The sequence below is a fragment of the Cricetulus griseus genome, chromosome 10 (genome assembly GCF_003668045.3).
Source record: "Cricetulus griseus strain 17A/GY chromosome 10, alternate assembly CriGri-PICRH-1.0, whole genome shotgun sequence".
Taxonomy (NCBI): domain Eukaryota; kingdom Metazoa; phylum Chordata; class Mammalia; order Rodentia; family Cricetidae; genus Cricetulus; species Cricetulus griseus.
Window position 1 is genome coordinate 17,856,414 of NC_048603.1, and position 72,089 is coordinate 17,928,502.

The following is a 72,089-nucleotide window of genomic DNA, read 5'->3' on the forward strand; positions in this document are numbered from 1 at the left end:
TAGTGAGTGCTGTAAGCTGATACATGGAGTTACAGCCAATGGCCTGTGCCTCAAACCTCTGAGCTGACTTAACTGTGTCATCCAGGATTGCACATACATATCTGCATAGGAGAGTGGCCTAATTGCAAATTCAATATTCTTTGACTCATGATAAACTTTCCAAGCTGTACACCACACTGGTCTGTGTTCATTGACATGACGTGAATTTAAAACATGCTGGGAAATTACAAAAACATCACTGATACCACAATCAGGTCCATTTTCATGATGGTGACTCGAGGAGCTGATTACCTGCCCTGTTTCCCTGCAGTGTACACAATAAACTATTGCTCCTATTCTGGTCTGAAGACAGAAGCAATGTTCCACATGCAAATCCCTTTCCTCTGACTGCTTTGGGTAGCTGACTGCATGACTCAAATGGACAATTTTAAATTTCTGAGATGGTGCAATCATTTAATTCAGGAATTTTGAAGGTGTATTATAGAGAACAACAAGGTCATTGCCCTGGAGAGCAACAGACTAGAATCAAAGCTACCTAAGTCAACATAAGAGAGCTTGTCTCAAAACATCTTTTCTAACAAGATGGAAATGCAGCTGTCCTAGAATTAATATGCCTTCCCAGGGAGAAAACACTTCACACAGCAAATATGTGACAATATAAGCACTACGTAGATGTCAATAAATGAAAGGGGTAAACTAAACACAAAGGCTTCACTTCTAAGAATGAAGGGGCCAGACCCTGACTCAGCCACTGCTTTAGCAGCCATGACAGGCTACAGAAAAGACCCGTAGGCCTCTGACACAAGGAAACTCCAGATCCTCTGGTCTCCTGGAGCCTAGGGCCAAAACTGAACACAAAGAAACTCCAGACACCCCTAGCCTCCTAGGTATGGTTCCTGGGAACTGTTTGGCCACAAAAGAAACTCTGGGGGAAACCAAAACCTCCCCTATAGTCTCCAGGATACAGATCTGAAAACTATAGGTATCTATGTACAACAGACCACCTGCAAGTAACAAGACAAAGCCTGAGAAACCACAGAATGTTCCCTCAGTACTGACCAATGAGAATAATTGGTACACAGGTATTTCATGTCAAAATATGACTTTGAAAAATTTTCCTGATTGTTCCCAAATGTCAACCAATCAGAAACAAACCTGTACCTACTGATGTAATCCTGTAGCTTTTGTCTTTAAACACAGCAGTAGACAGGGAACTTTACCCCCTCTGGAGGTTGCTGTGTCAGCTTGCTAGATTGGGTCCCTCCCTAAGTAGGATAAAACAATTAATAAACCTTGTGCATTTGCATCGGTGGTCTGTCTCCCTGGTCTCATTGGGGATCCTTATGACTTGGGCACAACAATCACAAGGATATTTCTGAACACATTTTTGCTCCTAATCCTCTGCCCAGACACATCCGGGGGAGTAAAGTTATCCAGAGGCTGCCAGCTCTGGCCCATGGAGTTGCATGGATCACACAGGATCACGCTGGACCAGGTAGGGCCGGGCAGGAATATTGAACTCTGTGTCTGGCCACTGGCTCCCACCCAGCGAAGAGAAAACCAACTACACTGGCTTTCTGAGCCTCAGCAGACTCTCCACCTAGCCTGGGGACAGTGCCCATGACTCACCAAGACCAGCCACTCCTCCCCACATGGAGACAGCAGCCCTTCACTCATCATAGACAGACACTGTCCTCACATGGGGGAAGCAGCCCCTCACTCACCCTGGCCCACCACTCCTCTCAGTCTGTGAAGAGCAGCGCCTCACTCACCATGGTGCGGCTGCTGAGCTAACCAGCGCTCTCCCCAGAAACAAAGGCACAGCACAGGACACAACTTCTGACTCCCTGAGGTGAAGAGCTGAGCAGGAAGCCTGGCTCCTGGAAGAACCCGCCCATCTGACTGGCGGGTCCTCTAGAGGCTCTAATTGGCTAGTGAAGCCTGAGTGACAGGACCAGGTGCGCAGAAAAGAAACAGCACAATGGTTTTTTTAGACCCCCAAAAACTCAAGTATCCGGGGTCCCAGGCCATGTTCGCGGTCACCCCAATCACCAGGCGGATTCGAGAGCTTGCTGCAAACTGCACGAGGCTTTATTGTAATTTAACCAGCTAATCCCATGTTAGCTCGGGTCTTTCACCCACCCACCATGGCAGGTGGCTAGAAAAGACGGCTCCTAGGGGCTCCCAAAAGATCTTATAGGGCAGCGTAAGGGGAGTGTCTAGGGGTACTCACAGGCTCAGGATTGGTGTGCTTCCAGGCTTGGAGGGCTTGCCCTGTGTTGATTGGTCAACTGGTTGTTATGGCCCATAGGCCCTCCCAGGGTGGTTGCTATGCTCTTACGTCATTGCTGTGCGCTTGTCCGTAAAGCACACCCAGGGTCGTAAAGCATAGTGCCACCAGCTAACTTCTGATTGGCTCCTTGTCACAAGACAGGCATCTGACCTCTAAGTGACCAAGGCAAGTTTAGGGCAAGCATGTGTTCGGCTGTTATGGCTGCCGAAAGGGAAGCTGGTTCCTTCAGTTTAATATGAGCAAAGTATTCCTGGGTGGCCCCAGGAGAACAGATAACCAGAAACCAAGAGGTGACTGCAGAGATGGGGGATTTTAATGCCCTCCAGGGGTGGAGCCGCCAATGGCAGGCTTTTTAAGGGTGGAGTCTGGACTGAGGTGACTCCAGGTGAGGGCCCACCTTTGGCACCTTGAGGGCGGGGTTTGGAACAGGGCTACTAAACATTCCAACCTCTTTGCCTATGCAAAATATAGAAGCCTGTAGGACTTCCATGTAAACAACTCAGACTCCCTGGGTAGAGAAGTCTGGCCTCTTCCTGATGACAAGGGAAGATGTGGGGTGTGGTGGGAGTCAGGACTTGGTGGGTTCACATTCAGCCTGAGGTATGGGTGAAGTATTCCCTTAGCTGCCATCCTGTAGACCTCAGGCATCTGTTCCTTGAGGAGGCGGAGAAGGCAGGTTGGGTGAAGCTTCCCCCATAACAAGGAGTTGCAGGTGGAGGGAGGCTGGTGTGAGTCCAGATTTTGTTTGGTTGCATCATTCCAAACCCCATCCTCAGGCTGCCAATGGTGGGCCCTCCTTTGGATCCATCTCAGTTCAGATTCTGCCCTTAAAAAGCCCACCATTCCAGGCTCCACCCTGGGAAATGTTAAAAGCCCCCACCCTAACTGGGTGCTTGGCACGTCATAGCTTGCAAGTACCAGCAGTGGCTGCACAGGCTCAGAAGGCACTTCGAGACCCAAGCATGCTTTGCGGGGGGGGGTGGGGGGGGTGGCTTGGTGAGGCTGCAACTCCACGAAGCTCACCCTGGAAGGGTGGTTCTGAACTACAGGTCCCAGCATGCACCTGGGCAGAGCCTGGGTAGCATGTCTAAGTGATGGTGCCTAAACCACGCCTAGGATGGCTACAGGAGCTGGTGCTGGCCCATGCTCACAAATATAGCCAAAAATCTGACAATTTATCCTGTGCTGAGAATTCAGTTGAGAACATGTAAGGCCACCTAAAGTTCCCATGCACAACCAAAGAGCCTTAGACATTGTCATTAGGTTTCACAATCCCCACAAAAAACAAAAAACAATATTTATTGTTTTTATTTATTGACTTAATTACATACATTTTTAGAATTCTTTTAAAAATTATTTTTTTCTAAATTTTTACTTCTTTACTGGATGTGTCTTGCGTCGGGGGTGGGGGGTGGGTGGAACTATTTGGAAAGGATAAGGAGGTGTGGCCTCAGGGGACACCCCCCCCTGGCCTACAGTCAGGGAGAGAGGTGGGGCCAGGGGACGGGGAGGATTCTGGGAAATGTTGCCAGAGTCAGTGGGAGAAAGGGAGGATTCTGGGAAAGGTAAACAGATTAAGTGGGAGAAGAGGATTCTGGGAAACATAGAGTCAGTGGGAGATGGGGAGGATTCTGGTAAACATGGTCTGAATGAGTGGGAGATGGGGAGGATTCTGGGAAATGTAGTCAGACTGACTGGGAGATGAGGAGGATTCTGGAAAACAGTCTGAATGAGTGGGGAAACAGGGTGGATTCTAGGAAAGAGAATGAATGGGAGAAGCGTAGGATTCTGGGAAATGTAGTCAGAATGAGCAGGAGATCGGAGGATTCTGGGAAACAGAGTCAGTGTGAGATGGTGAAGATTCTGGAAATCATAGTCTGAATGAGTGGGAAATGGGGTAGATTCTAGGAAACAGTGAGTAGGAGGAGGGGAGGATTCTGGGAAATGTAGTCAGAGTGAGCGGGAGAAGGGGAGGATCCTGGGAAACGTAGCCAGAGTGACTGGGATACGGGGCGGATTGTGGGAAATGTAGTCCGAGGGTATTGTTATTCGGGACTGGCTCTTCCCGAGGATATCGTTTACACAGAGTCTGACTGGGCGCCGCCCCGCATCACACGTGTAAAACTCGGATCCGGGAGCCCAGGTGAAAATCTCTGAAAAAATCTTTATTCAAAAGCACAAAGAGTGTGACATCACATCCCCCACCCATGACAGGGCGGGGCCATGTTCCCACATGTGACGGGGCTGGTGGGGTGGGCGGTTCCCGTGTCCGCATGGCCCCTCCCCATGACCCCCCGAGTCACAGCGGCTCCAGGTCTTCATCATCCTCACCCAGCTGGAACTCGTACAGATCAGGATCAGGCGGGGTCAGCAGCCTGTGGGGGAGGACGTGGGGCTGTGGGGGCGGGGCTAGCGGGAGGGGCGGGGCCACTGGGAAAGCAGAAGCTAATGTAGCAGGTGGGGCCTCAGGAAGGGGCGGGGCTACAGGAAGGTGGACCTGAAGACGAGCACACAGGGCTGAAATGACAGACGGGTGAGAGCAAGGGCGGGGCCGCGGGAATGGGGCGGGGCCAGGAGGAAAGGCTCAGGATCCGTGTGATGGGAGATAGGGGAGGGGCTCTCCGTAAATTAGGGCGCGGGGTCCTGCAGAGGCAGGGGGATGGGGTGGAGTCGCTAATGTCACGGGGCGGGGTGGGGCCACAGCCAGCCAGGTGGCTCCAGCTACTCACACTGAGGTGACTGGGGCAGTGGGGGGGTGATGGGGAGGGGAGGCGGGGAGTGTGTGTGAAGGGGGTGGGGCATCAGGGGTCCGGGCCTCATGATGTAACTCTCCTGCGTAGGCCCGGCCCCAGCTCCTGCTGCTCCTGTGCCAGGAATTTGATGGTAAATGATATTGAAGTATATGTCTCTGCAGTTTTTTAAAAGGTCCAGGTCTGGAGTAGAAGCCAGTGCCAGGGACACCTGTGCTGTGTCTTTAAGAACACTCTAATCCTTAAGGAAGTGATCCTGTCACTCAAGCCTCACTAGCCAATCAGGAACATCAGACCAACCCGGCAGTCACAAGTCTTGCAGGACACTTCCCGGAGCCATGCTGCAGGCTGGGATTTACAGCAGAACAAGCGCCAGTGGATTGATTGCTGTGCTGTGAGTGCCACTGTAGGAGATTATGAGGGGAACATGGATGAGCACGGAAGCCACAGCATGGTGAGCGAGGGAATGCTACCCTAAGATGGGGAGGATGGAATGGGGAGGCTTGGGAGATGGTGAGTTTAGCAAGCCCTCCCGGAGGCTGGGTGGGAACTTGCCCCCACATTCAGTGTTATCTGAGGTACCATGTGCCCTAGCAAATCCAAAGATCCTGGGGCTGACCTGTGAATGCTTCACTATGTGGACTGCATCTGTGGAAAGCATTTCAATCAGGGAGCTTTGTGTAGAAACACCTTTGTAGTCAACACCAATATTGAGGGACCAAAAACTAAAATTAACAAAAGTAAAAACTTAGGATCTGAAAAGGGAACTTCTAGTGGTAAAGGGAAATTTAACTCCTTAAATCAGGAGTGCCATGGCTAGTGCCTGATCCCCTGCACTCAGAGAAGTGGAGGTAACTGTCCACCACTCCTGTTAACATTCCTTTGCTAATTGCTGGTCCTAAAGATCCCCCAGCCCAGGGGATAACTGACAGACCCTGTAACCCTGAAAGCCCATGCCCTGTATTATCTCACTCAAATGTATCTCACTTAAAATATATAGCTACTGCTTTACTCTGTACTTTGTATAACCTTAAGTAACCATGGAAACTCTGAAATTTGTGGTCTGCCCCTTTAAAAACTTCTCTTTTAGGCTGGTTGGCATCTCATTTGCAGTGAGATCCTAGCTGTCCAGCATGAAATAAAAAGAAACCTTTTGCTTTTGAATCAGAGTGGGTTAGTCTCTGGGCTCCTTGAACCTGACACAATATGTTTGGGTGCATAGAGAAGGCAACTTGCCAAACTTGAGAGGCCTAGTTTCTCTAGTGTATTCTAGAAGTTCTGCACTTTACATTTAACATTTAGGTGTAACTCCACTTGGAGTTAATTTTGTGCATTGTGTAAAAAGCATTCTTTTTCTTTCCTTTTTATATTTGTTTATGCTTCTATATATAACTCTGGAACTTGCTCCGTAGAGAAGGCTATCTCAAAACTCATAGAGATCTGCCTGCCATGACTCCGGAGTACTGGGATTAAAGGCATGGAACACTAAAAACACCAGTAAATGGCATTCTAGTGTTGGATTGCACTCCACTGCTAAGCTGTGATGTGGAAGAATAGAATTGTTGATATAATTGCCAATTCTTAGGTGATAGTAAGTCCCACAAAATAGAATTTAGCTGAGGGAATGCTGCCTCTAAAATAACCCAAAGATAAGTAGTGTGCTAACTAGGCCTGTTAGAGATTAGGATGATAAAATACACATTTGTTCTCCAGGACTATCCAGATTTTTGGCTCCAACCATGACAAAAGAGAAACCTCTGACTTACAAAAAGCCTCTAGCCCCATCCCGATATGACAGATCAGTGCTTTCACAAGCTGCTCAAGGGGGCATTACTGGGTCACAATGAACATTAGGGCATGGTGTGCCATACAGGTCCAGTTTTCTTATAGAGAAAATCATATTTCTGCCAGATGGGCAAGATGAGACTAGGTGGCAAATATTTGAAAAGGAAAACCCTGTTGTGTTGAAGGTTGGACTGAGCAAGCAAGACTTTCTATTTAGGTCCTCACTAATGGAGAAGGAACATAGCTCCTTTTCCAACCCAGGAAAATGATTGGCAGAGCCAGGAACAGCCTGGCCTAGCCCTAATAGTTTTCTGGCAGGCCCTGAAGTATTGAGAATAAAATAGAGCTCCTCCAATAAAACTAGGAAGATTCTGGGGAGAGAATGTAATGGTCTGTAGCCAGGGCCTTTGTGGAGTGGTTGCTTCAGATTCTGAGAACACAACTCTTCCCACCTCATGGAGTTGTGGTTATTGGTCCCAGGGCCACTGTGGGCTTAGACTGTTATGTTCTTAGGATACCCTGTGTTCCCCTTGTGCTGCATTGTTTGAGTAGCCTTCTCCTGAGTTTGTCCCATTGTATGATAATTTCTGCTGACTTCCTAGAAGTTTCCTATTTCCCTCTGTTTCTCCCTTGCAGTAGTATACAAGAAGCTGTTCCTCATAAGAAGCTTACTTCTTACTCTGTGCCAATGTGTGTACTATAGTTTGTAATCCTCTTGAGAATTTTATCTGTTTGCCATTTGCATATCACTTTGGAATCAGATATCCTGTGATAATCTGTTGGGGATTTACTTTGGATTGTATTCAATTCATGTTGCATATTTACCTTATATGCTATCTTAATATTGATGCACCAAGTTACCAATGATTATTTATTTACTTCTTTATTTATGTAGGCTTTTTATTCTCAATGTTTTTAATCTGTCAAAGACTTTTAGTATTTCATCTAAAAAGTACCATAGGACTTGGCAGGTGGCTCACCACATATTCTTCCAGTGGAATGACCTAAATTCAGATCCCAACACCCAAATTTGGAGGCTCATAACTAGCTGCTACTCCATATCTGGGATATCTGACTCCCTCTGGTATATCTCTGGTATATCACATGTATACACATGGAAAACTTTCACACACAATCTGTGTGTGTGTGTGTGTGTATATATATATATATATATATATATATATATACATGTATATGTGTATATATGTATATATATGTGGGGTAAACTAGTTTTGAAAACTTGTGTTACTTATAGACAATGAGAGAAAAAAATCACTGAACTTGGGTACATAAAACAAATCATACACTTTCTTTTTGTATTTATTTTAAAAATTTAGTTTTCATTTCACAATCCAACCCCAGTTCCCCTCCTTCCCCATCTCCTGCCCCCTACCTCTTTCCCTTCCCATCCATCATTCACTCCTCAGAGGGGGTAAGGCCTTCTTTTGGGAGTCAACAAAGGCTGGCATAAAAAGTTGAGGAATGACCAAGCCACTCCGTCCTCTATCAAGACTGAGCAAGGTATCCCCCCATAGGGAGTGGGCTTCAAAAAGCAAGTTCATATACCTGGGATGAGTCCTGTTTTCACTGCCAGGGGTCCCCAACAGATCAAGTCACATAATTGTCACCATATTAAGAGGGTCTAGTTTGGTTCCATGAAGGTTACCCAGCTGTCAGTCCATAGTCTGTGAGCTCCCACTAGTGACAGTAGTTGGTGGTGTGGCTTTGTTGGACTGGGCTTTTCCTTGTTAGAGGAAGTATGTCACTGTGGGGTCAGGCATTGAGGTTTCTTATACTCAGGATGCTGCTCAGTGTGTCAGTCAATGTCCTGTTGCCTCTGAGTCAAGATGTAAGGACTCTCTAACCTTCAACACCACATCTGCCTGCATGCTGCCATGCCCCCTGACATGATGATGATTAACTGAAACTCTGCAATTTTAAGGGAGACAAATCAATTAAATGTTTTTCTTAGCTGGGCAGTGGTGGTGCATGCCTTTAGTCCCAGCACTCCGGAGGCAGAGGCAAGCAGAGCTCTGTGAGTTTGAGACCAGCCTGGTCTACAAGAGCTAGTTCTAGGACAGCCTCCAAAGTCACAGAGAAACCCTGTCCCGAAAAACCAAAACCAAAACCAAACAAACAAAAAACAAAAATGTTTTCTTTGTAAGAGTTGCCATGGTGCATGTTGTCTCTTCACAGCAACAAAAACCTAGCAAAGACAAATGTTGGTACCACCAACTGAAATATTCCTGTGATAGGCTGGCCCTATCATACAATTTCTCTGATGTCTTTTCAGTAGCGTTGATCTGCAAGATTGCCTCTCCCTTTATGTCTGTCCATTGGAATTTCTTTCTCAAGATTATAGGATATTCAAATGGACAAGGAATGGTACATGTGAACCTCCTATTCAGTTTCCTTATAAAGTGACTGGGTGAACACATTATAATGTCCATGTTATGAAATTAGCATGGGGAGCACCAGAATTGTATGAATATTCTGTCAAAGAAGTATAAAATACAATGTGAGTTTCACACCTCTTGTTTTGCACATGTATGGATTATTTTAGGATGTACTGACCTATGATGATGTGCACATCAACTTCCCTCAGGAAGAGTGGGTTTTGCTCAATCCTTCCCAGAAGAGTCTCTACAGAGATGTGATGCTTGACACTTACAGTAACCTCACTGACATAGGTAAGACTGAATTTTCCTTCATGATTTAAAATAAGGGGATGACTATTTTCTTGGTTATTGCTAATCTCCTGTAACTTCAATTGAGAAAAAGGAAAAATTTAGGTGAATAAGACATATTTCTGATGTTCATTGAAGACATTAACTTAAATTTTGTACATTTTCCATTAATACATCATATATTTTCTGGTATTGTATTTTAGGCTACAAGTGGGAAAACCATAATATTGAAGAACATTGTCAAACTTCTAGAATACACAGAAGGTAATATTCATGTGCAAGTTTACACAAATTTGCCTCTGAAGCAATTTCAAATGTCCTGGAAGTTTTAAAGAAAAGCAACAGTGTAACTAAACACAGCTTAAAGTATATTAAACATTTTTAACTTCTTACAAAAACATGTATCTCAGGGTCAGGTAGCTATTCTGTGTTTGCAAGGCATTCTTGTGAAAAAGAAGACAAGGAAACAATGTCTTAGCAGGACCACCATATGCATTATAGCCCCAAGAGAGCTGTGCTCTAGAAATGCCAATCCATTTAGTTTCATACCGCCCAGGTATTTTAAATAGTAAACACATTGAATAGATGATACATATATGTATAAATCCTTCTAAGAAAAGAGAGTCTATAGTAAAGCTGTCATTGCTTATATATTTGTGACTTTGCTAAGTATATTGAAAAGGTCAGAAGGTCAAGAAGGTTGTTTTAGAGAAACCGTAATCCCTACACCACATGTCTGTGAGGTAAAGGAAAACAAACTGTGTGAATACAATGTGGAAACCTTTTATTTGTTATTCTTCCTTTAATAAGAATATCAGATGTTGAGCTGCGTGGTGGTGGCAGATGCCTTTAATCCCAGCACTCAGGAGGCATAGGCAGGTGGATCTTCATGAGTTGGAGGCAAGCGTGGTCTACAGAGAGTTTTCTAGGAAGGGCTCCAAAGCTGCACAGAGAAACCCTGTCTCAAAAACCAAGAAAAAAAAATGAATGTCATATGTCACTCTAAATAAAAGCCATGTGAGTGTAGAATATGGAAAGAAGCAATGCAGCCCCCCCCCCTCAGGACATGTAGAAGAAATGAAATATATTTAGTAGTCCCCACTTTGAGTAGATTTGTTGAATGTGATGCAAGTTTTCAATTAATTGGTTTTCCAATGTCGTTGGGAATACATCAATACTCACACTGAAGAAAAGCACTATGACCATCGAAATGTTGGAATACTTCCATTTGACGTGGTATTTTCTTCCAATATAGTATGAATCACACAGTAGGAAAATTTATGAATGCCATAAGTATGGCAAAGCTCTGAGTCCCTCCAGTATTTTTCAAATAGTAAACAAATCTTACATAAAAATGCCATAAATGTGGCCCATGAAATAAAGTCTCTTACTATCATGGTATCTTCTAATTCACAAAACAACCCCTCATGAAGGGAAGCATCTTGAATGTACAACTTAAGATCTGATTCCTCTTTACAATTAGGCCAAATTATAAAATGAATTTAAGCGTATACTAAGTTTCATCAGTATAATGCATGTGGTTAATGCTTTTACATATGCTAATTATCTATGCAGGAGTGAAAGAAGCCATACAGGAGAGAAACCCTGTGAATATACTCTATGTGTCAAAATCTTTGTATTTTACAGGCATCTTCAAAGACAAGAAAAAATTCATACTGGAGAGAAACAATATGAAAATCTTCAATATGGTGAAGTCTTTGCATGTCACAGTTGTCTCCAACTCCATAAAAGAACATATACTGGAGAAAAACCCTATGAATGTAATCAGTGTGGTAAAGCCTTTCCAAAACACTGCCGTCTCGTAATTCATAAAAGAACACATACTGGAGAAAAACCCTATGAATGTAGTCAATGTGGTAAAGCCTTTTCACATGTCAGCAGTCTACAAACACATAACAGAACACATAATGGAGAGAAACCCTATGAGTGTAATCAATGTGGTAAAGCTTTTGTAAATCATGGTCAACTTAAAATACATATAAGAACACACACTGGAGAGAAACCCTACAAATGTAATCAGTGTGGTAAAGCTTTTGCACATTATGCTGCGATTAAAAGACATATAAGAATTCATACTGGAGAGAAACCCTATCAGTGTAATCAATGTGGTAAAGCATTTGCAAGTCATGGTCAGCTTCAAAGCCATAAAATAACACATACAGGAGAGAGAGCATACAACTGTAATAAATGTGGCAAAGCATTTTCACGTCATGGTAATTTTCGAGTACATCAAAGAACACATACTGGAGAGAAACCCTATGAATGTAATCAATGTGGTAAAGCATTTTCACAGTCCAGTAGTCTAAAAACACATCAAAGAACACATACTGGGGAGAAACCCTACGAATGTAATCAATGTGGTAAAGCCTTTTCACTGGTCACTAGTCTCCAATATCATAATGCAATACATACTGGAGAGAAACCCTACAAATGTAATCAATGTGGTAAAGCTTATGCAAGTCGTGGTGAGCTTAAAAGACATATAAAAACACATACAGGAGAGAAATCCTATGTGTGTAATCAATGCGGTAAAGCCTTTGCACGTGTCAGTACTCTCCAAAAACATAAAGGAACACATACTTGAGAGACAACCTGTGAATGTAACCATTGTGACAAAGCCTGTGTATGTATCATCAGTCATTAAAATCATGAATAACATCATACTGCAGAGAAATCCTATAAATGTGCACAGTGTGGTAAAGTTGTGCACTTTGCATATCACAATAATCTTTGAGGACCTGAGAAAATTCATACTGAAGGGAATCTTTCTGTAAAGGATTTGGTAAGATCTTCATCCAACATATATTTAGTTGCACAAATTCTGGAGGAGAAAAATATCTGTTCAAGCATTATGATGTCTATTTTTTTGCACTTGCAACTCATATGGACAAAAGTCCTACAAATTCACTGATAAGGTATCCCTGTTTGATTTCACTTTTTACTTACCCAAAAACCTTTTTCAGATTGGTTGATTTGTCTGAATTGAATCCTACATGCTTGCTTTGTGTTACATAAACCAATTCATGATGAAGGGAAACAGTTAAGACTTTAAATGCCTCAACACCTGGGTTACAGGAATGAATGCTTACAAGAGAAAGTATTCACTTGTGGAAATCTGTTTGGTTAGAGATTTGATTTAATTTTAATTATGTGATGTCAGTGTGTGGGTTTGTGAATGTTCATGCTTGTTCCCAAGAAGGTTAGAGCCTTGTGTATTCCTGTAGCAGAAACTACAGTAAGTTCTCACAAATCTTATCAAAATCCTGGCAATGATCTTGTCATATTTTTGTTCATCCATATCTCTAAACCTGTACATATTTTAAATCATTTTTTTAAAATCAAGTAATAGAGAACTCATGGAAGAGAAAACCAAATTCATATAAATAATTTGGAAAAGACTTAATACTTGTCTTCAGTTTCAATAAAAAAAAAATGTTTCATGTCAAGGTGGGTGTTAATGAGTTTACCACATCTATGGTAAATGAAACGTGGGTGTTTTATTGGGGAACAACTTATACACAGATAAAAATAAAGAGCATTCCTGCTCCAGAAGATGCTGTCTCTGTCCTTCTGATTCAATCTGCAACCCAAGAGAGAGAGAGAAAGAGAGAGCCCGCCTCATGCTTCCCATGCTTCTCCACCTTTAGATCAAGTACACAGAAACAAACGCACAGCACATTAGACTACAAAACATCTGATTGGTGGGTCTGCTAGAGGCACTGATTGGCTAGTGAGGCCTGAGTGACAGGACCAGATGAGCAGTAGAGACACAGCTCAATGGCCTAATCTGAGCAAAGAATTCCTGTGTGGCCCCAAGGAAACAGAAAAACAGAAACCACGAGGTGAATCATGAGGTGGGGGCTTTTACCACCCCCTTGGGGTGGAGACGACAACAGCAGGCAGAGTCTGCTGTTTTTAGAGGCAGAGTCTGGACTGAGGTGACTCCAGGTGAGGGCCCAAACTTAGCACCTTGAGTGCGTTGTTTGCAACAGGGCTACCAAACATTCCAGCTTCTTTGCATAGATACAGAAACAGGTAGGGCTTTCACCTAAACAACCCAGACTCCCTGGGTTTAGGGTCATCATTTTAAGACTGGCTTCTTCCTGCTGACAAGGGACAATTAGGGAGGCCTGGAGTCAGGACTTGGGGGCTCACTTTCAACCGGATGTAAAAGTGGAGAAGTGTTCCCTTAGGTACCAACCTGTGTACCTCAGTCATCTATCTGCTCCTTGAGGATTCAGAGAATGCAGGTTGGGTGAAGATTCCACCATAATAGCTGGAGGGAGGCTGGTATGAGTAAAGATAGTGTTTAGTGGCTCAGTTCCAAACTCCACCCTCAGGGTGCCAAGGGCGGGCCATCACCTGGATTCACCTCAGTTCAGACTCATCCCTTCAAACACCCACCATTGTCCCCAGGAGAAGGGGAAAGAGACAAGAGCTCCAGAACAAATTGTGAAATGGAGGAGGGGGGGAGTTAGGAAAAAGAGAAGAGGAGGGGGGAGGAGGAGGATATGAGTGATCAGGAAGTCTGAGTAGGTTTAAGAATAGAGGAGATAAAGATAAGCGATATCATAGTAGAGGGAGACATTATAGGTTTAAAGAGAAATCTAGCAATAGGGAAATGTCCAGAGATCTGAAAGGAGACCCCAACTAAGAATCTAAGCAATGGTGGAGAGGCTACCTTAAATGCCCTTCCCCTATAATCTTTTCACCCACCATATCTAGGAAATGCTGTTTATCTCTGTGGATCCAGAATGTTCTAAGCAGAAGTCCCATTTACAGTGTGTATATTGTTAATACAATTTTGGAAAAGATGTATTAAATTTATCTGACTCTGGTCTGACAAACGAGTAACTTACATAAGACTGACCTAGACTCCCTTAATATAGGTGACGATGGTGTGGCTGGGGCAAAATATATGAAGACATTAGAAGTGGGTCCAAGATCGAATTCTAATTCACAAACTGACTTAGTGGAGTCCATTCTGTATGGAGAGATACCCTGCTCAGCCTAATCACAGGGGTGTGGAAGGTGGTGAGGTGCCTCGGTCCTGCCTCAATAAGATGATGGGACAGATTTAGTAGACTTCCTAGGGGAGGCCTTACCCTCTCTGAGGAGCTGTTGGGAGGTAGGGTGGGAGGGAAGGGGGGACTGGGAGGAGAGGAGGGAAGGGGAACTGGGATTGGAATGTAAAGAATAAAATAATAAAAATGTTTTTAAAAAAGAAATCAACCCTCTGAATTCCTGGGAAGCTAGAAATTGGAGACCCTTGGGTCTTATTTCTTTGCCTCACTCATGGGAGCTTCGTCATTGTCTATACCTCCTTGCTCCCACTGGGATATTTTTTGGGAGACCCACTGATGATTCCTAATCAGTTATTGTTGCAGGACTACCAGCTGTTGGCCATAGAGTTGTTTTTCAAGCAACTCATGTCTTTCGATCCTTGTTATTAACTCTCATTGTCAAAGCTGATCCCACAGTCAAATCCATGGGCAGGGAATTACATGAGCTTTCTAAGTACTTCCCCTTTTAGGTATCTGAAACAATTGACTCTACAGAATTCACTCCTATGAAGCTTTGTTTAAAGAGGTAGGTCTGGGAAAAAAATGTAGACAAGCAAGAGGTCATAGAGACAAATCAAAACACATTCATGGACCTTTGTTCTACAAACTTCCATAATGACTCAATCCTGCTGTTTTCAACTGTCAGCTGCAAGTGAATGACACATTGCTCGAATGAGAGTGGTAATTCTAAACATACTGTGGTTCATGATGAGAACTCAAGCCAGGGAAGTAGGAACAAATTTATAGTCATTAGTGCCTAGTCACAGTTAAAACGAAGTGTTTATAAACATCTGGGAGCTCAGTCTCCTTCAAGAAATTTAGGAAATCATTGAAATTTGTTCCTCAATAAAAAAATATGTGCACTTACATACATGCATAATCTTGAATATAACCCTAAAATGTTATAAAGTCTTGATACTTAGTCATCACCTCCTGGGAGTATTTCATGGTGAGCTTTGAAAACTGTGAGATGGGGAGGCCACTGGAGATCTGAAGTTGATATGAGGCACACTCTAGGTTGCAGTCAAGACATTCATTGTTCCACTTCTTTTCAGGTGCTGCAAGACTGGAAACAATTCTGCCAACCTAATTATTGTTCCCCAGCCAAGCAACAGAATTCCTCTTATTCCTTGGCACATTTGCCCTGTTGATTTTTCCTTCTGCATCTCTTAAAAGAGAAAGAATGGGTTTGATTTTCACTTTCTTTCTGGTTTGCAAGAAAAAATGCATATTCCTTTTTTGCCCCACAGTGTGTGATCTAAATCAGCTGTGATTACCAGCCAAACCACTGTATGTCTGTGCTGAGTTATACAATGCCCATTGCTTGGGCCTCACACCCAGCTTGTTCACATCTTACTAAAACCTCTTCGTTCCTCTTGTTCATCCTGCAGAGCCTTCCTTTCTTTCTGAGGGCCACAGAAATAACAAACAGCCTTTGGTGTCTGGCGAATAGACAAAGCATTCCTGTTACTTTCCATTATGATGAACAAAGTCTCACTTGTCCAGTGAAAGAAAGCTGCAAAACTTGAGCACATTAGCTACCCTTTAAAAAATATTAACTCTGCTTTACAGTTTCTTGGGATGAGGCTGCTACCTTTGTCTGCTGTGTAGTTTCTTCCCCCCTTTTAAATTTAAATTAGAAACAAGCTTGTTTTACATGTCAATGCCAGTTCCCTCTCACTCCCCTCCTCCCCTGCACCCCACCGTGCCCCTATCCCATCCCCTTTCTCCTCCCCAGGAGCAGGGCCTAGACCCTGCCCCTTGTATCTAGGCTGAGAGAATATACCTCTGTGTGGAGTCGGCTCCCAAAGTCCATTGGTGTACTAGGGATAAATACTGATTCACTACCAGAGGCCCCATAAATTGCCCAGACCTCCAAACTGACACCCACGTTTAGGGGGTCTGGAACAGTCCTATGCTGATTTCCCAGCTACCAGTCTGGGTTCCATGAGCTCCCCCTTGTTCAGGTCGGCTGTTTCTGTGGCTTTCTCCAGCCTGGTCTTGACCCCTTTGCTCATCTCCCCTCCTTCTCTGGATTCCAGGAGTTCAGCCCAGTGTTTAGCTGTGGGTATCTGCTTCTGCTTCAATCAGCTACTGGATGCAGGCTCTAGGATGGCATATAAGGTACTCGTCAATCTCATTATCAGAGAAGAACATTTAAGATACCCTCTGGCCGGGAGTTGGTGGTGCACGCCTTTAATCCCAGCACTCTGGAGGCAGAGGCAGGTGGATCTCTGTGAGTTCGAGGCCAGCCTGGTCTCCAGAGCAATTGCCAGGATAGGCTCCAAAGCTACACAGAGAAACCCTGTCTCGAAAAAAGACAACAACAACAACAAAACACCTCTAGACCAGCCTGGTCTTCAAGAGCTAGTTCCAGGACAGCCTCCAAAGCCACAGAGAAACCCTGTCTCGAAAAATCAAAAAAAAAAAAAAAAAAAAAAAAAACGATAGCCTCTGGACCATTGCTTAGACTGTTAGTTGGGGTCACACTTGTAGATCTCTGGACTCTTCTCTAATGCCAGATTTCTCTTTAAACCTATAATGGCTCCCTCTATTATGGTATCTCTATTCTTGCTCTCCTCTATTCTTCCCCTGACTCAATCTTCCTGCTTGCTCATGTCCTCTTCTCCACTCCCCTCCTCTTCTCCCCCACTCTTTTTTCTAACTCCCTCTTCCCTCCCCACCATGCTCCCAATTACCTCAGGAGATCATGTTCCTTTCCCTTTCTCCAGGGGACCACCTATGTCTTTCTTAGGGTCCTTGTTTCTTAGCTTCTCTGGCGGTGTGGATTGTAGGCTGGTAATCCTTTGTTCTAAGTCTAAAATGCATATACAATTGAGTACATACCATTTTTGTCTTTTTGTGACTGGGTTACCTCATTCAGGATGGTTTCTTCTAGTTTCATCCATTTGCCTGTGAATTTCAAGATCCCATTGTTGTTTTCTGCTGAGTAGTACTCCATTGTGTAAATGTACCACATTTTCTCTATCCATTCTTCAGTTGAGGGGCATCTAGGTTTTGCTTCCAGGTTCTGGCTACTACACATAATGCTGCTATGAACATGGTTGAACAGATATCCTTGATGTATGAATGTGTGTCTTTTGGGTATATGCCTAAGAGTGGAATTGCTGGATCTTGTGGTAGACTGATTCCCATTTTCCTGAGGAACTGCCATACTGATTTCCAAAGTGGCTGTATGAGTTGGCACTCCCACCAGCTGTGGGGGAGTGTTCCCCTTTCTCCACATCTCCAGCATAAACTGTCATTGGTGTTTTTGATTTTAGCCATTCTGACAGTAGCAAGATGGTATCTCAGAGTTGTATTGATTTTCATTCCCCGATGGCTAAGGACATTGAACACTTTCTTAAAGTGTCTTTCATCCATTTTAGATTCCTCCATTGAGAATTCTCTATTTAGTTCTGTGCCTCACTTTTTAATTGGATTATTTGGTGTTTTGGTGACTAGCTTCTTGAATTTTTTGCATAATTTGGAAATCAGCCCTCTGTCAGATGTGGGGTTGATGAATATTTTTTCCCATTCTGTGGGCTGCTGTTTTGTTTCGTTGACTGTGTTCTTTGCTTTACAGAAGCTTCTCAGTTTCAGGAGGTTCCTTTTATTAATTGTCGATCTCAGTTTCTGTGCTACTGGTGTTATGTTCAGGAAGTGGTCTCCTGTACCAATTTGTTCGAGGGTACTACCTACTTTCTCTTCTAAGAGGTTTAGTGCTAGTGCGGATGGATTTATGTTGAGGTCTTTGATCCATTTAGACTTAAGTTTTGTGCATGGTGATAGATATGGACATATCTGTAATCTTCTACACACCAGCATCCAGTTATGCCAGCACCATTTGTTGAAGATGCTTTCTTTTTTCCATTGTATAATTTTAGCTTCTTTGTCAAAGATTAGGTGTTCGTAGGTTGTGGGTCCATATCAGGGTTTTCAATTCAGTTCCATTAGTCTACCTATCTAGTTTTTGTAGCTCTATAATAGAACTTGAAGTCAGGAATGGTGTTGCCTCTGGAAGTTTCTTTATTGTACAGGGTTGTTTTGGTTATGCTGGGTCTTTCATTTTTCCATATGAGTTGAGAATTTTTCTTTCAAGGTCTTTAAAGAATTGTGCTGGGATTTTGATGGGGATTGCATTGAATCTGTAAATTGCTTTTGGCAAGATTGCCAGTTTTACATTTGATCCTATGTATCCAAGAGCATGGGAGATCTTTCCACTTTCTGGTATCTTCTTTAATTTCTTTCTTTAAAGACTCAAAGTTCTTGTTATACAGGTCTTTCGCTTGTTTGGTTAGCATTACCCCAAGGTATTTTATGTTGTTTGTGGCAATTGTAAAGGGTGATGCTTCTCTCAGCAAAGTTGATAAACACCTTTAGCAAAGTGTCAGGATACAAGATTAACTCAAAAAAATCAGTAGCCCTACTATATTCAGAAGATAAATGGGCTGAGAAAGAAATCAGAGAAACATCATCCTTCACAATTGCTGTATATTTTCTAAAGCATTTTAAATGACCATGTCCACACTTTTATCTTCAAATATTCTGATCTAGCTATTGCCAACTGAAACAGGGGAGATGAATATTAGTAACACATTTTCTCATACCAAAGTTAATCATGATTGTCCTGGAGGGTCCTGTTCCTTCTTCTTTCAGGTCCTGATTGTTTTGAATTCTTATCCTAGATATGAATCAACTTCTGCTCATAGAATTTACTCTTTATATGTTTCACCACTTGGCCATCATTTTCCTTTTGGAAATGAATATAGTTTATTTCATGCCAGATAATCATTATATACTTTTGATGATTTCCCGAGGAGCAAAGGCATAGGAACCAAACACATATGGATCAAAGGAATGTTGGTATGACCATCTATCCATCATATATATTGAAACAGTCCCTATTTATGTCTCTGATCTCAGAATTCTCACCTGTGAAATGCTACTCTTGACTCTAACTTAGAGCTACTTTCAATACTTCCCTGAGACCCAGTTTCTTTAAATGTAAAATAAATGACAGTGGTCCTCTATAGATGTAATATGAACAATAAATGGACTAACACATGTGGCACTATCAAGGACAACAAAAGCTCATCATTTGTTAGCTTTAGTTATTACTAAACATAAACAGAATCTATTAAAATTTTACTTCAATATTTGGTCATTCAGGCTATATAAACAATGCTTTAAGGAATGAGTGCGAAGAGAAAGGAAGGAGAAATGGATATAGGTCACAGAGTCACTAGCTTAACAGTGATTAAACAGCTCAGGGGGAAGGTGTCCGGGGGATTAAACAGGAATCAAATCCTAGGAAGGTGTGGTTAAAAAGACAACACTGAAACTCAACCTTTAATTCTTTGGAAGGAGGGATTGAGACTGCCATGCTGTCATGATTTAACTGGCACTCTTCCCTATATTTTATTTTCAACAAAGCAAAATATATAGATTTTATTTAATTATTATTTAAAGTAAATTACTTTTATTGATTTATGTGATGATGATGATGATGATGATGATGATGATAATAATAATAATAATAATAATAATAATAATAATAATGAGGCCATACATCTGAGAATGAGTTGGAAGGTATGGGAGGAATTGTAGAGATGGGACCTGGAAAGGTTTGGAGGGTGGACAGGGTAGGAGGTAAGTGATGTAATTATATTTTAATTGTTTTTAAATGTTTTTAAATGTAATATCTCTCTTCAAAAAAATAGCAGCATTGTTTAGTAAGTGCCTTCCAGACATGATTGGCCCACACCCTACACCCTTTCTCTGTATTAGTACTTCTCACTTTTCTTTGTCTCCCAAAGCTTGTCACTAAAGAGTGTGCTTCAGTACCCTTTCTGACCTCCTCAATCCAAGCCACTCCACTTAAATCATCCCTTTCAAAAGGATGTGGAAACAAAACTTCAAAGCAGTTCATTTGACAGTTCTTGGGTTTCAGAAATCAAAGAGAGTTGTTGGTATCTTGAGTACTCTAATGAGCTTCCAAAGGGAGTGTGAGTCCTAGGTAGTGACCTAGGTTCTGAGGAAAGTCTCACTGCCCACAGGGAGGTAAGCTCTTTGGGAGTGGTGGTTGCATTGAAACAGCCTGGAGGAAGACTTGCACTCTGATCTTGGCAGTGATGCTTCTTGTCTAGATGACCTTAGGACACATTGCTTCTAAGATCTCTTCCACTTTAAAGTTCTTTCCTTTGAGACACACACCATAGTGAAAGAACATGATTAATATGATCTGGTTCAAACACCTGTACTCATGATTATTTCATCAGAACCAGGGGCCATCCATGAAAACACAGTGACTTCTCACCCTCCTTCCAGGTATACCTTACCTTATTAGATTAACATACTTGGTAAGGATACACAAACATGATTTAGTAATGTCGATCGATATGTACAACTTAAAGGAAAAGTGCAGAAAAGTTGGAAGAATTCTATGTACAGTTAGAAACACAAATATTCACCAATTGCTTTCTTTACTTGATACTGTTGAGAAGTTCAAGCCACTGAAATGGAAAATAAAAATTAGTGATGAAAAGGAAAATAGCTTTAAAATGGCCTTTAGTTCTTGAGGTTTTATGATTTGAATGTGAAATACCCCTCACAGGCTCATGTACTGAAGGCTTTGTCTCTATCTGATGATTCTATTGGGAGGTGATAGGATCATGAGGGTGGTAACCTCACCCTTGGATAAAATTACTGGTACAGTCACAGCTGGATGAGCTCTTAGAAAGTAGGGTCTGGTTGAAGACAGTCATTCTCAGGTATCAGACATTCACCAGATAAGTCTTTTTCTCAGCCCCTTTCTGGTTCTGCTCCTGTTTCCCAGCTGCCATGGGGTGAGCATATTTTCTTAATGTGCCCTTCCACCCAAGGTGTTTTTGCATAGCCACAAGCATACAAGCTCATCATCCATGGGTGGAAACCTTTGAATCTCTGATGTAAACATACCTTTCATTTTTGAACTTTTTCCCCATGGCAATGCAAGAGCTTCCAGACACATGCAGATACAAATATCTATAGAGAAAGTGCAAAATGAATTTATAGATTATGATAAATAATGCCATTCAATATGTTTTCAAGATATATGAATGAGAAATTCTGTTTTTTTTTTTTTTTTTGACAGAAAGTTTTAGAGAAGGGCATATGAAGTCAATCCCTGTTCTTCACAGGCACATGAGCACAAACATGCACACACAGAAAGACATGCATATATACATACAAACAAACACATGCATGAGAAAGTCCAATTGGACAGACTTATAAAAAACAAGTAGTAGATAACAAGAGAGGAGGAAGAGGCAGAGGACAAGGAGGAGGGAGGTGGAGGAGGAGTGGCAAAGGGAGGAAAAGATAAGGAAATGAAGGAAGAAAAAAGAAAAAAGAAGGGAGAAATATATACAGGCTCCTGATCATGATAGCAACAAGAATTACAATGTGTGCAGAAATAAACCTAAAATGCATTTATGAAAATGCAGAAAAATGGCTTGAAGGGCAGTAAGTTCTTCGGAAGAAATTACCTTTTCACAGTATCTGAAGGTATTACTAATTAAATCCCAAGAATAGATGTGTTCCAAATCCTACAGTTTTCAAGGGTGGACCGCACAAAATGGTTGAATCCACTCAAATTTGCAACAGCCTGATTGTACTGAGAAATAATGACAAATACATGAAAAAAAAAACAGAAATTCACCTGTGCAGTCAGAGTTTCTGTTCCTCCTGGTCCCACAGCCAATTTGCCAGACATTCTACAGGGCACAGAGAAAAATGACTGAAAAACTGCCAATAAAGGTGGACAGTTTAAAATTTCCTGCTTCACTGAGAAATCTTCAGAAACACTATGGCCCATGGGCTGAAGATGGATGCTCCATTACAGACGAACTTTAGACCACTGTGCAAGCAACAAAATGTTTCTGTCAATTCTACAGTTCATATATTATCCTTCTGAGGTCTTTGATGGAGTTGAAGACAGGTAGTTATGGTTATGGTTTTCTTAAGTTATGATAAAAAATAAGCTACACCTAAAACTTTAAACTCACAAAGATAGGATAGATGACAAAATATTTTCTTTAAATTTTGCCAAATGTTAATGGACTAAATATTGTTAACCATAGTTCTTACTTGATAACTTTCTTGTTAGATATAATCCTACTATGTTAAAGTTGAAACCATTCTTTTTATTTAGACATAAAAGAGGAGATAATGTGGATGTCCATATATATATATAATATATATATATATATATATATATATATATATATATATATCCCTTATTGATTGACGAATAAAACACTGATAGGCCAGTAGTGTGAATGGAAGTATAGGTGGGACTACCAGATGAGGAGAATTCTGGGAGGAAAGGAAAGAGAGGCCACCAGAGAGAGATGCCATGTAGCTACTGGGAAGATAGGATACCAGAAGTCCTCTCGTAAGATAAAATTATGTAGAAATACATTGATTAGGGTTAATAATTAAGAGAGAGATAGCTAGTAAGAAGCCTGAACCATCAGCCAATAGCTTAATAATTAATATGTCTCTGTGTGCTTACTTGGGGCTGAAGGGCCTACGGGATCTGGTGGGACAGAAACTCTAGCTCCACACCTGTGAATACCATAAAAACAGATTCTGTCTCACAAAGATGTGAACTCTCCATAAATTAATTTAAAAAACTCAGTTGACAAAAGGGGGGAAATTATCATGGGCTGATTTATCTTTTAAAGAGATATGGTTGTTTTATGATTTTCCATCTCACAGCATTATGGTAAAAGGATATTTTCTTTTACACCTTACAGCTGTAAACCATAGAGAACAGAGAATGGGTGTCAAGGTGGGGGTCAGAACCCAGGATGGGACTGTCAGGGTCATTTGCCTATCTGTAGGACTTTGGACATTTTTATTTAATCATATAATATTTTACCTATACTATGCTTCTTTATTAGGCACTATTACCATATTAAGAATGATGGCTACTTTTATCTTCCCAAATCATGTAAAGAAATGTTAAAGATTACAAGAAAAGGCCTTACCATCTAATGTAAAATTTAAACAGTAGGAGAATGTGGTGTTTTACTTTGTTGTTGGTATTCTAAAGCTGTGGAACTCTGTATATTCATCTAAATGCAAAGAATATTAGCCTTCAGACAAGAAATACAAGTACTTGTGGATGGAAGGTCATAGACCCTAGAGGAGTACTTAATACTGACATTTTCCTAAAGCAATGTAATTTCTAACTGTATTTGAAATACTTATCCTTTTACCTACGGAGAAGTGTAGTTCTTGCCTCTCACTGAAGAAGCTTCTCTTTGCAAGTCATGAATATTATTACAGAGATTAACAAGTGAACAATGAGAATATACTATAACACAACATGTACAACGTGGATAAAGTTGTATACAGAAATAAAATTTCAGTTGTAAGTACATTTGCTGGCAAACAGAATGCAATCAGGAAAAGGGAGAACTAATCATTCATACCAAATATATACATTATAACTTAGACCACACAACACACACACACACACACACACACACACACACACACACACACACACACTGTCCAGTTTTCACACTAGGCTAAATATGTCTATGTCCCAATCTCTTGTCCTTCTGTTTTTGTCTTTTTACTTTGGAGTTTCTTCACAAAGCATTCAGTATACCAGCTTTCCTTTGTAAATCCTTTGACTTCTGCGTTTTTCTGTCTCCAGCAGTCTTCCCTGTTTTGAGTTACTTCAGATGTAACTTGGATTTACAGATTTTACATGCCATGAGATAAAAATTAAGGTGGCTTCCTTTTCTTTTTGCTTGCAGGAATCCAGACCTCTGTTCCATGTCTATATGTTCTCCTGAGCCCTCAAGATATTGGCATCATCTGGACATCCATCCTGACTGTACTTTTTGTTCTAACCAGTGCTTGGCTCAGATTCACAAGTTCTGGGTCCATTCATGGCAATTTGCAGCTTATGAGTGTGCACTAAGGTTTCCTTATACATGCCTGCTTTCCCTCATAAAATTATCCTGAACACAAACAAAAACCTTAATTTTCTCAAGTGTTGTTCAAACCGGAAACAATTTCACAGTTTCTTAACTTATTTTGATATGTCAGAAGTGCATGTCAAACTTCACTAGACACTGTCCTCAAACTCAGGTATATTAGCCTGAACCAGTATAGGCTCTTGTGTAGTGTGTCTATGATCAAATTGTTGATGCCTCATTGTAGCCAGTACTGGTCTTCTGAAGCATTACTTGGTCTAAGCAGAGGATTGACTCAATACCTCCAAGATGAGATTACTTATATAAGTCTCTGCTGCCATCAATCACATCCCCATCTTCTAGAGGTCTGTATAGATTATATGATGTATCTATTATCACATCTAATGATGACTTCAGCTCCCCATCTTCTTACAGATCCAGAACAAGTGAAAACACAAACACAGCCCCTTTCATGTACTTCCTGACATTTGAAGTGCCATTTACCCCAAGATACATATCAGAAAGCCATGTATCATTACTAGTGAATGCCCACTGCCATTACAATGAGAGTTTGACCATTACACCTGTGACTATACCATATTTCCATTAGCACCCACTTATTTCAAGTACTAACTCACTCCACAAACTAGCCTATCCTTCCTTGCTTCAGGCTTTACAATGGGCTGAGTGAAAACTGTGACAAGTAGTTCTCCCACTCTTAAAGTCATTATTCACAATTACTTGTGAACAAGAAAAATCATTGACAAATGTAAGCATCTAAAGTGCAGATTAAATGCTGATTAGGGAAAGGGAAATATTTTTTTAAGTGCCCCATGAAGTGATACATCTCCTCACAGCAACAAAGTCAACCCTTTCGTTTAGAAGGATTAGGAATTTAGTTTCAAAACCTCAGACCTATATCATTATACTTTCAGAAAGGGGTAAAAGAGGCCAAGCCACCCCTTCCCAAAAATATTAGTTGGATTGGCTAATGGATTGAATCTGAGGGCAAATAATGCAGTCATTCTCGGCAGATCTGGATCTGCACAACTTGACTTTGAGCTTCTTGATTCCACTTAGTTCTTAAGAAGCAAATTAGAGAGAGAGAGAGAGAGAGAGAGAGAGAGAGAGAGAGAGAGAGAGAGAGGAAGGAAGGAAGGAAGGAACCTGGGTCCAGGAAAGATCTGCAGTGGGTGGCAGGAGGACACCTTATCTGTCTCATGAAAGGGGAGAAGAGAACAGACTAGATTCATGCCAGTTTAAGTATCAGAAATTCAAACCAACATATGATTTGGTCATTCCAATTTGGTAAAATATTTAATCTGGACAGTTCAGAGATGAATGTATCCTCAATGTGCATGTCCTGAGTTCCATTTAGCAGAATTAAAAAATCCATAAATTTAGTATTATTGTTGTCTAGGTTAATTATGCATGGTTTTACCACCTTATTTCTTTATTTGTGGGTCTACAGCAGAAGGGGATATTACTTTTCTCCCATGATATTTTGTGTTTATTTTTAAATATGATTTCCACCACAACCTTAAAACTAAGTAAAAGTAATTGCTGTATTGCCAATTTGGGAATGGAGGCTGAGTTAAGCTGCCTCTGACTAAGTCCTGGCATTGATCCACCCCAGTTTCCCGTACACACCTTGAGAGAGTGGGGTTCATAGTCAATGTTTGCCTCAAAATGGTAAAGAATGAAGGAGTGTTAATTTCCATAAGGCTGTATGACTGTGTCCAAGTAGTTGGGAAATCTGCTGGCTGAGTTATAGGTATTCGATGATGGTACTACTCAGCTTTATTTCTCTGTTCTCTTTCTTTATTTTATTAGAAAGAAAATTATTTTACATGTCAATCCCAGGTCCCTCTCCCTTCCCTCCTCCTACGTCCCCCCAACTAACGCCCTACCCATCCCATACCCTTTCTGCTCCCCAGGAAGGGTGAGGCCTTCCATGGGGGGGGTCTTCAAAGTCTGTCATATTCTTTGGGATAGGGCCTAGGCCAACCGCCTTGTGTTTAGGCTCAGGGAGTATCCCTCCATGTGGGATGGACTCCTAAAGTCCATTCCTATGGTAGCGATAAGTACTGATCCACTACAAGAGGCCCCATTGATTTCCAAGGTCTCCTCACTGACACCCACATGTTTCCTTTTCCATGTTTTTTTTCTTCCTTCAGTCACACAGAGGTGTAGTGGTTCCCCAACCATGGGTGATTCCATGCTATCTTGCTGTTCTTCATTGGTTTAATCCTGATGCTTCTTCTTACCTGTGTCTCAAACTTCTCACACAGCTAAACCCTTTACTGGCACTTACATATACTCAGATGTCTCTGATCAAATTCTTGGGGAGCTCACCCTAGGGTTCCCATTGACTTTTCCTTTGTAATACCTTATGATATGCTTGAATTTCCCCAAGTCCAACTGAGCAAGGGGAGTAAAAAATTACCCCAAACAGCTATAGAAGCAAGCTATCATAATTAGCTTCTATGTAGCTTTTGTCAATGAACATTGCTGTAATCAATATGACTGAGAAAACACTGTTTCCTTTGTTGGTGGGCAGAATTGGAAAGGAGTAGGTACACCTGAAATGTATGTCTAAGTATAACATCAATGAAAGAAAGTATCATTTCATTTAATAGAGTTTATCATTTCTCTCTACTATTAAAGTTGATTATTTCAACATGTTTGGTAACTGCACATGCATCCATATTTATAAGACCTTTTCCTCTGGGGACTTGATCCTCTTTTATAAAATATTTGAAATCTTTGTGCAATGAAGCAGATTTTCTTTGGGGAAATTATACACTGAAAATTCTGGAACATGTTTTCCTGCTTAATTTAGGTTACTTTTTATGTAGGAAATGTTTTAACTTTTATTTATTCAAATCTGTTCATTTTTATTTTGTGATTATCCCCCTTGCCTCTCCTATTTTAAAAATTCTAAATAACCAGCCTGTCTCTAGAGATTTGGCAAGTTTTCATTTCTATTGTCTTTGTTTTTCTAAGAGTTACTGTTTGAAATCATACCTGTAATTGCTGAGGGATTTATTTAGATGGCTGCAGGGAGGTGAGAATGCAAACTAATTATGTCTCATAAATACATAATTATTTGTTCTAATACTTTATTGGAATTAACTATTTCTTTTTTTCTTATTCTACCAAGCCTGATGACTTGAGTTCAAATCCCTAAGACCCACATGGTAGAGGGAGAGAACTTATTCTTTCAAGTTGTCCTCTGAACTCTATGTGTACAGTGGGATACACCCAAAATAAATAAATAAATAAATAAATAAATATGCAATGAAATTATAGAAAATATTCTCTGTGGGGGTTTTCCTGGTTTTGTTTCAAAATTGCATTTCTTAATTTAAATGAACTACCTACACCATTATAGATGCATAAGAAAAGAATTATTTTTAATTAGTAACACTCCACAGAAAATGTTTATAAAATGTATTTACCCATGATACAATTGTGTTAAATACTCTATCAGCATCTCTGATTCTGATGTCTATAGCAAATGCTGTCTCCTTCAAGAAGTCCAGAGATTTTATAGCCATTTTAAGGCAGTTAATGAATGGTCAGGTTGTACCACACTTGCTTTGTGGTGCTGAATCTCATATACCTCCTGGTGAGTTGAATTTCAAATGGTTTACCAATTGTACTGTAACTTTGGCAGAAAATTTGTCTTTGGCTTCCTTTGTCTAAGCAGTAAGACTGGCTTTCTCACAGAACTACCCACCCCCACACTCCCAAGGGTGATGAGAATTACTAAATGCCTGTCTAAGAAAGCTGTCAAATTTTCAAACCAAGGGCTGTATCATGGCTGCAGGAACATATGATGGAAACAGTCTAAGGCAGATTTACCAGAAGTTGGTATTTCAAGAAAATAATTAGTTGAAACAAAAGGTTATCATTCTTTCCCAAATACTGTTGACTAATATAGGTGATTATGGGACCATTCAAGGACAGCTCCTGGGAAACAATCAGCAGATTGGAGTTGAATCATACTCTTTGCATCCCTTTATGCACAGCTCTACATTTTCAATATGAAAAACTGGAGTCTCTGTAAAAGGAATCTTGGCCAATCTTCTGTTCTGTAGTAGGGTGTTTTCTCAGTCATCTAAGGTTCTCCCTGAGGGCTCCAGGTAAAGCCTTCTTTTCCAAGCAGATGTCCTGCTGTTGTGAGGTTTTACAGTACTACAGCTTCCTGCTCTTAAAAGGCCTCCTGGTTCCTGAGTCCACTGATCATATGTGGTGTGTTTGTATCCAATTTTTTTCAGGAGCTGCCTTGACAAACTCATACTGCTACATCACTCTTCCTCAAATATCAGTTTTAGTCCTCCCTCAGAACATGTACATGCACACAGACATACACAGAGACACATAGACACACAGACACACACACACAGACACACACACACACAGACCAAAGCACAGAATATATACACCTGGTGTGCATCTTTATTTGGAATCCAAATTGTCTTGTATGGAGTTGGCCATATATTTGCTGAGATGTAATTTACTCCTCATTTATCTTGAGATTTAATTCTGCCATTAGATGAGTTTTAGTAGATGTAGCCATTGGCTTGATCAGTGCACTTCCATTAACCTATACAGAATAGAACTTGGGAACCTTAGCCCAAGCATTGATGGATTCTTCACACTTAACTTTCTTTCTTTTTTCTTTCTTTTTTTTTTTGGTTTTTTTGAGGCAGGGTTTCTCTGTGTAGCTTTGGAGCCTTTCCTGATACTCGCTCTGGAGACCAGGCTGGCCTCGAACTCACAGAGATCCTCCTGCCTCTGTCTTCCGAGTGCTGGGATTAAAGGCATGCGCCACCAACACCCAGCTCACACTTAACTTTCTAGACTAGTTCTGATAGTCTATTTCCCTCTTATCTTTTCCCCCTCTCCTTCCTTTCTTCTGGCTAAGGCTTTTTTGGACTGCTCAGGCTTGGAAGGTCTGGGTGGTTCTCTAGCTTGTACCTATGAAGCATTTCAGGGTGATATGGAGTCTGTAGTTACTATGAGATCAAGGCAATTGCTCATGAGATAGCTACCACAGGAAGATCTGCTGCAACAGCTAATTAGGTGAGAACTTTTAATAGTATATGATATTTTTTATCAATAACAAGTTCAGAACCTGTACTTGGAGAACTGGGGTAGCCTGGTATTGGACTAGAGACTTGAAGTATGTATTTATGTATACTCTTGAGCTGTGTGTTTTCAATGTCCCAAGGCTTTCAGAGTCCTCTTGTTTTTATTATAAATTGCAAATGTCTAGATTTTAGAGAGCATAACACGGTTGGGGTTGGGTTTAAACATGTATCAAAAGGTATTTACTGAGAAGTTGTACCATCCCTATCCAATTAGAGCTTTGTTTCCTAAGGATGTGGAGGGAACATGCAATTAAGCAAACTATCACAAACATACAAACAAAACCCTCCCTATAGGAGTCTAAGAACTTGTACTATGTCAGTCCTCATTTAAAAAAATTCATAACTACTGTGATCAGGAAACAAGGTGGTTATTGATAGCTGCTACATCCTTATAGTAGCATTTTGCCTGTTACACATCTGTGGCTTTAGATTTTCATGAGGCAATCTATTCTTGGAGTAACTGGTGTCCTAGTTTCACTTCAGGTGCTATGATAAAATATCTTGACAACAAAGCAGTTTGTGGAAGGAATGGTTTATTTGGTTCACAATTCCAAGTTTCAGGGAAGTCATAGAGTCAGAAGCTTGAGCATGTTGGTCAGTCATATTACATCCTTAGCTAAGAAGAGAGAAAAGCAAATGGACATATTTTGCCTGCGGCCTTAATACTCAAGTAGCCTACTTTATTCGTGTGTAGCCAAAATCAAGAAATGGTGCCACTGCCAACAATAAACTGGGTCTATATAAATTAAAAATCAACACTGTTCCTGAAAGACATAACCAGAGGCCAAACTGATCTAGATGACTCCTATGTAAGATTCTTCCAAGTTGATTCTAGGGTGTATCAAGTTGATAGTTGAAACTAACCAGAACAAACACACTTGTTCTCATTGACAACAACACCAGGTCTTGGGGCCAGCTGGGGTCAGAACTCAGCATGGTTGAGCTTGGAGTTCAACTTCATTCTGTTTCTCTTTCTTCCTTTACCCTAAGCTGATAAGAGCTGGAATCTCAAAGCCATGATTCTTAATTGTATGTTACTTTGTTGATTTCCCTTTAAGTCTTAATATTAGGTTCTATTATGTATTTGTCTATCTACATTAACTGTACCAACAGTAACCAATGGAAAGAAATGTCTTATGAGTCAGAACACTGAGTCCAAAGATAATAAAATAACAAAACAAACCCCAAACAAAACAAAAGGGTACAAACAGAAAAACATAAACTACTTTTGTTGTTGTTCAAATGTTAGGAAATATACCTAGAAAAATTAGTCTTCAGCCACCATGTGATAAAATGTCCTTCATATCTTTATAAGAGATAAGGGAGCTAGAGATCTTGTTTATTCATTTTAATTGAAATATAACACAGTTAAGAAAAGGTGTGAGTGGAAAAGCTCATGAACAAAGTAGCTCAATGTTAGATAAAGAAGAGAAATGTAACAACAATAACAACAAAAGCTCCTTTATTGGCGATCTAAAAGGACCAGCAAGGATTTTCTTTTCTTTTTTTATTATTTTAAATCATTTCTTAATTTGAATTACAAACAAGTTTGAGTTACATGACAATCCCAGTTCCCTTCTCCCTCCCTTCCTCCCCCACCACTCCCCCAACTAAAACCCTACCTATCACATATCCTTTCTTCTAATCTTCACCTGACTCAACCTTTCTGCTCCCTCATGACCACTGCATCCTTCCTCTTCTTCCCTTCTCATTCTCATAGCTCCCTCCCCCCTCTTCCCATGCTCTCAATTTGCTCAGGGGATCATGACCCTTTCCTCTCCTCCAGGGGACAATGTTTGTCTCTTTTAGGGTCCTCCTTGTTTACTAGTTTCTCTGGCAGTGTGACTTGTAGTCTGGCAATCCTTTACTCTGTCTAAAATCCACATATGAGTGAGTACATATCATGTTTGTCTTTTTGTGATTGGGTTACCTTGCTCAGAATGGTTTCTTCTAGTTCCATCCATTTTCCTGCAAATTTCAAGATTCCATTGTTTTTTTCTGCTGAGTAGTACTCCATTGTGTAAATGTACCACATTTTCTCTATCTATTCTTCGGTTGAGGGGCATCTAGGCTTCTTCCAGTTTCTGTCTATTACAAATAGTGCTGCTATGAACATCGTTGAACAGATGTCCTTGTTGTATGAATGTACCAGCAAGGATTTTCAAAAAAAGTTTAGAAATGGTGTTCTAGTTGTGAATGCTTAGGTATGCACAGAAGGATTAGAGTGATGTGCAATATTGAGAAGTTCCTGGCTGAACAAGGCAACCCAATAGAAGGAAAAGAGTCCCAAGAACAGGCAAAAGAGTCAGTGATACCCCCATCCCCACTTTTAGGGGTTTTGCCATGTCTTACTGTATATTGCTTTGTCCTGGTTGGCTGTTGTCTCTTGGAGGCCTGCTCTTTTCTGAAAGAGGAAACAGAGCAGGAGTTGATTTGGTGGGATGGGATGAGGGGAGCTGGGAGGATTTGAGGGAAGGAAAACTGTAGTTTGGGTGTCTTGTATGACAGAAGAATCTATATTCAATTAAAAAAATAAAAGAAAGTAAAAAGAAAAACAACCTTAAAAATGAAGATGAACAAGGAGGAGGAGAAAGGGAAGGAGAAGGAGGAGGAGGAGGAAGAGAAGGAGGAGGAGGAGGAGGAGGAGGAGGAGGAGGAGGAGAAGAAGAAGAAGAAGAAGAAGAAGAAGAAGAAGAAGAAGAAGAAGAAGAAGAAGAAGAAGAAGAAAAAGAAAAGAAGGAGACTTCCCTGGCAGTGAAAGCCTATGTCAGGGCACACGGACTTTCAAAGCAAAGTGCTTGGAATTAATCATCTTTTCACAGGACATTTACAATTTTTTAATATCAGAGTTTAGAATCAATCATATTTTAATGTTCCATGTACCTTAAGTACTGTTTTAAGCATTTTCATACATCTGGTTATTTAAATTTTGCAATGATTTCATGGGATATATGCTAGAATTATGTCTGTAGATGAAGGGTTTTTTGGAAAGCCCTCAGATAATCTGTCCTGTTCCAAAGTTTATGTTATGTGGCCGAGACAGGTGCTGGATGTGAAATTCGCATGGCTCCTCAGATGCACCGAGGAGGTTTAGTATTTCCTTTTTGATTCTCATGGCTTTTCCCTTTCATTACATTGTGGAAACTGTGTATGGTCATGGAGGAAAGAGATAAGATGTGAGACTGCCTTAGCTTCTTCAGAGATGCAGAACAGGGGGTTTTCATGTGCAAATTCAGGCCATAGCATTGGGAAACACAGGACTATTGCCATTCACCAAAAGATAATTTCTCTCAGGAAGGTCATGTTACTTTCCCATTTCCTGGTAGTGTTCTGGGTGTTATTTGGGAGACCATACATACCAAGGTAATTCATATATTGTCTGTGATAGTCAGGGGCATTGTGTTTGTTATATTTTTCATTGTTTGACAATATGTCTGACAAAATAAACTTAAGAAAGGAAGAGATGATTTGGGATGAGGTTTGAAGTTACAGTGCACCATAGCAGGATAAGAGAGTAGAGAAAAGTGTCTGTAGCTATGGACACAGGGAGAGGAGGCAGCTGGGCACTATGTGTTCATAAGCAGCATTGTAAAATGCATGGTAGGGTCAGTTAGCTTTTGGCATTTGTCTACTTTTTATGGAGACTGTGCACTCAGTCTGTGGGATGTTGTTATCTACATTCAGAGTTGTACACCCGAGTTCCCACTTCTGCAAAAACATTCTTACAAATACTTCCAGAGGTGTCTAGCTAATTTGAAAATGAATATGAATGACTCATGTATTTCCTTACAGCATCTTAGTGTTCTTGTGCCTAGTGTTCCCTTGATCCATTTAGACAGATCAGATTACAAACTTTTTTTTTTAAAGATTCATTTATTTATTATGTATACAGCATTCTGTCTGCATATATGCCTGCAGGACAGAAGAGGGCACCAGATTTCATTACAGATGGTCATGAGTCACCATATGGTTGCTGGGAATTTAACTCAGAACCTCTGGAAGAGCAGCCAGTGCTCTTAACCTCTGAGCCATCTCTCCAGCCCCATAGATTACAGATTTTTAACTTTAAGAAATACCTCAAGTTCCAAACTGATGTTTTTATGAATTGGTGAGAAGTAAGCAGATAAGAACATGTGCTGGGCTCTGTGACAGCTGTGAGAGGTAACAGGTTCTACATAAGCAAGCACACCTTCCACACACACAGTAAAGCCAAATGCATCCTGTGGAGGTCAACCATTTCTAAGCCATTATGGTTTCTCAGAGTCCAGTTCTTCCTTTAATTTTCAGCCCTCAGACTCATAGAGAAATGTTAAGGCATTACCCCCCAATTCACAGCAGGTTTTCTACCTCTAGCTCTGTATTTGTCTGCTTATTTCTTGTTTCCTATGTGTTTTCATGTTTCTTGAAGGCATAGAGCTAATTAAAGCCCAAGGTTGAGAAAACAAATGGTAATATCAAAACCCTATTAGCTATTTGTTACTGTTTCCCTGATCTGTGAGTAAAGAATGGCTTTTACATCTATAAAGACTAAACTCAAGGAAAAACCATGAGGCGCTTTAAATGATACTGTATAATGGCAGCATTCTCTGGCCTATATGACACTTTGAGGTTTCTGTTTCTTGTTTTCAGTACTTTACTAATGACACCTTGTGTCAGTTTCTCTGTTTATACATTGGTAGGATTCTGTCTCCTCATGATGTTCTGTTCCCTGCCATATATTTCTTGCTGGCTTGCTGTGCGGTGTTCTATTCTGCTGTCAATTTTATCTTTGTTTTCTTTGCTTATTTTTCATTTACCTCAAAATCACTAAGACTGGATCTGTCTTAGGACACACCTGTCAATTTCACTCCCTCTGGGATCATTTTCTACACACCACGACCATAAATATTACAAGTCTAATAAACTTAAAATCATTGTCTCTGGTAAGGAGACATCTCCATTCCAGACTTACAGATCTTTATTCCAGTTCAACATGTAGGTATCCAATTAGAATATACAAGGCTATCCATGAACCTCCTCAGATTATTTTCCAAACATGCCACTCTCTGCTCTATTGTCAGTCAAGTGACTACTGTATTCTCCCTTTGAAGTCTTACTGTGGCTAGGATGGCTAAGCAGAGTGTATCTGTTTTGGGAAGACTTCTTTCTGAGAGGACTCCATGAATTTTGTGTTATTTTTATGGCAGTATTGTTAAATGCCCTCTACTTACCCCCATTACCTGTTCTCGTTTAGAATGGAAAAGTCAGAGCTAGATGCTTGTCACAGTGATGTGTGGGGTTTGATGCCAAGGACAGCCTTCCTTAAACCATAGACCCAAAGGCTTATTGCTATTGTCTGGGTGATTTCACAGCCCCCCCATTCCTTAGCAGGTACATTAGATTTTTTTTATCCCCTTGTCTTTGTTACCAAATACTTGACAGAAGCAGCTTAAGTGAGGGTGGTTTGTTGCTTTATTTTGGTTTTTGATTCACAGGTATAGTCCATCATGGCAGTCAAGTCCCCATACATGTTGCCAGGAGCTTAAGCATAGCTCCCTACACACACACACACACACACACACACACACACACACACACACACACCACCTTCATGAACAAGAAAGAAGAAAATGCTCAAGCTAGAAGTGGGGCCAAGCTATATAACCTTCCAGGTCAGATCCCCAGCAAATTACTTCTCTAGCTATGCCCCACCTCCAAAAGTGTTAATTCACTGGAGGTCGATAACTGAAGCATGAACCTGTGGGGCACAGTTCACATCCCATCCATAAGAGGATAAGAGGATAGCTAGTCATTTCCACCATTTTATCTCAGTGCCTCCCTGTTCTTTTCTCTTAACACTTGTTTTACAAGTGTGTCCTGTAAATGCCTGTCCACAATAATTGCAACTACAGATTCTGCTGTTGGTGTAGCCTCTGGTTGATTCAGCTGAGGACAAGACCCCCAGTTTCAATTTCATGCTTTGTCTAATTGCAGGGAAACATATACTGCACAACAAGTGAAATATCTTTTTATAATATTCCTTATGGCCATCATAACATTTTAGTTTTTCTTTTATGCTTCAATATCTCTCAAGATTGTTTGATATAACAAAAATATTACCACTCAGAAATTGGTCAAATTAGTTAACAGCTCTTAATAAATGCCAGATTCCTGGTGTTTTTGTGTGCGACACGTGTGTATGTCAATGACTATAAATGGGGTGCTGGTGTCTGTTTCTCATGTCTGTGCATAGTGTGTAAGATGTAGACCATGTACATATGTGTGGCTGTATCTTCATTGGGATATGAATCAAGGAGCAAAGGTGAGAAGCCACTATCGTTCAGTATCCCCAAACTTCTATTTTCATGATTCATTCTTGTTACTTTTATTCCAAGTTTAGGTGAAAATATTGACTGAAATGGATAGCGGTTGAGAAGAATAATAATTCCAAGTATGTAATTGAAGTGAATTATGTTGTTTACTGAAATTAATGCATTGAGGAGGTGACTCAGAATAGGATATAACTGTCATGGGGAAAGAGAGGATTAAGTCTTCAAGTGTAAAATGAAACTGAACAGGGTGGGTGGCAGGTGTGGCGAGTGTGGGTGAGTAATGAGATAATAGACCATATAATTAGATGGTGCAGCTTCCTTGTACTGTATTACTGATGCAGGCCCTTACAATACACCACACTGGAGTTGCTCGCTGGTAGAGAAGAGGCAACTGCCAGGCAGCAAAATTTTAGGGACACTGAATAGTATTTTGCTTCTCTCCAGATTTCTCCCAGTGGCTTTCTTCTTTGCTTGTTTGGATACTTTTCTTGTAATTTCTATTTTGTTTTACATTTAAAAGATTCTGAATCTTTTTACGCTTAATTTGAAATAGCTCTATGAGGCAAATGAGAATATTAGTTTTTAAATATTAGTTTTTATCTATTGCTTGAAATGTAATAATTGCATGGAATGAGTCTTGTTTATATCTATCTCTCACTCATCTAAACCCCCACAAGGTCTACAACATATTGTCCTCTCAATTTCCAGTCTCTCTTCTTATAATTAAGTAACTAAATCATTAAACCAACTGTGTCCAATTAGTACTGCCTGCATGTGCATAGTGTGGTGTTATCCATTGTGGCATGAACAACCTATTAATGGCCACACTCCTAAAGCAATGTAACATCCCCACCTGATAGTGTCAATTGCCATTGGAGTACAATTTTCTTTTAGGAATTTTGTTTTAAAGTCCAGGATAGGAGATCTAGAACACAATGGTAAAGTCATGTCAAATAGGGAATTATTTGAAAAGCATTCAGAATTTTTCTAGGACCCCAGAATATGGGTTTAGGAACCCATATTCCTATCTTAACCTTACAGGTTATTAATCATCTAGTATCACTGTAGTTCTTGAGATGGGTTAGACTGATGACACTGAACCTGTCTTACTGAGATTAGTTAAGTCTGTTCACTTGACTCAACTGTGTAGCACAAACCCTGCATACTTATCCACTTGCATACAATAAACACACTGAGCTTCCTAGATGCTGTGGCTTCTGTATCAGAGAGGGCAGTTAACCAGACCCCACCTTTTCCATGTGAGCATGTTTAGTAGGGACATTGCTGGCCTCTTTTTTAACTCTTTTACAGTAGCAGGTTTACATATAACCATTTTAAAAGGTTCTTAGTGTTATTTCTCCTTCCCCACACTGCTCTCCACATTTCTCCCTCCTCTACATTGCTCTTCATTCCTCTACCCCAATATAATACTTTCTATTCCACTGTTCCTTTGGAATACTTTAAATGTTTTATAATTCCTCTTCCTTCAAAGCATGTTCTCAGGGCTATTTTAATTTTACTTGTATCTTAAGATAAGTCAGGTGTTAAGGCTATTGGCTCCAGATATTTCCCTATGATTCTTTTATATTTCTTTTGTTGGGGAAGAAGCTGTAGATGAAATCTAGGACATTCCCTATGCTAGGGAAGTCCTTTCCAACTGAGATACATCCTCACTCCCCTTTAACCCATAGTCCCCATTTATCCATGCTCCACTGACACCATTGGCTTAGTATAAGTAAAGATTGTGAGGTTTATTCATAGGACCATGATATTCAGGAGACTTCCAGTCTATGCAGTCAGTCATGAGTCATTCGTGTATACCATATTAGCAGTAAACTCTAAAACCATTCTTGAGGAGTAATATAGGAATAGAGAGGATAAACTCTGGCTTCTACTTTCCAAGCTTAGGGATGATGAGTATCCCTTGTCACAGTGAAACCCTCTGGTCTGACCTAACAGTATGGAATGTTGGTGAAGTTAAATGAATGCTCAGGTTGTTCATGATGACAGGAACTGTATCTTATGTGCACATGCATTATTTTCTTCTGTTCATTAGTTTATTAATTGTGGGGCACATGGATAAATGAAGGAAACATAGGAGAAAGGGATAAAAAAGCAAAAGATAATAATATACATTCCCTTCAAAACTCAGGATATGTGGGGTCATAGCTGACAGACTGACATGAAGAAATGTAGCCTCTTAACTGTGGCTCCTGTCTAAGGAGTCCTAAGGTCCTGAAGCTTATTTATAAGTGCTCAATCTAACCCATCTCAAGAACTACAGTGATACTAGATGATTCATAACCTGTAAGGTTAAGATATCTTTATTTGAATAAACGCAAACGCAAGTCAGAGCATGCCAGCGGCATCAAGGCAGAGAGGCCAGAGAGAAGGGGCCCCCGTGTGCCTTGCAGCCCCTAAAACCCTATCACACATCATCCTGACTGCACCTTGACCACGCCCTGACAGGCATGGTCAGGCACACCAGTAGTCAGTTTCTAGCTGGCGTGGCTTACATTGTCCCCTACACTACAGGAACTACATTCATTGTTAGACAGGCAGCATGGACTGAGCACTTTTGTACCTAGGGTTCACACGTGGCCATGCCTATGAGGGAAATGAAATAAAAGTGTCTGAGAATAGAGAACCAAGGATTCAGGACTGCACAAAGTAAAAGAGTAGAAGGTATGCTGGTTAGATTTTACTGTCTACTTGACACAAACTAGAGTCAATTGAAATAGAGTCAATTGAAGAATTTCATCCATCATATAGGTTGGTGGTCATGATTGTGGGGAATTATATTGATTGATAATTGGTATGAGAGAGTCCAGTTTACTGAGGGGTGGCATCATACCCAGTCAGGTGGGTCTTGCTGCATAAGAAAGCTAGCTGAGACTGAGCTATTGGGTAAGTCAATAAGCAAAATACCTCCATGGCTTCTGCTTTAGTTTCTATCTATACTTCCTTCAATGATAGACTGTGACCTGAGAGTGTAAGATTAAATAAATATTTTCCTTCCCAAATGGACTTTGGTCATTGTTGTGGAATATTAGTTTAAGATATGTTACATTTGTTTATGCTGTTAAATATTTGTCTAATGATGCAAAGATGTGTTGCAATATTTTATGTTGCATTTGTTTAACTCTGTGAAGCTCTATTACTTTGCCTGTCTAAAACATTTGATTGGTCTAATAAAGAGCTGAATATCCAATAGCGAGGAAGGAGAAGAAATAGGCAGGACTCTTAGGCAGAAAGAGTAAATAAAAGAAGAGGAGAAAGGAGCCAAAAAAAGGAGGGAGAGAGGGGGACAACAGGAGCCAGCCACACAGCCACATAGCCAACATGGAATAAGAAGTAAAGAAAGGTAAATATAATAGAGACGGTAAAAGCTCAGAGGCAAAAGATAGATGGGATAATTTAAGAAAAGTTGACTAGAAATAAAAAAGCTAAAGCAGGGCATTCATAAGTAAAAATAAGTCTCTGTGTATTTATTTGGGAGCTAGGTGTTGGGTCCCCAAAAGCTAAAGTGTAAAACAACAGCAAAAACTATAGGTCATGGTGTTTATCACACAGTTAGACAGAAAACTAGGAAAGGTGGCCAAAGGGAATCAAGCTGAAAGAATAAAAGTGAATTCAGGGAACATCCAAACATGTGTACTAGTTATAGAGAATCATCACCAAATTGGAAGCATGCAGAAGACATGGTAAAAAGATGGTCCAAAACTGCCAAGACTAAAGACAAATAAATAGCACTTGCCGAGGAAGTTATCTTTACTGCTGCTTTTTTATGCTTTGTGTAATTCCAGAGATGGGTACCATCATTGTTTGTATGATGTAGAGTTGTCAGTCCTGAAACTGAATATACAAAATCAACAAAAATAGATTCAGCAGGTTGTATTATACATGTTTGTGCATGTATACACATAAATATATAACTATGCAACAATAATAATCAAAGGAAAAGAGGCTATCAACTTGAGAGTATGGGGAAGTATGGGAATGGTTGAAGGAAGGGAGACGTGGTATCATTCTATTTCAATTTAAGACATTTTTTAAGAATACAGAGATCCTTTAATGGGTATGTCTGAAGAAGGAAATTAGTTTCTTGCATGGAAGCTGATGATTTATTTATTTTTAAGTTAAGAAGCCATTTAATGAAAGAAAGTTATGTATTATCCTTGCATGAATGATACCAAGGAGTGAGTACATGTCTGTAGCTGCTCCACTAATTAAATCTTTTTTTCAGACAACACACACTAGTGGGTAATTATTGATATGAGGGAAATCAGGATACCATGTTTGGATTCTTGATCTCAGTCATAAAAGAATTTCAGAAAGTACTCAATTGTTCAGGAACAATTTTATTGGGGTTTAAAATAAAAATTTCAAGGTAGGCATGGTATAAACTTCAGCTGTGAACAGTGGAGGAGAATGGAGAAGAAAAGGAGGAAAAGCTTTGCCAATAAACTGGCACAGAGATCCACAGCCACACGATAGAGAGGAAGACTTAGAGAAAGTGTAAGGAAGCCTAAGATTTTGGGGAAAGCCTAAAGTGTTAAGCAAAGCATGCTTAGAAAAGAGATGAAAACAGGTAAAGAAAAAGTTATGGCTTTCTAATAATTCAGAAAAACTTATGAACCTACATGGGTGCAGCCCTATACTCGGGGCATGGATTCTGCTGAGCTGGTCAGTATCTAATCAAAGAGCAATTCTGCCCATCTCTTTAGCAGTGAGCAGCCTTATTAGGGGTGGCCCCTTGCCAAATTGATTGAATCAACCCAGCTGGAATGTTAGCATTCCACCCAGGCCAGAGACTGCCATTTTTAAAAAATATTTTTTATTAATTTATTTTTTACATTCCAATCCCAGTTCCCCTTCCTTCCCCTCTCCTGCTCCCCACACTCCCCCAACCAACTCCAATCTTCTCCTCAGACAGGGTAAGGCCTACCCTAGGAAGTCCACTAAGTCTGTGCCATCATCTTGTTGAGGCAGGACCAAGACACCTCTCCACCTCCTACACCCCTGTGTCAAGGCTGGGCTAGGTATCTCTCCATATAGAACGGGCTCCACTATTCAGTTTGTACATTAGTGTTAGATCTTGGACCCACTTCTAGTGGCCTAATATATTGTCTCAGTCACACCATTGTCACTTATATTAAGGGAGCCTAGTTCCATTTTATGCAGTTCCCCATTTGTCAGACCTGAGTCATTGATCTCTCACTAGTTCAAGTTAGCTGATTCTGTGTGTTTCCCCATCATGCTCTTGACTACTTTGTTCATATTATCACTCCTCCCTCACTTCAATTGTACTCCAGGAGCTCAGCCCATTGGTTAGTTGTGGATTTCTGCATATGCCTCCATCTCTTTCTGGAAGAGGGTTCCAGCTTCTCTGGGTTTGTGGATTTAGCCTGGGTTTGCTTTATGTCTGGTATCCACTTATGAGTGAGTGCATTTATATGAGTGGTTTTACCTTTCTGATTTTGGGTTCCCTCACTCAGGATGTTTTTTCTAGTTCTGTCCATTTATCTGTGAATTTTAGGGTGTCATTGTTTCTTACTGCTGAATAGTAGTACTCCATTGTGCAAATATACCACATTTTCTTTATCCATTCTTCAGTTGAGGGGCATCTAGATTGTTTTCAAGATCTGGCTATTACAATTAATATTGCTATGAACATAGTTGAGCAAATGTCCTTGTGGTGTGAATGTGACTCCTTTGGGTATATGCTCAACAGTAGTATTGCAGGGTCTTGAGGTAAACTGATCCCTAATTTTCTGAGAAATCACCATACTGGTTTTTCCCAGAGGCTGTACAAGTTTGCACTCCCACCAGCAATAGAGGAATGTTCCTCTTTCTCCATATCCTCTCCAAGCATAAGCTGTCATTGTTGTTTTTGATCTTAGCCTTTCTGATCGGTGTAAGATGGAATCTCAGAGTGGTTTTGATTTGCATTTCCCTGATGGCTAAGTATGTTGAGCATTTCCCTAAGCATCTTTCTGCCATTTGAGATTGTTTTGTTGAGAATTCTCTGTTTAGATCTGTACCCCATTTTAATTGGATTATTTGGCAGTTTGTTGTCTAGTTTCTTGAGTTTTTTTGTGTATTTTGGAGATCAGTCCTCCATCAGATGTGGAACTGATGAAGATCTTTTCCCACTCTGTAGAAGAGATTGTCATTTCTTGATCAGTAGTTTGTTCTACTGTCTAAGCCCATCATTACCTCTTGGGCCATATTGCTTCACATGATACATGTGAATTCCTTCCACCTATAACTTACAAAGCAAATATGCCTAATACATAAAATAACTAAAAATAAGGCAGGCATCACAGGAGGTTGAATGCTGTTATGATTAGCAATAATGTGTCAAATCAAAGCAGTTTGGGGGGCCAGAAACACACACACACACACACACACACACACACACACACACACACACTTGTTTTGTAAGCAAGGACAGGTAATATTTATGAACCCAGTTTCCAATACTAAGACTTTTGCACAACCCCTACTCAGAGAAAAGAAACTTTAAGTTTGCCGCTGTTTATTGGAATGTGCAATAGTGACAGATGCCATTTGGTAATGGCTTGAAGTCATATGAAGGTCTAATTTATCAGCATACCTTCTCTGGAGTCTTGCTCTTGCAATATTCAAAGGAGCAAATTGATATGAACCCTCTAGCTTCAGGGAACTCAGTTCTTCTAACAGCCTGAGGGTAGAGGATTCATCTCCAGTTTAGTGTCTGATGGGAATCAGCCCTAGGTAGTGCCTCAGTACAATCTGAGCGATCCAAAGCAGAAGATCTGCTGAGTTCTTCACCCCACCCCCACCACCAAAAGCACAATAACTCTGAGGTGGTATGAGCTATTTTAGTTAAAAAATACTGTGGTGATTTGCTATGCAGCAACAGAAAATTGACACAATGCAGCCACTGGGATACCTACCTATGTGCTAGGAACCAATGTCAAAGAGGGCAGGGTTCTAGCCCACATCCTGGGAGGAGCGATATGCTTATACACACATGTAAGGATGGGAATAGTGTGAGAAGAGCCAGTGGTTTTACAGCAGTTCAAGCATAGGAGTATCATATGCCACTTCATGGTATTCAATAGTTTCACACTGAAGAAGGCACAGGACACAGGACTGAGGAAGTGCCATGTCTCAAAACCTTCAGGGTAGGGAGGGCATTTGGCAGATGGCACTACACTGCAAACCCTCACAGGTCTCATAGGCTGAAGAACCTACTCTACTATCCTAGGGCAAGAAGCAATCCTAGTGAGGCCTCTGAGAACCTAAAATAAAGAAGTATCTTTTTACTGAATGGGTGTGAATATTAAAACCACACTACTTGATTATTTACCATTCTACTCTTGTTGCCCTCGCTGAGTTACACTCCTTTTGGCAGTTTATGACAGTGTCACCAGAATTACTATCTAGCTAAAATTACTAACACCCATGATGGGGATTTTTGCTGTAATAAAACAAAAGCATATGCTGGGTGGGGACATGGAGATTGAGGGAGTACGCTTTGTGTGACTGGGCCTTTTTCATCTTTTCTTCTGGCAATGTTTTTTCTATGCTAATACCTAGTAATTTCCTACTTTAATAGTCCCATTAAATGCCAAGAGGGTATTTGCAAGAGAAAAGTGTACCTGGAGATGGAGATGTAAAGTTACTAAGTGCATTTTGAGGAAGGCCATTTTTCAGTAAAGGAATTAATGCTCCAAAGAGAGCTTTGTTTATCCGACAGACTTTATGGCTGAACTGTTTTCTCTCAGCACCTTAATTCTCAACCACCATAAGGCTCTCCAGATGTTTAAAATAGAAGGCCCATTTGGGTATTATTGTAGATTACTGGGAAGAGATAGACAGACATGATGTTTAGCTGTGCAACATAAATTCCCCAAGTAAGTGCTACCCAGCACACTTTATATTCTCACCCTACTGAAAGACTGAATTAATAAATCATAAGAATGAGACATGAGACCCTGAACACAATTTACATCTAGCCAGCTGCCACTATGGGGAGGAAGGAGTGTAATTGGAGAAAAATTAAAGTGGCATTTTTCCTTCACTCTAGATGGCCTGGTGGACCAAGTTTTCCATAATCTGCCATTTAGAATCTCTGTTTTGTTTCTGATCTTCTATTTAGCCTTAAGGGCATCTTTTTATTAAATACAGATTATGTTCCCATCTGTCTGGCAGACATATCAGTATCTTCTCATCTGCTTTTGCACACTCTTATGCCTTAATTTAGTTCACTCATTTCCCCCTCTCTGCCCATCCTGGCTATCTCTGTCAAATTTGATTTACCCTCCAGAATTTATTGGGGGTATTCTTCTTCTTGAAGCTTTCTGGAATTGTACCAATGGAAAAATTTTCTGCTATGTTTCCAGTTTTCTTTCTGAGTTGTATGCAAGACTCATGGTATACTGCTACCCATGTTGGCAGGCATCTCTACTCAAACTCTTAACAGTATCAGATTTCTTTAGAGTGTAAATCATATCTTCTATTCTGTACTTAGTCCTCCTTAATACAAATATCTGTCATGGTGACCATCTCTGAATCTACACTAAAACATTATCAATATCACTAAACATACTAATCATTTAACCCATGATAATACCACTGTAATTTTAAGGAGTAAATTCTGTGTTTTATTTTGTTTTCAATAGGTTTACATATACATAATAGGGCATATGAGATGGCTCAACAAGTATAGGCTTTTGCTGCCAAGTTGACTGAGTTCAGTCCCCAGGATTCACAGATGGAAGAAGTGAACCAATTCCACCAGACTGTCCTCTGACCTAGACAAGTGTTTCAGTGGCATGCTCATATGTGCATGTACACAATACAGTAAATAAAGTAACAAGAAATAAATCTTCATATAAGTGTTTTACCAAAGTTCACACAGTTCATAAAAAACAAAACAGGGAAAGGGCTTTAACAGGACAAAAGGCTTTATCCCCAAATAGAATTACAGAAAGCTACAATTGGGAATCCCCAAGCCCCTTATAGTGTTTGACTATAAAGAATATTAGAAAATGACATTGAGTGTTTTGGATATGGCTCAGTGGGTAAGAATGTTTTCTGAACAAGTCATCTTCAGCTCTTCATCTATAAATAGAGTTCAAAGAAAGAGAGAGTGGGGAAGAAGAAGAAGGAGAAAGAGAAAGAGGAAGGAGGAAGAAGAAGATGAAGATCTATGATAGGTCAATGGGATGGTTAAGCATGCTCAGGTGTTTGCTTCCAACCTTGACTATCTGAGTTAAATCCTCAGAACTTAGAACTCATGTGGTAGAAGGAAAGAACCAACTCCACCCAGTTGTCCTTTGACATGTTTATGCATGCTATGATGCACACAGGTTCACACATGTGCACACACATGCAAAGAAATGTTGTAAACCAAAAAATTTTTAAACAAACTAAAGCTTGATATAGACAAAGGGAAATAAATACCTGCAAAATTTATGTATCTCTGGGCCATTTTGATAGATCACTTCCCATTTCTTTTATTCATGTTTTATCACTGCTAAATGATTTCTTGCCGATGATTGATTTGGATTTCTATACTTCGTGTTGAGTTCTGACTCTATTCTGCCCTTAAGTAAGGTCTTTATTTGGATGCGATCCTTTTAATGACAGTTACAGCTACATCCCTACCCATGTCTACTTGATGATCATGACATGTGAATGCCAATAGCACTGTCATTAAACAACATGAAAAGTCATAGCAGAATACCCAGAGGAAAACAAGAGGAAGAAATGCTGGCACTCAAGGAAGATGAGTTCTTTATTTTCAGAGCAGGACACAGGTAATAATTATCAGTTCTGCTACTGCTCTCTGGAAAGACTCAGTAATGTGTCCAGCCTCTTAATCTTCAGTTGGCTTTCTCAGAAATCTCCTTGCAAGATCCATAATAAACTGTTTAAGAAAGAACTCTGTAGACATATGTGTCTGTAAGTATGTGGAAAGAATGTTTCTTGACAGGATTATGGATTTCAACTACAATGTGTGATGAAATATGTGTGTCAGTTACTATTGCATAATCATGACTGAAATAATGGAAAGAAAAATTGAAAGAAGAGTAAGAGCTGTATCAGAGGTGTGAATCAGTACTGTGGGGCCAGATGTGCACAGAAGGGAAGTTAATATGATGGGACCCCAGCATCAGAGACACACAAAACACACAAAGAAGCTAGAGCAAGATACAGTCCATAGTAGAGCCCTTGGTGATCTACTCTCCCCACTGGTCTCAAACCTTGCCTTTTGCTACTTCCAAAATACACTGCTTTTCAAACTGCCAATGGATTAAGCCATTTGTTAAGTAAGAGCCCTCAACACTTAATTGTCTACGAGACTCCTCCCACAGATACAACAGAGTTGCATTTCAACTAATTCTCTATACCTGTCTAATCCCATCAAGTTCATAATTAATACTTAACTGTTTCAATATGTACTTAAGCCAGTAGTTCTCAACCTGCCTACTGATGTAACCTTTAATACAGTTCCTCATGTTATGGTGATTCCCAACCATAAAATTATTTTCAGTGTTACTACATAATTATAATTTGATACTGTTATGAACCATATTTTAAAAATATAACATTTAGGGTGATCTCAGGTGACCCCTTTGAAAGGGTCAGTTGAGCCCCAAAAGTGGTTTTGACTCACAGGTTGAGAACCACCAGCCTGGGAAATGGTGGCTTTGTGACCTATTAAGAACTGAGCCATTGTTTCACCTCAACAGTGAACAGTTATGTTTTAGCACTAATATTGGCTGTGTGTCCCTTCACCACTGAATTCATGGGGCTATGCAGTTACCACTGCCTTACAAACAGATGGCCACTAATGAGGACATTTCTGCCCCTTACCTCTAATTCCTAATTATACTGCATAAATACAAATTTAGCTTTAATTCAATTAAGTGGTAATGAGGTGAGAAAATAATACTTGAGCATATTACTGAAGTTCTGGCTATTAAGCAGTAGACAATAATATTTGTGTTCCATTAGCTTCTAAGAGGCATTTTCAAAATCTTTTAATGGTCTCAAAACACAGCCTATTAAAAACAGAGAAGAGTATTTGGAGGAAAACAAATGCATACATAGTATAGAAGATTAAGATTAAACCACATTTGAAAATCCAAAGAACTCTCCAAATGTCTCTCTCTCTATCTCTGTGTGTGTTTGTGTGTAGATATGCACACATTTGTATATATGTATGTATATCACATTATAAACATAAAAATGTGTATACTACACATACACGCAAAATAAAAAACAAAAACAAAAAGATATCCAGTAAGTGAACACTTCAACCTTATTTTTTTTGTTTTTGTTTGTTTCACCTCCAAAATAGAGAAATCAATTATCTGTGGTTGAAACTATGCAAGCTTTGTTATTCTGTTGTTACCACCCTACTGATATAATATTGGGCAAATACAGGACTAAATACATCTTATGAGCAGATTCTGACTATACTTTAAACAAAAGGAAAAGAAAAATATCAGGGTGTGTTCTAAACTACTTAGTGAGTTACACTTTATGACCAGTAGGAAAGCATAGGTTCTTAGAGTTGTTTATTCAAGAAATGGCTATTGAGTAGCTATTCATAATTTGCAAAGTGAAGAAATAACCCCAAATTGTGAATACGAAGTACAGCTGGCCAGCCTGTGGCCATGCATATGTCATCATTCTTTCCCAAGTGTGTAATGTGAGTTTCCTCTGACCCAGCAAGGTCCCACTGCCCTTTTCTGCCCTAAAGAAACACACAGAGGCTATATTAGTTATAAATACTGTTGGCCTTTGGCTAACGTCTCTTATTTGTTATCTCAGTCTTAATTATTAACCCATTTCTAATAAGGACAATATTCCCACATGGCCTTATCATACTGGAGATAAGGTCATGGCCTCTTACTCCATTGGGGTCTACATCACGTCTGCTCAGCATCTCCACAGAGAAGGGAAGAGAAGAGCAGAGCGCAATTTCCTGTTTGTTCTTGCTTATAAACTTTTACAGCCTTGCTATTTCACTTCCTCCTGGATCACATGGTGACTTCACTTTACTACATTTCCCAGAATCCTCCTTGACTCCTAGTCCCACCTATTTTGCTTCCCTATTGGCCAACAGTGCTTTTTTTCAACAGCCAATAATATAAACATATACACAGAATAACATTCCCCGTCACAAGTGTCCATCATCTGTCTGTAAATACTGCTTCAAGGGATGTCTCACAGCCATCAATAATTCTGTGTACCATGAAACATCTATCTGTAGGGGATACCGTAACCATGACAACGAGGGTGTGGTCAGCGTGATATAGGGAAGATTTAAGAGTGAGAGGTTCAAATGTGGGACTCCCTTCTTCCTTTTCATCATTGGCTTGCTGTACTTACTCCATGCGCTGCCAGCTGATTAGGTCATTCTGTAAGCAAGGCATCTCCCTAATAAATACCCTTATATTTTTACCTGACTTCGTATTGGTAATTCTCCCATTATCTGGTGTCAGGAATGGGATGATATTCTTTTATCAGCTTCTAATAAGGAAACTCTGGAACGTATGTTTGAAATAGTGAAGGAAGTTTTGCTTCGTTGGGGGTTACAGATTGCCTTAGAAAAGATACAAAGAGGATATTCTATTAACTATTTAGGTTACAAGATAGAGTTACAAAGAATCAGGCCACAGAAGGCACAAATTAGGAAAGATTGTTATCAAATTCTTAATTCTCTTCAGAAATTATTAGGGGAAATTTCTCAATTGCAGACGATTATTGGGGTGGAAGGACATGACTTAAAGAATTTAAAAATGGCCCTTAAAGGTGATAAGGAACTAATCAGTATGCAAATATTACAGAAAAAGAATTACAATAGGTAGAAAACAGTATATTGGATGCTAATGTAGATCGGATAAATCCTAATATAGACTGTATTCTGGTTATCTTGCCATCCAGAGAATACCCTTCTGGGATTCTGATGCAGAGGGAAGACACCATATTGGAGTGGATATTTCTGGAACATAAACAGAATAAAAAGTTAAAGACATATATAAAAAAGATTTCTGATTTGATTTGAAAGGGTAAATTAAGACTCTGTCAACTGACTGGAAAAGATCCAGCAGAAATTATAGTACCTTTAACTAATGAGGAAATTTCCTCCTTGTGGATTGGCAAATATCCCTTACTGACTTTTTGGGAACGATGAGCAACTATTATCCCAAAACTGACAGTATTAAATTCATAAAAAAGACAGTCTGGATTCTTCCACGTATTGTAAGACAAACTCCCATTTCTGGTGTTCTTACCTTCTACACTGATGCCAACAAATCAGGTAAGGCAGCTTATAAAGCAGGTGAGGTAAGTAAAGTAGTTTGAACTCTGTATACATCTGTACAGAGGCAGAATTATACATGATTCTCATGGTACTCATGGATTTTACAGAGCCTTTTACTATAGTTACTGATTCTCAATATGCAGAGAGAGTCATGTTACACATTGAGACTGCAGAATTTGTTCTTGATAACACAGAATTAACTTCACTGTTTATACTATTACAGGAAACAATCAGAAACAGAATTAATCCTATACATATTACACATATCAGATCCCATACAGGTCTGCCAGGCTCATGGGCACAAGGCAATGATGAGATTGATCATTTATTAATTGGAAGTGTGCTAGAAGCCTCAGAATTTCATAAGAAACATCATGTAAATTGCAAAGGTTTGAAAAAGGACTTCTCTATCACTTGGCAACAAGCCAAGGAGATAGTGAGAAACTGTCCTACTTGTTCTTTTTATAATCAAACTCCATTGCCAGCAGGCTGTAATCCTAAGGGCATTCAGAGAAATGAGGTTTGGCAGATGGATGTCTTTCACTTTGAAGAATTTGGAAATTTGAAATATTATAACATAAAGCATAACATATGTCACCGGTATACCACACAATCCTATGGGACAAGCAGTGGTTGAGAGTACTAAAGGAGATGCTCCTTAAATAGGCTGGGTATTAACACTAAACTTTCTTAATGCCAATGAGAAAGGACAAACAACTGCAGAAAGACACTGGACTATGGAAAAGACTGCTGAACTGAATCAGCTGTTATACTTCAAAGATGTACTGACCTCTGTATGGAAACCAGGACATGTGTTATGTTGGGGAAGCCATTTTGCATTTATTTCCACAGAAGAAGAAAAACTTTGCATACCATCAAAGTTAACCAAGATTCGAGTTGAAAAGGAAAAACCTCTCGATGAGGAGAAATGACAGGAATTCTACTAAGGTATATCTCATAAAATAAATAGAAACCTCCTAAAGGAAAGGGAAGTGTTTTGCTTTTTATCTTCACAGGAAAACTCATCTCCAGAAATCAAAGGACACTGCATAGAATGATAGATACCTAAGAAGAGAAGGTAGCTATAACCTTCAAATAAAAGGAATATGCCATGTGGTTAACTTTACAGGTGTTGTTGGGCCCTAAGTGGGGTCCAACTTCGGGAGATGCAGCACACAGAGTCACTCACAGGATGCAAGTTTGATGCAAAAGCAAAAGGATTTTATTCCAAAGAGTTGGGTTCTTTCTCTGAGAAGAGATCAACCCCGAGTTTCCAAAGCAAACAGTTTTTATATCTTTTTGGTCATTAGGCAGGAGTATGAGAACATATTGATTGGCTATAACATATATGAGTCATTTAATGATTGGTTGGGAACTGAACTTACAATTTTGCCCACGAAGGGTTTGGAATGTTATTTTGGTTTTTACATTTGCAAGGCCATGGGACAGCTAGTGTTTTTTCCGGGAACAGAGTGACTTATATTTATTTTCAAAACTTGGGTGGGAATGATTCTCTGAAGAAGGGTAACCCATAACAATTTTTAGAAACCAGACAGTTGTTGAGGATAATAACATTCCTTGGAAACTAGTAATAATAACAATTTCCAGGGCCTGGTAATCATGACCAACCATTTCATGTGTTCTTTTTCTCAGAGCTGTGTGTGTGTGGCCAGGGTGATTTTCAAATACATGTTGGTGGGTATCAGGTTGGGTTTGAGTTGGGGTCTTTCATTGTCTCTCAGAAAACTCTAGTTCTCTTTCTTTTCTAGTCCCTATTCAATTAAACCAATGCTGGCTTTAGAGGTGGATTTGGTTTGCCTCCTCTAAAATCCAAGCAAGTTGTTTAAGTAAACTTCAGAGTTTCTGTATTATATCAAGAAGCCAATTGTTGTCATACAGAATAAGAGAAAAGCTGGGCACTGTGTTTGTCTTTTCTTGGCTTTTTCTTTCAAGGTGTACACCCTCTCATAATTGTTATTCTCCCATGGTTGCCTTTCCCAGTATGCATACATACACAAGCAAACATTTCTCCGCTAACATTTATGTTTGAGTCCCACACAGCCAATGAAGACCTGCCTGACAGCAATCCCTGGGCACCCCTGAAAGAAAATGGGCCACACTTCCTTGACTGCACTGGACCCAACTTGCTCCATTTCAACTGACATTCCAGCCAGAGCTTCGGGTACTGACTTCAATCAAGTGGAGGATTTCAAGCTAGATCTTCAATCAAGCTAATCCCATCTAACATGGACGGGATACAATCCATTTGAGACTTTCACTACACTAACATTTTCTTCCTACAGGACCCCATAAGGCTATCGCCATCCCATTTCAGCAGGAAGTAACTTGGAGGATGCTATGTCCCCCCCCCCCATTTTTGTCACTAAGGATAATATACACTTAGTTAGGGATAGCTTCCTATTGTTTATGGTTGGGATTGGAAGGAGGTGTTCAGGCTTGGACACCTCTTTCAGATGACTTTAGGGTTTAGTTAAAATAGACATAGTTAGGATGTGACATAAACAGATTGTTGTATCTTCTTATATTTCACCTTTATGATTGTTAATTTTGGATACTTTACATTGTTAAGTTTTAATCCTCTTTTAGACTAAAAGGGGAATTTTAGGGGACACAGTAATCACACCTGTTAGAGACTGGCTACATGTATGCCTGACCAAACCTGTGAGGGCATGGTCCGGGCGATGTAGGGAAGGTTTAAGAGTGAAGGGCGTGCACTTGGGACTCCCTTCTTCCTTTTCATCATTGGCTTGCTGTACTAACTCCATGCCCTGCTGGCTGGTTAGGTTGCTCTGTAAGTAAGGCATCTCCCTAATAAATACCCGTATATTTTTACCTGACTCTGTATTGGTAATTCCCTCATTACCTATCCCTCTCTGAAAACCTTCACTTAAGCCCCCGCTATCCATGTTTCCATTACAAATTCATTTACATTTTCCCAATGCTCATTTAAATCTTCCTTCAGAATTACAAGCCACTCTAGTAGTCTCCCTCACTCCCCCGAGAATGATCTGTATTTTCAGCCTCTCCCTTTCCTGTACATCAAGAATAAGGGAACACTCTTCTCCATTATTCCACGCTCTTTTCCTCCTGCTATACCTCTTCCTAACCTCTTTCAAAAACAGCTGACCTGAACAAGGGGTGCTCATGGACCCCAGACTGATATCTGGAAAACCAGTCAGTGAGGGGGCCTGGGCAATCTATGGGGCCTCTGGCAGTGGACCAGTATTTATCCCTGGTGTGTGAATGGACTTTGGGAGTCCATTCCACATGGAGGGATGCTCTTTCAGCCTAGACACATGGGTGAGAACCTAGGTCTGCCCCAGATGATATGACAGACTTTGGGGATCCACTACGGAGCACAGGGGGAATGGGGTGGGAGAGGTGGGGACCTGGGGGAGGAGGGGAGGGAGAGAGAGCTGGAATTGACATGTGAAGCAGGTTTGTTTCTAACTTAAATTTAAAAAAGTAAAAAAATTTCTTCCCTATTAGTATTTTTTAAAGTGTAGGCCAATTTCAAAGGCAGGTGGGCAACATAAAGTGACATTTGGGGATTATATGCTAGGAAAAACTGATGACATTCCAGATAGTGTTTACAAGCAAATATCTTAAATTCTACCTAGGTCTTTGATGATACGTGACCTAGATGATACGTGTTTTTCAGAAAGGGAAAGGGACCTAGGAATACTGATGAAAATGTCTCTTAATTCCAGGTGAAGGGACCAGCTCCCCATTTCAGCAGCCATAACGGCCTAGCCCGTGCTTGCCCTGACCTTGCCTTGGTCACTAGGAGGTCAGATGCCTGCCTCATGGCAAGGAACCAATCAGAAGTTACCTGGTGGTGCTATGCTTTACGGCTCTGGGTGTGCTTTACGGACAAGTGCACAGCAATGACGTGCAGAGCATAGCAACCACCCTGGGAGGGCCTATGGGCCATAACAACCAGTTGACCAATCAACACAGGGCGGACTCTCCAAACCTGGAGGCACACCAATCCTGAGTCTGTGCATACCCCTAGACACTCCTCTTATGCTGCCCTATGGTAGATGGATGAAAGGCCCATTAGCTCGTTACTCAACTGCAATAAAACCTCCTGCTGTTTGCATCAAGCTTTCCACTCCGCCTGGTGATTGGAGCGGCCGTGGTCCTGGGACGAGATCCTGGGGGCCTGAGCCCCTGGGGGTCTTTCACAGGCTTCAGGTCAAGGTGGATAAGGTGAATTGGTCCTGGCTTTCATTTTATTTCTCTTACTGACTCATCATTTCTAGAGGAAGCTCTTGAACTTATTCCACTTACCTTTCTTTACAAATGTCATCTGTCCCAAGGCCCATCATCTTTTGCTGGAGTCTTCCTCCAAGCTCACTCTCCAATTTCAACTCTTCAACTTTAGGGCCCAGTCAGGAGAACAGGCTGTGCTACTTCACGGGTACACTGGGGTAGCTCTTCCCTGCTACTGCACCCCGGCAGTCTTTTGTCACATCTTTGTTAAAGTACCTTGTCCATTGACCTACACAGCTGTACCTTTCTTCATGATTGCCTTCAAGACTACTTTTAAAATAATCTCTTCTATTCTTTGGCTTTTTTTACTCTGAGCTTCTTATTTAAATACAACTCAATGTTTTTGTCTTTCTTACTACCATCTATCTGCATACAAATTGTATTTTACCAGCTTTCATTTTTTAAATTTAAATTAGAAACAGGCTTGTTTTGCATGTCAATCACAGTTCCCTCTGCTTCCCCTCTTCCCCTACCGCCCACCAACCTCCTATCCCATCCCCTTTGTGTTCCCCAGGGAGGGTGAGGCCTTCCATGGAGGATCTTCAAAGTCTGTCATATCATTTGGAGCAGGGCCTAGGCCCTCCCCTCTGTGTCTAGGCTGACAGAGTATCCCTCTATGTGGAATGGGCTTCCAAAGTCCATTTGTATACTAGGGATAAATACTGATCCACAGCCAGAGGCCCCATAGATTGCCAAGGCCTCCTCACTGACTGGTTTCCCAGATACCAGTCTGGGGTCCATGAGCTCCCCCTTGTTACCAGCCTTATTATTGATTGTTTTAAATTTGCAAATTCTATCTTACCCTAATATTTTCTGTCTGAACCTATTTTTGTATTTCCTTTTCTACTTATAATTTGTTTTCATTTATCACCTTAGTAGAAATAAACTTCTGAAATATTGAGGGAAAGATGTTTTACCTTCAGTTTTATATTCTTTGTGTGTGGTTTAAGGTATAACACAGGAATGATTCAATGTACACTTATTGAATTTATTATAGAGTAAGGAAAGAGAGATCAGAGCAGGGAAAGAAGTGAAGGAATAGAGGGAAACATAAAAGAGAAAGGAGAAAGAGGAGGCAGGCAGGGTGGGAGAAAGGGAGAGAGAACATGGAAATAGGTTAAAAAATCTTCATCTAACATGTGAGGACAAATATATTTGTGAAAACAGAATTGCTTCTTATGAGACCAAATTCAAGATTAAATGTTTTTACTCCATTGATGGCTGAGACAGAATGACTTGGTTAATCCGAGAAAGAGGGCTTCGTATAACCCACATTGGTTGTCTTATCATATGGAATTGTCTCTTCCTGAAGCTAAGTTCTCCCTGCCCATTTCCCATGAGCACTGTAGACCATAACATAAAAAATGAGAGAAGCCAGGTGGGATTCTAGGTGTGTGTGTGTGTGTGTGTGTGTGTGTGTGTGTGTGTGTGTGCCTGTGTCTGTGTTATTTGTATAACCTGTCTTATCCAACTGGTGAATAAGGTCAATGCCAATGTGTGTAGATACAGCTTGCTGTATCGCCATGTGTCTTAAAATTGTGCTTGTGAATGCCATGCTTCTTTTCCTTCATCCATATTTCCTTATATTAATTATTTGAGTCAAAATTGATTTATTAAATATAGTCTACTACAATGAGTCACAACTATGATTGTAGCCTGGAATGTTATTGCCTTATATTGAAATCATAAGCCCTGCAGTGTGCTAGATGTGATGGGGACAAGGAAACAAGAGGGATGGGATGATGAGAGAGGGAAAGTTTAGGAATTGTGCCATGTAGTTATGGGCAGTGAGAATCTCTGAATTGAATTCTGCCATCTGCAAGCTAAAGAAATCTTAGATTCTAGTCACACCATTCAGATTCCAGAGCCTCAGAACCAGATGGGAGCTGAGGGTAACATTTATAGCTCTTGGCTGAAGCCCTGAGGCCAACCATGGACAGAAAATCCACACTTCCTTAGCAACATGAATCTACTGGGCCCTCAGTGGGTTGGGTGCTGCCCACCTGCATTGGTGAGAAAGCCACTATTTACTTGCTGTTAACTGGGTGTCTCCTAACAAGACAGCAATGCCCATGGTTCTGTAAAGGCCATGGAAATAAACCACTCCAGAGATGGTTCCAGGGAACAGTGTCAATTTTCTTGCATGTGAACAACCACTTACATAGTGGAAGCCTATAAACTGATTGGTTAACAGTGAGCACTCATACCACCAGGGTCCCTATGTGGAAGAAGCACATTAAAAGAGATGTGGGAATGCAGATTCATCCACAAGGTGGTGACCCGCTACTTACACTACTTCAGAGTTCAGTATTCTGACTTCTGGGGCATGGTGCACCAGGGTTCTTATTTAGAAAAGCAGCATGCCAAGTAGGCTGGCTGCCAGGTCAAGCCTGCGTTTTTTTCCTACACTTATCGGCCTACCAATTCAAATGTTAATTTCTCCCTCAAACTCCATGAAAAATGTGCTATCAGGGCATTCCTTAACCAGTAAAATTAACACAAAGTTATTTAACAAGGCAGCTTGCTCTCACATTCCTCTCATTGTGTCCAATCACTCCATTTGGAAAGCCTTGGGAACATCTTACATAATATCAAACTTGCTTTTTACAAAGCAATACAGATAGGAATCTCACTGCCTTAACCTTGTTTAACTATTAGCCTCTTTGTATGTCAGGACAGAAGTATTGTTGTAAATGATCATTCTGAGTTTGCTGTCAGTACAATAAATCACCTTTCTGCTTTCAGGAGTTTAATAAACTTAGGAAATTACCCACAATAGAACAGATTAAAGTAGAAAACTGATAGCTGAAATGCAACAAGAATTAGTCAAACATGAAATTTTAACTTACTATAATATGTAACTTTCTAGATAAAATTATAACTTTCTAGATAAAAAGATCCAGAATGACAATTTTATAAGCTCCTAGTGGTCCAGCAGACAGCAAGCCAGTTTGACTATATACTTGCTGTATTTTTTTTGTGGGCACCATATGTACTATAATCCTTTCTAATTACCTTATATCAATCATTAGAAGAGAGTCCATAAATAATTAATTTTGCTACCAGTACTTGAGTGCTGGAAAATGGTTCAGCAGTTAAGATCACTTGTTGCTTATGTGAAGGACCAGAGTGTGGTTTCTCCATCATCCATGCCAGGTGGCTTGCAATAACTGTAGCTTCAGTTCCAGGAGAGTCAATGTTCCCTTCCAGCCTCTGTGAGCACCCACACACATAAGCACATACAAACATAGACATACACATGCACATAAATAAAAAGGATAAATCTTAAAATAGTAGCAATACTGATTTATTCCTCTAATCATACTTGTTTAGTAAAGGCCTATAGCATCCTAGATGGAGGTACACCAATAATGAAGAGACATTTGCCTTTTGATTCAGACAAACCACAAGACTTGTCTGAGACATTTGAACACTGCCTATTTTAAATTTAGCTTAGAGACTTTAATCTTGAGGTTGGAAAACAGAAATTTTCAGATTCTGCAACTAGGAGCCATGCTCTTGAAAATGAGCTTCCTTAGAAGATCCATTGTGTCACCTGCAGTATGAGACAATTTGATCATATAATTATGTGAATCAGAGTCACCTAACAAGAGGCAGAAGTTCATAGGAGGCAACTGCACTGTGCAGTGTGGTGGCTCTCTGTTCTACATGGCTCTAAGCTAGCATAAGACTGTCTGGGGAATCAGGATTTGAGCAAGTCATAGTTAAATTAAGCAAAATGGTATCAAAGTATGTGTTTTGTACACATGTTTTATTTTTATTTCTTGTTGGGAAAGACTGAGGAAACAATATGTCCATGAGTATTTTCATTTTAGATCTCATTTCCCTTGTGGGCTGGGTAGCTGCCAAAAACTTACTACATCATAAATAACCAAATCAACAGTCAATTAAAATAATTCGATCATCTTGAATCTGTCAGTATGTCTAAGGTTTATACACATGTGGTATTAACCTGACCTTTTCTCATGTTGGCCAAAGACTTATACAGATAGTTGCTGATATGTGCTTTGAAAAGTATTGGCTTAAGACCCCAAGACCCAGTTCTCAGAACAAAGGGGATTCATTTTCCCCAGAGAGGAGGAGGGCAGGGATAAGGGACAAGGACAGGAGATAAAGAAAGAGGGAGAAGTAGGGAGGACCGGGAAAAGAGGCAGAGGTAATTGTCTCAGAGGAACAAAGGACTGCCTCTGGATAGGGAGCAGACAGACACGGCACACAGGAAAATGGCAATTTTTAAAGGTACAAGGGGAAACCCATGTTAGGATGAGGTGCTTAATTTATATTGCTAATTAGGTGATCCAAAGAGGGAGCACAAAGCATGCTCCTTCATTAAATAAATCTTTGATAAAAGTGAAGCCTCATGTTGTGTTCACTAGTATGACTGGGCAGTTTGGGGTGGAATTTTGTGTATGCCTGACACTGATACCTTTGTTACTCTCATTATATCCATTATAACAATTTTCTTCCACAGATAATTCTGTTTCAAATCCAGGTGACTAGTCAGTGTCAGTTCCAGGGTCATGGGTGAGTTGCTGTTCCTCTGTGAAACTTCCTGGATTTACTTTAAGGTTACATTATTATGTTTACCCCTTGTACAGATAATAACTCTCTGAGCAGCTGTAGCTTTTGACTGTGTAAGTAGCTCACAAAAATGGCAGCTACTGCTATTGTTTTTCAAGATCTTTTCACAGGGTTTGATATGTATCCTTTTATTGTTTTTGCCACTGTTGCTGAGAATCCACCTAAAGGAAGCAGGAGAGAAAATACTCCATAAAGTAAGTTGTTCTGACCTCCATGGCAAGGTCTGCCCACAACACACTCTCTCTCTCTCTCTCTCTCTCTCTCTCTCTCTCTCTCTCTCACACACACACCACACACACACACACAGACAGACAGAGAGAGAGAGAGAGAGAGAGAGAGAGAGAGAGAGAGAGAGAGAGAGAGAGGCTCAGAAAACATCCTTTAAGAGTTGGTAATGGCTTGGCTTTGGTGGTGCACATCTTTAATCCCAGCACTCAGGAGGCAGAGGCAGGCAGATCTCTGTGAGTTCAAGACCAGCCTGGTCTCCAAGAGCTAGTTCCAGAACAGCCTCTAAAGCCACAGAGAAACCCTGTCTTGAACCACCCCAACCAAAAAACAAAAAACAAAAAAACAAACAAGCACAAAAAGAATTGGCGATGAAAAGGAGGCTGAAAGAATATAAGAGCTCGAGGGTGTGTGTTGGATCTCAGATCAGGGCAAATATGTAACTGAGGTGCTTATTAACATGTCAATCTCCCTCAGTCCCTATCTGTTACAGAGTCATCCTGGTTGGAATACTCTGCCCCTTACCCTAAACTCTCTAGCTCAGGGCTGGGTTCCTTCCCTCAGCTGCCCTTCCCCATGTAAGCCAGCTATTGTGGCTATCTGCTCTCTTGGTCTTCAAGTATCCTGGCTCATGACTCTCTCCTCTCCCTACTTCTCTCCCCACTTCTCACATGGCCCAGCTCAACCTTCCAGTTATGCTCTGAATTCTCCCAGATGCCTCAGCCTTTGTCTGTGCTCTCCCTTCTATCTATAAAGAAAAACCTCAACCCCCTAAGAGCAGTCATATCATCCTCTTATTTATTTTCTGCACTCAGTGGGGAGAAGTGCTGTGAGTTCTATCTTCAGGACGTGACAGGGCTCTCACACTCATGTACACACAGAAGCTATGGCTACCTACCTGCTCAAGGCCTGAGTAAGATCAAGCAGTGAAAAATCTCTGCACAGATGGAGTAGACCATCTCTGACCATCACTTCTTCTGAGTACCTATGGGCAGGTGGTAGTTTCTGAGGGAGGAAAAATAACTCTCTTTTGAGGATGGTAGAATTCTCATATTCCAGTGGATAGTTCCATGCCCTTGTACATATGTCAGCACTTGCTAGATTTGATTGGCTAAAAAAAAGTGACATGAAATTGTGAGGGAAACATATTGTGGAGTCTATGAAGGAATTTGGAGGGGCAAATTGGAAGTAAATATGATTATATAAATTCATTGTACCCACATATGCAATTCTCATTAATAAAAATACTTTAAAATATAGGCCTTGGAGTCATATACCTGGCTTAACTACTGTACTGCAGTTGTGCTTAGAAAGGTCCCAGCTACTTCTGTGACAATTTTGTCACCACAGAGGGATGATACTAATAGCATCAACTCCATAGCACTTTTGTGAAGGATTTATAATTTGCCATATAAGGCATTTACCATAATGCATGGCAGATGGTAACTATTCCATAAACATTAGCTATCTTTATAACAAATTCACAAGTTGATAAATTAATAATTCTGGTAAGGATGATGGCATTTTAACAAATCTCTAGTTTATGGGAAATTTTGAGACAGGTTGGAAGTGTTGAGGTGAGTGCAACGAAGCATATCCTGATGCCCCTTGGGGTGAATCTCCCAGATGAAAAACATACAATCCAAGGAAGATGCAAGCTGTAGCTGTGGAGAGGTGGTAGTGATATTGGTGATGTGTACTAACACACACCTGCTCTTGCAAGGAGGCCCTGTTCCAAATCTGGAGGTGCAAATTGCTGGGATTTGAAGCTGAAACAAGGAAAGGAACTTCTTGGTGCCTTCTGTTAGTTTCTGGATCATCCTTCCAGGAAAAGAAGTGATTCCTGGAATATTCTGAAGAGTATTCTGAAGTTGTTCAGTGAGATGAGACAAGGTGATGGGTCACTTAGAGCTTTGGTTCTCAGTAAACCCTGGGCTCAGAATTTGAGTTGGGAGTGGTTGGTACAGCTTGATTTCAGTATGCACCATTATAAACACAGAATTTGCACTTTTGTAAAGGGGGATAGATTCTTCAGATTTCCATGGACATCATTATTACTAAGGGAAATTTAGTTTTACTCAGCAAACTACTAACCTCTACTATGAAGCAGGTCATCTCCAACTGTTCTGTTAAGAAAATATAAGTAGTATGTTTTCTGCTCTGAATATACTCACAGGCTAGAAGTAAACAAATTATTCTAAGTATCCATTCCTGGAAGAAGTGCCTTAGAGAAATGAAAATATATGCCAGGACAGAAGAAAGCAAGAATCCATGTGTATATTTGACAAGGAAAGTTTATAAGTTATAAAAAGTAGTTGCTAAGAGTCTGGGTCATAGCTAATTTCCCACCCTGGTCTTGGGCCTAGAAGGGGGCAGAATTCAGATGGCAGTTTGGTAAAATAGACAATTAAACTCAAGTGTGCATTCACTTTAAATTTAGCAATTCCTTGACTAAGTGTTTACATATACTATATGCACTCAAAACAAAGATATATGCAAATATTTGTCTAGAAACATCATGAGGACAGTGCTTCATTTGCTAACAAGGCTGGAAAATATATGCCAATAAATATGTATTTATAATGGGTTATACAACACATTTGAATGATAGATCATGTAATAATTACAGATGATGAATGATAGGTTAAATTGATGGTATCAGAAAATGTTTAATACATACTTTTGCAACATGGGAAGGGAGAAATTATGAAGTACTACTAGTTATAACTAACTAGTTATATGAATACCTGTACCCCGACATTTATATTTGAAGTGATAGTTTCCAAGATGAGTTTCTTAAGATGTGATACTTTTATTAAGTGATTAGATTACAGATATAGAACCCCTCTGAACTAATTAGTGTCCTTATAACAGCCACCCAAGAGTTCCCTTGTTCATTTTGTCATGTGAGGTGAGGACAAGGAGATAGATATCTGAATGGAGAATCAGGCTTCCACTACATGTTGAAGGTCAGTGCTTTAATCCTCAGCTTCTGGAAACCGTGAGCATTTTTTTCTGATTGTTACCACCTAATATTGCACTTCGGTAAAGATTCCAACTCAATGCATTAAGGCATCAATGTTGTAAAAAATATAATGTATGTCTTCTAGAATTAAACATGTCATAAATGTGAACTGTTTGCTTCTGCATACAGTATATATTATAATAGTGATTATACACTCTTTTAAACAGACGAAAGAAATTGGAGTGGGTGCCATATGGTTGTCATATTTTAGTTGAGTTTTGAAGGGAAGATAGGACCAAAACTGAAGTGTGAAACATGTCAGAGTTAGCCAGTATCCCTAAGGTTCAATATCAAATTCCAAGAGATTCACTGTCATTAGGAACATGGCATGAGAATTATGAAAAAGTAAGTTTGATCCTGCTCAGCTGTGTCTTGTAGTGTATAACTTGGGCAAAGTGACTGAATTCTCCCATCTTTAAAAATGAAATTACACTTACACCACTGTGTGGTGATTAAATGTTGACTTGATGTTTATAAAGTTGCTCACAGAGCTTCTACCACAGTGGTTCTCAACCTTTATAATACTGTGACCCTTTAATACCTCTTGTCGTGGTGACCCCCAACAAAAGAAAAATTATTTTTGTTGCTACTTCATAGCTGTAATTTAGCTCCTGGTATGGAATGTCAGTCTCAACCTCCAATGGGTTGAAATCCATGGCTTGAGAATGGCTATTCACAGTAAGTAGTGCCCGAAGTCCTGATGATTATTACTACAGTGTGGAGGATGGAACTGTAGACTCTATGACCTGACTGCATTCTTTATTTGCTATCTGTGACATTGGGGCAGTCAGTTGACTTCAGTTTTGTTGTCTACAAAATGGGAGAGTGAATGTTTGCTTGGAAGTGACTGTTTTCTAAGTATTGGAAAGCATTAGGTCATCATGGAGCAGCCTTCCACATATACTCATACTCTTTTATCACCATCATGTCCCAGATTTTTATACTCTTTCCTTATGAATCCTTGTGTGTTGCTTAACTTGAAGTGTAGCATTGGAAGGAAAATTAACCAGCAGAAAACTTTGCTCAAGTGGGAGATGAAAGGGTAAATTAGAATCTACTGAGTGACTCAAGGACAGACAGTGACTCAGAGGTTCTGCTAATGGAGCCAGAATATTGACAGTCTTAAGTGACTTTGTAGGACCTATTAGCAGAGTTTGGGAAGTACTGGCAATTTATATGCTCTGCTTGCAAGAGAACTCACAACCCCATGGGTGTATGCTGTGACCACTGCCATGCCAGGCCAGTACAGTTCCTCCTCAAGACACCAGAATTTCCTAGGATTTAGCTCATGATTAGGTATGATGCTACATCCTCCATTGAGATTAAGAGATCACTATACTCCCAAAGTGCTCATAAAATTCTACACAAAAAGAACAATGGAGGAACCTCAGCAATCCTTAGATTCCCAGTGTATAAATGCATCCCTGCAGGACCCTTGGTGAAGTTTCCTTCCTTACTTGGTGAAATGTATACATTGTATACAATACTATTTGTTCATTCCCTTAGTTTGACATATTGTTTCTACTTCTAGATATGATATAGAACCAAGAATCAGAGCTCAGCTTCATTGCTTTGCTTAGAGACTACTATTTAATTAAGGAATCATCCTACAGATGAAGCTCCTTCCAGCCACATTTCTGCCTAAAAATATTTTTCCTTTAAGTTACAATTCTTTTTCTGTTGTTATTTATACAATATGCTTCCCAGGCTTTAGAAAAACTAGTGATTAAGAGAGTGAACTCTTGGAAGGAACTGCTTGGTCTCTCGGTGCTTGCTACGGTGCTTCACTGTTTGGTCTACTTATTTCTCATTTGGGAACTGGAAATGTCATACTGCCTGCTTTGGTGAGAAATACAGATGATGGATTAGTCACTTCACAGAAAGCCCCCAGAGTGGTTCATGGTACCTGGTGATGGCATGGGTTGCCTCTATTTTCCCTATGCATTAACCTCTACTGTTTTCTAGGCATACCCAGTGAAGGCATTCATTCTAGAAGAAAGCAATTGTAGAAATATACAGAAAGTGAAACACCAGGCCATCATGATGTGGGAAGGCAAAGGCACACCTGTATTAGACAAAAGGCTGGTTGTTTTCCAAAGAACACTTCTTCAGGACTGTGTTCAGAATAGATCTCTTTTCTTGCACCCTGCTTTCTCTTCCACATTGTACCTTACAGTCAGAAGAGCCAGAGATTTCTGCTGGTTAATTTTCTTTCCAATGCTACACTTCAAGTTAAGCAAAGCGTGAGGATTCATAAGGAGAGAGCAGTAATCTGGGACAGGATGATAATAAAAGATTATGAATATGTGTGGAAGGTTGCTCCATGGTGACCTGCTGCTTTCCAATACTTAGAAAACAGTCATTTCCAAGGAAACAGGTGTTTGATTTCATCAAGGTAGAGCATTGATACTAGCCCACACACTTTTCTGTTGCAGACTATGATGTTTATTTCTCACCAGGGTGTTGTTAGCCAGTGAAGCACTGGTCTGGAGCCCACCCTTGCTGCCTGCAAGATCCTAGAATGTTCAGATGGAGGGCCCTTGCTATAACTGAGGTGTGCCAGAAGAGGTGGTCCTGAGGGCAGAAAATGAACACAGATGCCAAGAAAAAGATAGGTTTATATCCTGTTAATAAGGTGCCAGTTTCTGTGGCTCCTTCTGGGATTTTGGATGAAGTCCAGCTGACAGAGAATGTCTAAAATTTCAAGCAGTCAACAGACCTTTCTCCATAAAGTACCTTGGATTCTTTAACATCTTTCTAGTATTTACATATTATTAATGGTTAATGAGAGAATTGGTGACTCCTTTTGTTCTGGCCACTTTCATAGGAATAGTGTTGCCCGTAGGTATCTGCTCCCTCCCCCAACATCAAATGTCAATCAAGACATTGAACCAAAGACACACCCACAGGACAAACTGACAGAGGTAATTCCTCAATTTAGCTTACTTCTTCCCAGGTGACTCTACTTTGTGTCAAGGTGATAACTAAAGCTAAGTAGCACTCTTCTCCATTCTCCAGCTTTATTTTCTTACAATCCCTTCTTCCACATTGTTACCTAGATCTTGAGGGGTAGTGTTAATGAACTCCTAAGCATTATCCACCCATGAAGGTTACCTCCATTCCAAGCTCTCTTTTTGAAACTTCACTCTCTCCATATGGAGAAATGATGTTGCCCTTAGATGTTCTCCTACTCCAATAGGCCTGCTATTCTATCCTTAACTACTGTGGCCCTTATTTGAGAAGAGAAAAACCAATCTATCAATATGTATAGAAAAAATGAGGTCTTACCTTCATAATTTCTGCCTTTTTCAATGAAACTTGCCTAAGCAGTTAGAGAGAACAAAAAGTAACCTGTGTGGATTCTGCTCTGCTACCCAGGTCTATTCCCCCTACCTGCCTCTTCATGCCATAAGCTCTGTGAGGACAGAGGCCTCCTCCTGCTGCAAAACACTGAACTTACAATGAGTATGACTACATCAGACAGGAATCTTCTTCCTCTCTGTACTTGCTCTGTGGTCCAACTTCTGTCCCTCTTGGTAACTTCCCTGTTAAGGCAAACAAACTCACTGAGGTTTTGATTCCTGTGCTAGCTCATGTTCCTAATTCTTCAAACCTACAATTTAGACAATCTCCCTCATGTTCAGGTTTTTTATTTATTGAGAATGTTACTTAAATATTTATCAAATTTATAAATAAATATTTCACTTGGGAGACATTATTTCAAAGGGCAGCTGCTGACACCTGAGCAGAATACAAGTAATATAGAAACCAGAAATATACAAGAGCCTTTACTCAAAGGAGCCCAGGGTCTGAGTGGCTATGATCATTCAAAGCTAAGTAGGGTATTCTAAGCATGGCCTATGTCTTCTGGTAGTACTTGTACTTCTGGTTAAGTTTTAGAAGCATGAATTATAACTAGTTTCAAAGAAACAGCAGGGATGGTTGCCATAAACAACTTCATATGTTAAACAAGAACAGGATATTTCTTGATTTATTTCAAATGCTGAGGTGAGAAATGAACATGATTGTTATGAGTGTGGAGGCCACATCTAAGAATTGAAACACTGAAGCATAAAATCAAAACACCTTTTGAAAAGTTAGAATTATCTCTGCAGGCAAGTTTTGCAAAAGAGGAAAGCCATGTGGAAATGAGGGCTATTCCTCTATCAGGAATTACACTTGTCAAGGCTCAAGATTTTTCTAGTTTCTTTTACCTAAAAAGTTCACAATTTCCATAATCTGAGTGTCTATTCTATCTCTACATATGAATGTATTTTACCTCTTCTGCCTTCTCAAAATCGTGGAATCCTTCCCCAGCTCTACCTCTAAAGCCCACTTCACACACAGAGGATTACTGTGCTTTTCTACTTGTGTTAGCTATCTCTGCCTCCATTTTATTATTTATTTTTATCTTAAAGAAAAGAGAAAGACCGGGCGTTGGTGGCGCACACCTTTAATCCCAGCACTCGGGAGGGAGAGGCAGGTGGATCTCTGTGAGTTCGAGACCAGCCTGGTCTACAAGAGCTAGTTCCAGGACAGCCTCCAAAGCCACAGAGAAACCCTGTCTTGGAAAAAAAAAAAAAAAAAGAGAAAGAGCTGTTGCCCATTTTCTCATGGATAAGGAGCAGACTCTGAAGAATATGAAATGACTATGCCAGGGCCTGAAGTCATTCTCAAGTTCTAAGTATCCATCTGCACATTCAGAAAACAGGAGCCCTAAGCATTTTCCTTCCTGTCAGCAGAACAGGGCCTTATTTGGGTTCAGTGGGAAAGAAAAACAAAAAGTAATAAAAAAAATGTCAGAAATGGAGATAGTTTATGTCTAGGAGTTGCTTTGTCAACATTCCAGTACTCTGGCTTATATTTTATTGGCCTGAGAAAAGCATAGTGCTGGGATAATGCCTTTGCCCTTATTCATTTTTCTGCCTATGGTAAAAACTTTTTAAATTTGCAGATTTTATTTTGGAAATTGACACTTTCTGTTCATTCATCTAATTCTTTAAAGGACTCAAAATATATAACAGAAAATGTATTTCCAAAGGAACCAAATGAGGATACATGAGGCTCAGAGAAAGCCTCAGTCTCTGCAAGCCCAAGCTTCTCATCTGTTAACTCTTCCTAGACAATGCTGGGGATATACTAAATGCAGTGGACTTGTTTGGAGACACTCTATTTTTTTGGTTTCTTTTCAAGACAGGGTTTCTCTGTGGCTATGGAGGCTGTCCTGGAACTATCTCTTGTAGACCAGGCTGATCTTGAACTCACAGAGATCCACCTGCCTCTGCCTCCAGAGTGCTGGGATTAAAGATGTGCATCACCACTGCCCAGCTAGTGGACTTGTTTGGAACTGGAGAATAACTAAACAGTGAGAGATTTTTACAAACCATCAGAATAAATACTAGGCAGGCCATACCCCACAGGAAAGACCCAAGGATAGGGGTACATAGATTGTGCAGAAAGATGTGATAATAGAGAACAATCCAGAAAGAGTTTTGGGGCCAGAAGACAAAGTCTTAAAGATCATGGTAAGGATTTTAAACTTTCCCTGGAGACAATAAAAAGTCATTTAAAGATCTGCAAGAACATTAACAATGGTTAGTTGTAATTGTGATTTCATATCAGCTCCAGTTCTCCAGCCAAAACAAGGGTCATTCTTCCCAAGGTAGAGAGTTAGGGATGGAGACCAGGAGATGGTTCTGAGAAGTTTAAGAATAACCTGCTTATAGGTTGCAACCCTAGGATGTGGTAGACTTTGTTTGTTTATTTGTTAATTTGATTTTGAGAAAGTATTTGTCAGAGCATAAATTAGGGAGTTAGAAGGCTGCATTAATAGTCAAGCAGGTGCTGTTTTATGAACAGAGTTGGTTGAAGAAGGGGGATGAATAGTTTAGTATGAAATAATCTGCACTTGTCTACACAAAAGTAAAGTGGTGAATAACTTATATGAAATCTGTAAGGTTAGGATAACTTTTAATAGATAAATGCCAACTAACAGCAAGCCAGAGTGTGCCAAAGCAGAAAAGTGAGAGAGCCTCCCATGTGCCTTGTCTGTCCCTTAAAACCTCTCTCACATCACCCTGACATCACCTTGATGTCCGGCACACCTGTAGCCAGTCCTTAGGAGGTGTGGTTACGGGGTCTCCCTACAATTACCATTTTAGTCTAAAGAGGATTAAAACTTAACAGTGTAAAGTATCCAAAATTAGCAATCATAAAGGTGAAATATAAGAAGATGCAATAATCTGCTTATGTCACATCCTAACCTTGTCTATTTTAACTAAACCCTAAAGTCATCTGAAAGAGGTGTCTAAGCCTGAACACCTCCTTTCAACCTCAACCGTAAACAATAGGAAGCTATCCCTAACTAGTTGTACATTATCCTTAGTAACAACAATGGGGGGGGGGCATAGCATCCTCCAAGTTACTTCCTGCTGAAATGGGATGGCGATAGCCTCATGGGGTCCTATAGGAATAAAATGTTAGTATAGTGAAAGTCTCAAATGGATCGTGTCCAGTCCATGTTAGATGGGATCCACTTGATTGAAGATATCGCTTGAAATCCTCCACTTGATTGAAGTCAGTACCCGAAGCTCTGGCCAGAGTGTTAGTTGAAATGGAACAAGTTGGATCCAGTGCAGTTGAGGAGGTGTGGCCCATTTTCTTTCTGGGGTGCCCAGGGATTGCTGTCAGGCAGGTCTTCATTGGCTGTGTGGGATTCAAACATAAATGTTAGTGGAGAAATGTTTGCTTCTGTATGTATGCATGCTGGGAAAGGCAGTCATGGGAGAATAACAATTATGAGAGGGTGTACACCTTGAGAGAAAGAGCCAAAAAAAGACAAAGACAGTCTCCAATTTTTCTCTTATTCTGTATGACATCACTTGGCTTCTTATATAATACAGAAACTGAAGTTTAGTTTAGTTAAATAACTTGCTTGGATTTTAAAGGAGGAAAACCAAATCCACCTCTAAAGCCAGCATTGGTTTAATTGAATAGGGAGTAGGAATAAAGAGAAATAGAGTTTTCTGAGACATAGCTGTGAAGTTAACCATATGGCATATTCTTTTTGTTTGAAGGTTATAGCTACCTTCTCTTCTTAGGTATCTACCCAGGCACTGTCCTTTGACTTCTGGAGATGAGTATTCCTGTGAAGATAAAAGCAAAACACTTCCCTTTCATTTGGGAGGTTTTATTTAGTTTATAAGATATATCTTAGTAGAATACCTGCCAATTGTCCTAGTTGAGAGGTTTTTCCTTTTCAACTCAAATCTTGATCAACTTTAATGGTATTCAACATTATTCTTCTCCTGTGGAAACAAATGCAAAACCCCTTCCCCAACATAACACATGTCCTGGTTTCCAAACAGAGGTCAGTACATCTTTGAAGTATAACGGCTGATTCAGTTCAGCAGTCTTTTCCATAGTCCAGTGTCTTTCTGCAGCTGTTTGTCCTTTCTCATTGGCATTAAGAAAGTTTAGTGTTCAGCAAAACAAAGCAGCAGCACACAGACTGGGAAAAGATATTCACCAACTCCACATCTGACAGAGGGATGATCTCCAAAATATACAAAGAACTCAAGAAGTTAGTCTCCAAAACACCAAACAATCCAATTAAAAAGTGGAGTACAGAACTAAATAGACAATTCTCAATAGAGGAATCTAAAATGGCTGAAAGACACATAAGAAAGTGTGTCATCCTTAGCCATCAGGAAAATGCAAATCAAAACAACTCTGAGATGCCATCTTACCCCTGTCAGAATGGCTAAAATCAAAAACACTAATGACAGTTCATGCTGGAGAGGATGTGGAGAAAGGGGAACACTTCTCCACTGCTGGTGGGAGTGCCAACTTGTTCAGCCACTTTGGAAATCAGTATGGTGACTCCTCAAGAAAATGGGAATGAGTCTACCACAAGATCCAGCAATTCCACTCCTAGGCATATACCCAAAAGAAGCACATTCATACAACAAAGACATATGTTCAACCATGTTCATAGCAGCACTATTTGTAATAGCCAGAAACTGGAAGCAGCCTAGATGCCCCTCAACTGAAGAATGGATAGAGAAATTGTGGTACATTTACACAATGGAGTACTACTCAGCAGAATAAAACAATGAAATCCTGAAATTTACAGGAAAATAGATGGAACTCAAAGAAATCATTCTCATCGAGGTAACCCAATCACAAAAAGACAAACATGATATGTACTCACTCATATGTGGATTTTAGACATAGAGTAAGGGATTACCAGTCTACAATCCACACTGCCAGAGAAACTAGTAAACAAGGAGGACCCCAAAAGAGACAAACTTTGTTCCCTGGAGAAGAGGAAAGGGTCAAAATCCCCTGAGAAATTTGAGAGCATGGGAAGCGGGGGAAAGGAACTATGAGAATGAGAAGGGAAGAATGCAGAGGTCATGAGGGAGCAGAAAGGTTGAGTCAGGTGTAGATTAGAAGAAAGGATATGTGATTGGTAGGGTTTTAGTTGGGGGCTGTAGGGGAGGAAGGGAGGGAGAAGGGAACTGGGATTGTCATGTAATTCAATCTTGTTTGTAATTCAAATTTTAAAAAAAGCAAAAAAAGATGAAAGTTTAGTGTTAATAAAGCATTATGCAACCTATGTTTGGGGAGTTTTGTTTTCTTAGCCTATTTAAGGAGCATCTCCTTTAGTGTTCTATTAGTGTTCTCAACCACTGCTTGTGCCGTAGGATTGTGTGGTATACCGGTGACATGCTTTATGTTATAATATTTGGAAAACTGTTCCAATTTTGTGGAAACATATGCTGGAGCATTGTCAGTTTTTATTTGTGCAGGTATACCTATAACCACCATCACCTCTAGCAGATGTGTAATCACAGAATCGGCTTTTTCAGAGTTAAAAGCAGTAGCCCATTGGAACCCTGAGAATGTGTCCATAGTATGATGCACATATTTAAAATTTCCAAATTCTGCAAAGTGAAAGACATCCATCTGCCAAACCTCATTTCTCTGAATGCCCTTAGGATTACAGCCTGCTGGCAATGGAGTTTGATTATAAAAAGAACAAGTAGGACAGTTTCTCACTATCTCCTTGGCTTGTTACCAAGTGATGGAGAAGTCCTTTTTCAAACCTTTGCAATTTACATGATGTTTCTTATGAAATTCTGAGGCTTCTAGCACACTTCCAATTAATAAATGATCAATCTCATCATTGCCTTGTGCCCATGAGCCTGGCAGACCTGTATGGGATCTGATATGTGTAATATGTATAGGATTAATTCTGTTTCTGATTGTTTCCTGTAATTGTATAAACAGTGAAGTTAATTCTGTGTTATCAAGAACAAATTCTGCAGTCTCAATGTGTAACATGACTCTCTCTGCATATTGAGAATCAGTAACTATAGTAAAAGGCTCTGTAAAATCTATGAGTACCATGAGAATCATGTATAATTCTGCCTTCTGTACAGATGTATACAGAGTTCAAACTACTTTACTTACCTCACCTGCTTTATAAGCTGCCTTACCTGATTTGTTGGCATCAGTGTAGAAGGTAAGAACACCAGAAATGGGAGTTTGTCTTACAATACGTGGAAGAATCCAGACTGTCTTTTTTATGAATTTAATACTGTCAGTTTTGGGATAATAGTTGCTCATCGTTCCCAAAATGTCAGTAAGAGATATTTGCCAATATTCATCATCCTTCCACAAGGAGGAAATTTCCTCATTAGTTAAAGGTACTATAATTTCTGCTGGATCTTTTCCAGTCAGTTGACAGAGTCTTAATTTACCCTTTCAAATCAAATCAGAAATCTTTTTTATATATGTCTTTAACTTTTTATTCTGTTTATGTTCCAGAAATATCCACTCCAATATGGCGTCTTCCCTCTGCATCAGAATCCCAGAAGGGTATTCTCTGGATGGCAAGATAACCAGAATACAGTCTATATTAGGGTTTATCCGATCTATATTGGAATCCAATATTCTGTTTTCTACCCATTGTAATTCTTTGGTGCCTCAGCAGATAATATTTGCAGACTGTTTAGGTCCTTATCACCTTTAAGGGCCATTTTTAAATGCTTTAAGTCATGTCCTTCTACCCCAATAATCGTCTGTAATTTAGAAATTTCCTCTAATAATTTCTGAAGAGAATTAAGAGTTTGATAATGATCTCTCCAGTCTTTAGAGGTGTGGTTATAGTGTCTCCCTCCACAAAAGGATTACTTTTGTGTCTTTTTGTAGCCGCAGTATCCAGCATGGGGGAGCCAGGTGAGTGGTGAGATCATTTTCACAAACTCTCTTTCTCTTAACAAGAACACTAGGCTGGGGAAAGTTTTTATCATAGATAGAAGGCAAATTTTCCTTGGTGATATGAGTGCCACTGAAATCAAGGGCTACAGAAAACATAAGATTATTTAGGCATGGAAGACACAGAAAGTAATTTGTTCAACTCACTACTCAAGAATGAAATCTTAGGATCTTCATAGAAAGGATAAAAGGTTCTGGCGGGGGGAGGGGGGGCTTGGCAGGTAACCAGAAGTCATGGTTATGGAATACAAGAGGAAGCCTCCTTTTCCCCTTTCTTCTTC

General features: G+C 40.2%; 1 protein-coding gene across 4 annotated transcripts; it reads left to right on the forward strand.

The window, feature by feature from the left end:
* Positions 1–4,547: 4,547 nt before the first annotated feature.
* LOC100774994 (zinc finger protein 431) lies at positions 4,548–13,088 on the forward strand. 4 transcript variants are annotated; one of them, XM_035449626.1, is made up of 5 exons: positions 4,548–4,659; positions 5,208–5,497; positions 9,392–9,518; positions 9,719–9,779; positions 11,163–13,088. In XM_035449626.1, exons 2-5 carry the CDS (start codon positions 5,471–5,473, stop codon positions 12,118–12,120), a joined length of 1,173 nt encoding a protein of 390 aa, XP_035305517.1. In that variant the 5' UTR covers positions 4,548–4,659; positions 5,208–5,470; the 3' UTR covers positions 12,121–13,088. The 4 variants fall into 4 exon arrangements, with proteins under 4 accessions (XP_035305517.1, XP_035305516.1, XP_027287399.1 ...); XM_035449625.1 differs by lacking the exon at positions 4,548–4,659 and adding an exon at positions 4,729–4,826; XM_027431598.2 differs by lacking the exon at positions 4,548–4,659 and adding an exon at positions 4,956–5,028.
* Positions 13,089–72,089: the final 59,001 nt, after the last annotated feature.

What these genes read in the sequence shown, in the direction of transcription:
- LOC100774994 (XM_035449626.1), top strand. Translation starts at nt 5,471, where the DNA reads ATGGATGAGCACGGAAGCCACAGCATG. An exon ending in AGCACGGAAGCCACAGCATG is followed by an intron (nt 5,498 to 9,391) that starts GTGAGCGAGGGA and finishes GGATTATTTTAG; the next exon opens with GATGTACTGACCTATGATGA. An exon ending in CAGTAACCTCACTGACATAG is followed by an intron (nt 9,519 to 9,718) that starts GTAAGACTGAAT and finishes ATTGTATTTTAG; the next exon opens with GCTACAAGTGGGAAAACCAT.